General features: G+C 39.0%; 6 protein-coding genes across 7 annotated transcripts; 3 read left to right on the top strand and 3 right to left on the bottom strand.

The window, feature by feature from the left end:
• The first annotated feature begins 4,945 nt into the window (after positions 1 to 4,945).
• Positions 4,946 to 6,273, top strand: LOC115806548 (myosin light chain 5-like). Its single transcript, XM_030767329.1, has 6 exons — positions 4,946 to 5,059; positions 5,239 to 5,314; positions 5,531 to 5,635; positions 5,830 to 5,908; positions 6,046 to 6,094; positions 6,172 to 6,273. Exons 1-6 carry the CDS (start codon positions 5,024 to 5,026, stop codon positions 6,271 to 6,273), a joined length of 447 nt encoding a protein of 148 aa, XP_030623189.1. The 5' UTR covers positions 4,946 to 5,023.
• Positions 6,274 to 6,911: 638 nt separating this feature from the next.
• hpse (heparanase) lies at positions 6,912 to 13,945 on the bottom strand. Its single transcript, XM_030769159.1, has 12 exons — positions 13,557 to 13,945; positions 13,179 to 13,321; positions 12,620 to 12,748; positions 12,292 to 12,465; positions 11,858 to 12,029; positions 11,354 to 11,401; positions 10,919 to 11,012; positions 10,636 to 10,742; positions 9,954 to 10,068; positions 7,765 to 7,889; positions 7,445 to 7,597; positions 6,912 to 7,157 (listed from the first exon to the last, which is right to left on the bottom strand). The coding sequence occupies exons 1-12, from the start codon at positions 13,781 to 13,783 to the stop codon at positions 7,001 to 7,003; spliced, it is 1,644 nt and encodes a 547-aa protein (XP_030625019.1). The 5' UTR covers positions 13,784 to 13,945; the 3' UTR covers positions 6,912 to 7,000.
• Positions 13,946 to 14,413: 468 nt separating this feature from the next.
• On the bottom strand, positions 14,414 to 22,019 carry helq (helicase, POLQ like). The gene is made up of 19 exons (XM_030769778.1): positions 21,834 to 22,019; positions 21,624 to 21,734; positions 21,104 to 21,545; positions 20,657 to 20,835; positions 20,210 to 20,410; positions 19,971 to 20,043; positions 19,787 to 19,884; positions 19,492 to 19,590; positions 19,213 to 19,358; positions 18,820 to 19,059; positions 18,512 to 18,653; positions 18,111 to 18,219; positions 17,701 to 17,907; positions 17,328 to 17,485; positions 16,987 to 17,085; positions 16,020 to 16,193; positions 15,744 to 15,857; positions 14,691 to 14,825; positions 14,414 to 14,497 (listed from the first exon to the last, which is right to left on the bottom strand). Exons 1-19 carry the CDS (start codon positions 22,017 to 22,019, stop codon positions 14,414 to 14,416), a joined length of 2,997 nt encoding a protein of 998 aa, XP_030625638.1.
• A 641-nt stretch (positions 22,020 to 22,660) lies between these two features.
• mrps18c (mitochondrial ribosomal protein S18C) lies at positions 22,661 to 24,367 on the top strand. The gene is made up of 6 exons (XM_030769754.1): positions 22,661 to 22,764; positions 23,169 to 23,227; positions 23,332 to 23,415; positions 23,538 to 23,595; positions 23,704 to 23,763; positions 24,129 to 24,367. Exons 1-6 carry the CDS (start codon positions 22,695 to 22,697, stop codon positions 24,203 to 24,205), a joined length of 408 nt encoding a protein of 135 aa, XP_030625614.1. The 5' UTR covers positions 22,661 to 22,694; the 3' UTR covers positions 24,206 to 24,367.
• Positions 24,368 to 24,434: 67 nt separating this feature from the next.
• abraxas1 (abraxas 1, BRCA1 A complex subunit) lies at positions 24,435 to 29,241 on the bottom strand. The gene is made up of 9 exons (XM_030768722.1): positions 28,985 to 29,241; positions 28,650 to 28,740; positions 28,479 to 28,515; positions 28,319 to 28,385; positions 27,918 to 28,114; positions 27,696 to 27,815; positions 26,195 to 26,279; positions 25,880 to 25,994; positions 24,435 to 25,635 (listed from the first exon to the last, which is right to left on the bottom strand). The coding sequence occupies exons 1-9, from the start codon at positions 29,069 to 29,071 to the stop codon at positions 25,247 to 25,249; spliced, it is 1,188 nt and encodes a 395-aa protein (XP_030624582.1). The 5' UTR covers positions 29,072 to 29,241; the 3' UTR covers positions 24,435 to 25,246.
• Positions 29,242 to 30,844: 1,603 nt separating this feature from the next.
• gpat3 (glycerol-3-phosphate acyltransferase 3) lies at positions 30,845 to 36,981 on the top strand. Of its 2 annotated transcripts, none has more exons than XM_030769283.1 (13): positions 30,845 to 30,973; positions 31,753 to 31,950; positions 32,218 to 32,284; positions 33,299 to 33,593; positions 33,871 to 33,945; positions 34,193 to 34,282; positions 34,397 to 34,490; positions 34,605 to 34,720; positions 34,977 to 35,032; positions 35,351 to 35,436; positions 35,528 to 35,656; positions 35,930 to 36,009; positions 36,206 to 36,981. In XM_030769283.1, the coding sequence occupies exons 2-13, from the start codon at positions 31,807 to 31,809 to the stop codon at positions 36,300 to 36,302; spliced, it is 1,329 nt and encodes a 442-aa protein (XP_030625143.1). In that variant the 5' UTR covers positions 30,845 to 30,973; positions 31,753 to 31,806; the 3' UTR covers positions 36,303 to 36,981. The 2 variants fall into 2 exon arrangements, with proteins under 2 accessions (XP_030625143.1, XP_030625144.1); XM_030769284.1 differs by having other exon boundaries at positions 35,889 to 36,009; positions 36,206 to 36,296.
• Positions 36,982 to 53,935: the final 16,954 nt, after the last annotated feature.

Raw genomic sequence — 53,935 nt, 5'->3', positions numbered from 1 at the left:
TATATATATATATATAAGCAGAATCAGTCTAATAAATCTGATCAAGAAAAATTCCTTAGATATCATTATGATGTAATATGTTGAGATATACTGCAACATACAAGTTCTTTGAACTTGTTTGTTTGGAGATAGCAATCCTTATGGAAAGAGGAAGAGAAGTGGACAGCCAGATTGTTTACCTGTGGAGTTGTTCGGGTTGCCATGGAGACTGCTGGACACAGTCTGATTTGCCGGCTCTTTTGTTGTACTCCATTGAGCCTGTGAGTGTTTACACAGCACTACAGCTAGTGGCAAAAAAAAAAAAAAAAAATCCAAAATAATTTCAGGTAATGCAATGCACTAATTCACAAAAGTCAACAAAGTTTTCAAATCTGTAACAGCCCAAACCTAAGTTGAATAATAGTGCTGAATCTTATTTTTGGCACATGTTTAATAACAGATCAGAATGAAAAGGGACATGTTCAGAATCAGACATTTTATTCGTCTTGATGAATAAGTCTAGTGTCCTAACAGCCAAATGGAAAAATTCCTTACATTTATTCACTAAAGTAAGAGTCTAGCCAGTCTGTCAGACTGCCCTTAGCCTTGCCGTCAGACAGTTCTTACAAGAAATCAGTAGGATTGCACATAATCCACATTCCTTAATTTGAATGGCTAGACCTTTCATTTAAAAAAAAAAAAAGTTTTGATAAATATGAGAAGGCTCACGTTTATCCATTCACATACATTAGTTCATTGAAAACCGATTTCCCATCAAAAAGAGAGGAGCAGTGTTAAAGCGGCGCATAACCATATCTTCAAAACCACTTGAACTCACGTGGGTCAACAAAAGGGCTATGTGAATGATATGAGGTTGTCTGAATTTGCAAGTAAGGAAACAGTACTATAAGGTTAGTGTTCAAAGAACTTACTGGTTAGATGTCAGCGACACAATTTTTTGTTACAAATATTTCGTCGCGTTATGATGTCAAGAAAGACTCTCTAGCTATGGCAAAAGTGAAAGAAGGCGTAACATGTCAGTAACAGGTATCCCTTTAGCTAGTCTCATCAACGCGACAGGCCCACATCCCACTTCAAAACGCCACAATGTCGTGACACACAACCACTGAACATTTTGTGGTATTTCGCCACTCTATATTTCTTTCTATTTTTATTATTTAGTTATTCCTTACCTGTAAATAGTCCCAGAACCAGTTTGTGTATGTTATCCATTTGTCATCTGCGTTGCAGTCCCAATTCAAAATTCATTCCTGTAGAACCACCCCTTTAGTTACGTCGATACCGTGTCCTACTGAGGTAGCATATCATTGCATATCAAAGTTCACACGTTAGTGTTCTTCGTCAACCGAGTAGACGAGCTCTCGACTAATCTTCTTCCATTATCTTGGCCGATATGCATGTCTGACAACTTTTCAGTGTTGTCTTGTTACTTGACTAAAGACGTAACTACAGTCCTGTCCACGGCCAGAATGCTGAATGGAAATGGGCGTAGTCAAATATCCACGTTACTCTCCTCCCTTTTCAAAGTATATTGCATAGCTTAGTGGATGTGAATGGTGCGGAAGACACGCTACTTATTACCAACAATGACATGGCTTCTGAACATCATTATCATTAGAGTTGTAGGGACTCTACCCCATGGCATATTGGCTATAGCCCACATGAGAGGGTTTGGAGCCTATTTCAATTAATTTGTTGCACGGAACTCCCACGATGAAAGTATAGGTGGCCCGACTCTTAAATTACAGCAACAGCAAAATGGAAAAACAACAGTCATCACCATCATCATCATCATCAGTGGGTACTCATTGCTGTTGGCACTGCAAGCATTGCTTTTGCTATAAGGATAATCATAATGCTGATGTTACTGACTGATCACAAATTCACTCTCTCTCTCTCTCTCTCCTCTTGTTTGCGTGTAATCTATTATGTGTAGGCAAATTTGTTATAAATCTTTAAATCTATTTATGTTAAATGAATGATTTGAAATGTATTATCCATATAACTGATTAATTATTTTAGGTGCACTGTGAATAGGTTGCTTATGCAGTGCTGGATTAAATTAAATTAGGCGATGTAGTGGAACAGATTCCTCTACTGATTTAGCCACTCTCAAAAACCCATTCCACTGTAGCCAGACGGCGCCTCCTAATGAAATGGAGAGCCAGTGGAGTGCTGCAGCATAGTTTTGATACATCAGTTTAGAGAGTGAGTTTGTGTTCATTGGCTAACAGGCTATGGACTCTTCCCCTGGAGACAGAGAAGATGTTTGACTGGCACAACCTTCAGGAGACTGACCCCCCTCTCCCCCAACCCTCCCAACTCTCACATAAACCATGCATTATCAAAGGCCAACAGCTTACAACGAGGCTTTCAGCTTGAGCTATGCCAAAGTTAGCAGTAACAACAGTGGGGTACTGCTACATTTGGCTCTTAAAAAGCTTGAAAATATTAAGAGGTTAAGCTATCATGTTGATGGAGGGGGGCTGGGGGGGTGGTTGGAGTGGGGTATGGACAGAACAGCCCAGTACTATGTGATGGAGAGGATTTGCTGTTTTATTATAATATGATGTGGCACTGTTACCAAAGTTGTTTTTTCAATGTTTAAAATAAATTCACACAGATGAGTTGTACCTAATCTAAAAAGAAAAGTACGTATTAATGTTAGATAATGTACTTAATGTTCTTAGAAAGTTTATTTAGTGCATACTCTGTCAGGATGTATACAATGTCTTTAGAGAATATTCAGTCCCCTGCACTTTGTCCAAGGAGATCTAAGTATGTGTGTGTGTGTGTGTGTGTGTGTGTGAGTTGTGTTGGTGTGTGTGTGTGTGCCAAATTATGCAATCAACAAACATTCTGTTCCTCAAATGCTGGATTCTAATTTAAATCATGTAGGACACTTTATAGTGTCTAACTTTGCTTCCTTGAGATGAGTCTATGTCTCCACCTGGTGGCCCCATTTCACAATGCATCTCATGACCATGCAGCCACGATCATGTTTGCAGGTTATTTCCTTGTATGATAGATGTATTCCCGGTCACAAAACACCAAGGCATTTATTCTGCTTTGACACTGATCTGAGCAATGACTAAAACACCCCAGCCTCAACCCAACTCCCATTCTCAACAGAAAAAGGGTTAGATGCCCAAACAAGAGCATATATCTGGTACAGAAGTGTGTGACGTAAGTGTGAGTCATTCTGTGTCAAATCAAGTCTCAGTAGATGTTTATGAAGAAAAGTAAGTATCTTATGAAAGTTTTATTTCACTTGAACAAGTTTCATGCAGAATTGTAATTAGTATCATTTAAAAAGAAAGAAAGAAAAAAAAAAACTTAATTCTCAAAGTATAATAGGCGTATAACCAAATCAACACGTTACCTAGAGCCTTTCTGTGTCTTCTAACACAAAGTTTTTGAAGGTTCTCATTTATTCTTGCACATTTCATTTTAGACTTTTAATAAACTTAAAACTGAATGGCTCAGTTCTTCACCATTTTAGGCATTCATATCATGGAGAAGTTTTTTTTTCAGTTTTTCCCCCCTTTTTCTCTTCTTCTTCTTCTTCTTCTTTTTCTTCTTCTTCTTCTTCTTCTTCTTTTAATATATCTGTACTCTAATCCTGGAAAAGTGTAATATAGTCAGACTCCATGTGGCTAGAGATGTGCTAAGAGATTTAAAAGCCCTGGAGCCCATTTAACAACCTGACAGTTGTCTGGAAGTGCTGCAGTCAGATCATTAGTGTGCCAAAATAGGTGCTCTCTGGGGTCTATTTCATATTTTAGAAGTTATTTTAGACCGTTCTGGAGCTGCCTGTCTGGTAGAGATTTTGGATGAATAGAATACATTGTGTGTGTAGTTTCAGTATCTTAAGTAAATCAGTATCACTCTGTGATTAATTTTATGAAATCATCTCTTTTGTGATGTGCCTGTTTATTTGTACTGTGTCAGCAGAATAACTTAGACCACATGTTAATGCTGTAATCAAAATATGACAATAACACACATACTTACTGGAAAAACAGCAATAAAGCAAGCAAGTAAATAAAATGCCACTGTTCTGTGCTGGTTAGAAATGTAATTGTTCAGAATCATGCGTTGAATGGTTAGATTAGATTGTCTAAATATTAAATTGTTCCCAGTCATTTTTAAAATGGACTCTTTGAAATCCGTGACCAAGAGATAAGAAAACGATTCACCATCTGGCTTTCGTACATTATGAACACATTCTGGGTAGAAACTGAAGAAATCCTGTAGAATGCCAGTACTTTTGAAACCTGTTTTTCTGGCATAGGACAAAACAAATGCTTTTAAAAGGGTTTAGTAATTGCCAACACTTGTTAGACCTCTGGAGGATCAAGGCCTTGTTTGACAACCTGCCCATGTATGGAGAACTTTGACTGGAGTGGGTTCCCCATCGGATCAGAGCTTTCCCCAATGGGACAAACTTGATGCTAATGGTTGTCTGTAGCCCTCTCCCTGTTACAGGATGCAGCTGTATTTAAGTGGCCTGCTACTGCTTTGACCTGTTGCGTACATTTCTCCGGCAGCATCAGTTTAGGTGGAACATGGTAAGATTCATATGATCATTTGAATTCCTATTAAGTGTTCTTAATTTCCTTTTAAGTACTCTTTTTAGAAATGTGTCTGCATCATCACAGTGTTGTTACAAACCTCTTTTGTTTTGCAATGCAAAATACTAATGGGTTTGTGTGAACTCTGAGTGGTACTAGATCTCTGTGTGGAGATAAAATATTGACACTCTCTCTGTCTTTCACACACACACACACACACACAGTGTGTGGCAGGCAAAAAAACAGAAGATGAATTGAATTTGTAACATCCTTCAGGCAGACCGAAGATGACATGGTTCTTTACATCACTGTCAAACTTCTTCATGTGATATTCTTTTTACGTCATCAATTTTTCACATCATAACTCCACCTCACAGGCCAGCAGGAAAACGAAGAAGAAGGAGGGTGGAGCGAAACGTGCTCAGAGGGCTTCCTCCAACGTCTTCTCTATGTTTGAGCAGACACAGATTCAAGAATTCAAAGAGGTGACTTTTACTAAACCCTTCATTTTCCCCCATTCAGTCCGCCTGAGGCCAGTGCTATTTCTGCTGTGTCTGGAGTGACATCCTATATAATCATATCGATGAGAAGTAACTGCACATCTCACGGTCTGGTACAGATGAAATTGCTTTTGCAAGTTTCGCTAAGTATATCTTTCTCGCAGGCATTTACTCTCATTGATCAAAACAGAGATGGCTTTATTGACAAAGAGGACCTAAAGGACACATACGCTTCTCTTGGTTAGTCTCTCACAATGACTATTGATTTAGTTTATGGTGACAATTCAAGAGGGTCTGACGTGTATTTACCCTTAAGTGTTAAATATTTTAGGCCTTATTTTCCTCGGTTAATAGGCTGCTGAACTCAGTCAATAACATCTAGAGAGCGAAATTACATGTGATTTAATATCTTTTCCTGAATGCATTGAGTTTCTAATTCCACACCTCTGTTCACAGGTAAGCTTAATGTTCAAGACAAAGAGCTGGAGGACATGCTAAAGGAGGCAAGTGGTCCAATCAATTTCACCATGTTCCTCAACCTGTTTGGAGAGAAACTTCATGGTGAGTTTAACAATATAATACCATCCTTTGTCTTTAATTCCGTGCGCAAATAATTGGCATTGTAAAGGAAGACTGCCTGTTTCAACAAAAAGTTAGAACAAGGACAGTACTATAACTTCACACACTCCATCAACACTAGAAAAAGTCTCCACATAAACACATGGCATCTAAAATGACGAAATTTTTCATTTTAGGCACAGATCCAGAAGATACCATCCTAAATGCCTTTAAGTTGTTTGATCCTGAGGCCAAAGGCCATATACATAAAGATGAGTAAGTTTTCTTTTTAAACAATAAGTGCATCAACATAATGAGAGGGTAATTGTGCACAAATTCATCAAAAAAAAATCATTCACAGGCTACACATAACCCAAGTTTTTTTTTAAATTGTTTTTTCTCCCCAACTACAGACTAAAACACCTGCTAATGACACAGGCAGACAAGTTTACAGCAGAAGAGGTAAGAAGCTAGAGTGTATGTCAACCCTCTTTTGCTAGTAGGTCAAGCCAAACCTGATTACTATGATTTATCACAAGGTACAGCAGATGTTCCAGTCCTCCAACATTGATGCAGCAGGAAACCTGGATTACAAATCCCTCTGCTACATCATCACACATGGAGAAGAACAAGAAGAGTGAGATAACTTTAATGTTGTAAACAGCTGTGTCAATGGTCAATAAATGTCCGCCTTGTTACTTTTGAGTCCAAATTTAAATGTTATAAAATTCACAAAAATGAAAAACAAAAAACAAAAAAAGAATAAAAATAAAATCAGTGAGCATACAGCAGCAGGGAGTCCTCAGACAGCAAAACTTCATAAAACTTTCATTAAAACAATGATTACAATTTGAGAGAGTGACAATCTGTGAACATATCAAACAGCTTTTTGGAAGAGGAAATGTTCTCCAGTGTACAGTCCCCAAATTGAAAGGAAATTATTAGTCTTATAAACAATCAATATGAATGTACACAATGTATTTACATTCGTGATAGTACAGCATTGGAAGACAGCCATCCGTGAAAACATCAATTTGACGCATTTGAATCATTCAAATGATATTAGTTTACCTTGTATTAAGGCATAATGAATTAAATTGATGCCCTCTAATAATCTCAGTATCAAAAACAGGATCGAAGGACAGAGAAACACATCTCAGTCCACAGTAAACAACACAGTATCTCAGTAAACAACACAGTACAAATAACGCAGTAAACAACACAGTACAAAATCTAAATAGCCCCTGTAGATAAATACTTTGGCGTACGTATACAGCAGTTCACAGTGCAACATCCTGCTTCAAATGTTTAAACTGAATTCATTTTCCCTGAAAAAACAAGGTATGTCAGGCCTGTTCTCTAAGGCCATCAGCACGCCGCTGCCTGAGCGTCCTTCAGCACGTAGAAGGCAAACGATAAACCAGGAACCTTGAGCTGTTCCCCGGGCGACAGCTCAGAGCCCTTCAGTGGAGGCAGAGTTCTGTCATCCACCATCTTCAGCACCTCTCCGTTCAGCTTGACAGACCTGAGGATTACAAAGGTCATAATGTCACTCAGAACATTCTGATGAAGCTTTTCTGCGCAAGTCAATGATGAGTGAATACATACAACTAAGCAATTTACACATTACTTAATACTACATCTACTGATACCATTAATACTACTCTTCATCAAAACTTCGCTATTATGCTGCAGGATCCTCTTTCTTTTGGTTGTTTGAGCCCAGATGGAATTAACTGACAGAGTGGTCACATACTGACAGTTAACTTTAAGGACACCATTAGGAGTGTGTGTGTGTATAAGACACTGTACTTGGAGTAGAGTCCTTCCTCTCCAGACTCAGCTGATTCAAGAACAAAAGCCTCAACAGTGCTGTTGGAGATGTGGGAAGGCAGGATGATCAGTGCCGGGTTCTTGCTCAGGTTTAATGCAAACAGGGTGATGGCTCCTTTTCTAAAGCGTGTACTGAGAAGCACAGAAACGGTCAAAAGTTTATTCAAACATTTTTTTTTTTTTGCTGGACAGATCAAACATGCAGTGACCACTTTTGAAAAAATGAATGGTCACTACATGAAACAGTTTTCTCTGGGGGGAAAAAAAAATATACTTTCGGGAACTTTGATGTGAAGTACCTTTTTTTGTTAGTGCAGTGGAGATATACCCGTAGTCGTTTTGGCTGTTTTGAATTTGAAAGAGCTTCCACTTTAAGCACCTCAGGTCCAACAAGCCTCTTATAGAGTAATGACAGCCAGTAGTCCTGCCATTTAGACACAAGAATGATTTAATAGCACCAAGAACAAAGAGAAATTTACACAAGGACCCTACAATGAGTCAGGAAACATGAAGCATGCCTGAAATGCAGTACCTTCAGAAAGTGTTCGTGTATCTGTTCCCAATAAAAAATTCCAATAAAGATACATTTCCATCAGACATTTGTTACTTATAACCACACTGAATACATAGTATCAGATCATAGTAACTGGTAATATTTAATTTAAAATACAACCATCACAGGTCTTGTGCATATAAGTATTCACGTCCATTGCTATGACACCCCAGCTGAGTTCAAATGCATCCAGTTTCCTTGTGAGATGTCTACAAACTTAATAAACAGACCAACATGATTTCAGAGGACGTGAAAGACAAGAGACTCTATGAAGCTGGTCTGATTTGGTTATGGTTTTCCATACAACGTGTTTAACATGTTCAAAGTTCCAAGGAACACAGTGAAGTCCTTCACAAAGAACTGGAGAGATTATGCAACCGTATTGTTAGGGGGAAAAATTCCAGGCAGTCAACCAGCACCAATCTAAATGAATAAACGCTCATGGTCTAGGGAAATATAACAGCTAATCTAGTTAAGGCCGCTCCCCTTACCTGATACCACCTTACATGTTGTGTGTAAGTATGTCTGCCTATGTGTGTGTGAGTATTAAACTAGAGAGATGCTTGGAGGACTGCACAGCCAAACCTGGGGAACGCAGATGGCATCTCCAAAAGCTGTTCCAAGGCACCGTGATGTCTGTGCTTCTCACTGGGTGAGCCTAATCTGTACTGTTTCAGCTTAGTGATGATGGTGACAATTCAACAGGTGAAAAAAATGACAAAAACCAAAAAAAACCCTGACCCCCCCCCCCCCCCTCAAAAAAGCAAACAAACAAACAAAACCACCAAAAGCAAAACCCATCCATCATCAAATTGTGTTTTTTTGTTTGTTTGTTTTTTCCTAGGTTTTTTGGGGGGCGGGGGTTCCCCCAAAGTTTCTAGTTCACTAAATGATACCCTTATTTAAATTCCCATCAAAAAAAGCGGCTAGAGGGCTAATTCCTTACCTTCCAGACATATAATTAGACTGGACTTAAAAAGCGACTGGCTGCCTCATCTCACAAACAGAAGGGGGAGAGCTACACCTCAGTCTCCAGGGAACTGAACACAGTATGCATGGACCATCTTTAAAGTTCAATAGTATCTTTTTATTTCTCCTTGTGATTGTGGATGATCAGCTGATGATGTTACATGTTTAATTCCAAGCTTATGCATAACCTCTTGGGATACCTCTAACACAAAGTTAGATACACGGTCTGACCACACCTCCTCCCATACATTAAATCCCTCAGCACCCTCTCTACCCTTCTCAAATGAGACAGCTGTTTTTCAAAGAGAAGCTAAAATGGGATATCTCTTCTGCTCCTAAATCTGAGCTTCCCAAATGAACTCAGGACCTTCCATGCCTCCAAACTATTTTGCGAGGAAAGTACTGGCTAAACCAACATTAGGTTCTAGCTGCTTAGCTGAGGAAATATTGTACTGATTGAACTGGCCTCATTTAACCACACACACCAGAAAAGCTTCAGGATGTTACTGCTCCAGATCCTGTATTGCCCCCCCAGGCTGCAAGCTCACTGCTGTCATGGGACAAACCTGGCCACCTGCTAGGTCATTCCTTAAAGACAGTCAGCACCCTAAATGGACAAAGAGGGCATGACGCCAACCGTCATGTAATTTGAAATTAGGCTGGACTTCAAAAATACTCGGGAGGAGGAATGTAGATATACTCTCAACCCTCCCCTTTCATCCGCACTGAATCTTCTGTAAAAGTTGACTCTGTCAATGGCAGCAAATCTCAGCAAATGTCTCCTTAAAGAGACACAACACCCAAATAGGTTGCACCGTAGCATACCATTGGCATGTCCTAACATGTATGGACTCTCAGAATTGGCTGTACACCCAAAATGAGCTGCATTTCACACTGTACATTCAATAAATCACAGCAATGATGGTAGTTTAAAACAATCATTACACAGGTACACGAAACACTCACCGGAAGAGGATCCAAATTATCATCCACCAGGTGATATGTACCGGCGCCAATTAAAACCTGTCGCATAATCACATCCAGACCAAGCTTTGCAGCAAGTCCCAATTTATCCAGCCACCTGATTCAAATAAAAACAACACAGCTCCAATACTGGGTATCTGCGGTGTTCAAAATGACCTGGCTAAACTACTCAGCGCAAGAAAAACAAAACACTCGTTTTGTGGCACATGGGTCGACTGGCGTGTCAAGCAGAAATTGCTACAGGAATAAAAACAAGAAAACTGGCTAAATGGTTACGCTTTTAAAATACAATCACAAACATGTTTTACCCTTCATAAGGAAGACGTCTAGTACAAAAAGGCATTTACAACATCCATTTTCATCAGATTGAATGTGGCAATACTTAAATGTCACATGGAATCTGAGAGGTAAATTTGCATGCTAAAGCACGGATATAAATAGCAAATGTTTAACTGTCATGAAAACGAACCTACTCAAATAAATCTAGCTTCTTTAGCTATTCATGATCTTAAATGTTCAAGCTATCACAGATTATAGTTTTGCAACTCTCTACATGAGATAATCAGTCATAGGTTCTGCTAAGCGAACATTCTGATGTTGAGTAAACTGAATGTGTCTAAATTTGTGTTTGTTCTGCTTTCTTTGTTTTTATCAGTGAACTCACATGAAACCAGCAACAAAAGAGTCAGAGAGCCCCAACGCTCCACCACCATATGCTGAACTTGTTTCTCCAAGCCAAACTTTCTTCCCGGGGGAAACCGTGTTAATGGTCTGAGGGGCACAAACGCACAAAAAACAACCTTTAAGAGATGAAATCAAACATAAACTTACTAAACATTAACCTGTGTTAAAATCGTTATCGGTACTCGGTCCAGCTGTATTATGATGGAAGGTTTCTCGTTTACTGTTCAGTGCACAAACAAAGGTCAATTTTCTTTCAGTTTTACCTCGAAGACCTCTTTTGTTTTTGAGGCCAGTGTGTCAAGTACTGCTGGATCCAGAAAATCTTCCAAAGATGTTTCTCTACCATTGACATAATAACTGCAAATGATAATAATAAAAAAAAAATTAGACTTTTTTTTTTTTACATTTGAAACACATGAGAGAAAGCTTGTACATCTAAGTAGCGCATATGTATCTTCTGTAAGCAGATTTTAGTTTCTTACAAAATGAAACTTAAGGCTGATTTCTGTTTAGTTGTGCAGTTTTCCTAATTCAACCCCCCCCCCCCCCCCCCCCGACCACGTGGTAAAGCCACGTGCGTAATTTCACGGGAGAGTCTTAAAGCTGACGGTGTGTTTGTTTAGCATGTAAGTGCTCATGCCCCAGGCATGTGACTTCTGGAGTGCTCTGTCCTCTAACAGAGGAGTACTGTAACTTACTGATGCCAGGTACATGCGTCAATTGCTTCAGCTCCAGTCTCAAGAAACCTGTAGAGGTGTAGGTTATATTGAATTATCTGTGGTTGGACAATCATTTTTTTATGCACATGGTTAAAAAAAACAAAAAACTACACTTTCATGAACCTGAAAGTTCAAATATTACGCAACCAATGTCTTTAAAAGGTTTATTTGGATAGTACCGGGCCAGTCCTGCCTGGAAAGTCAAAGAGTGTGCATGCTTTTACACAAGCCCTACACAAAGATATCCTTCATTCATTTAATCAAAGTCCGGACGAAGCTACTATAATTGTATTCAGGTGTGATAGATTAGTGTTGAATCAAAGTCTTGCAGAAAGGCAGCTGTCTAGAAGATGGACAGACTATCCTAGCTTTGTAAAATGCTTTCAGTGTACAGTATAAATGTAATGAAATTCAGTTCGGGTGTGCTTGTGGTGGAAATGCCTGTTTAAAAAAACAGTAATAGTAATACCTGCAGTCTCTTACCCCGTTAACAAATCTCTGCGGTGATCTCTTGGCTGACCAATGTCCGGTCCATAAAGTCCTGATGAGTTGTAGAGTTTTGACTGCTGAAGAATTTTTCGAAGATGAAGAAAATCCTGACCCAGCTGAGTCCCGTCCACTCTAATCCCAGCCTTCTTCTCATAGCTGTTAGGCTCTAAAATAAGGGATATTAGAGGGATGTGTCTTATTTCATCTAAATAAATGTAAAAGAATGTTTGGCGTAGCAGTTGAAGGCTGAAAACTACACCTACAAAGTAGAACTATGCAAATTAGATGTTTGCAAATCACATGTTTACAGTCTTACATGATAAAAGCTGCAGTAAGTATCTGTTTAACACTCTTAACTAAACGAACCTCTGGCAAACACATACAGAAAGAACAAAGGTCAAGAGAACAGATATGTCAGGTTTCGATACCATTCCCCAGCTCCCAGGACATGAAGTACTCTTTGGATTCACAATAGTCCATTAGCTTCTCAGCATTATGACTGTCCCAAGAATTTCCACTGGTCCTGAGCAGTGCGTTCAAGCCAAATATGAGGTCCAGACCGGAACAGTTCGCGAAAGAATAGAGCAAGTCGACAGCATGGTCTACACATAAGAAACGGAGAGGTCATTTAATTGTTCTGGATTCTTTTAAGACTTTTTGCATAAAACGATTCTTTGTGCTGAACTAGTTCCTGAGAGAGAAGGGTCACATTAACATTAAAATGTTTATACCACTGTAATAATTCAACAAGCTTACCAGAAAATTTTACTCGTCGATATTTTCTTTGCAACTCTTCCTTTTGTAGTAGAAATGTCTGGACTGCCCATTCTTTCTTTAACTGATTCTCCAATAATGGGGGCAGCTCAAGTCTCTCACAGATATCACCTGTCAGGACAACATTGGCCACTTAACCCTAATAGCTGATGTTCAGTTGGAACTTTTATGATCATGATATGTTTAAAGAAAAGGGAAAAAGCGTAATAATCATAATACGAAAAAGACAACATTCAGGAAATTCAGATAACCATAGTGATTGCTAATGTTGAAAGAATTTGTGTGAGCATGGTATAGGATTGGGGGGAAAATTACAGACACACTTAAATGTGGAACTGCCACTCTTAGGATCAGTCCCTGCATGCAGTAAGACACTTCTGCTCTCATGGGGATTTTCTGTTAATCAGATTCCCGTCCTGAGAAACAGGAATTAATTTGTAGAAGTCAAGTCACCGCAGACCATTTCTGTCAGAAATGATGGTGTTATCAAATTATAAAGTTTGAAAGTTAACCCAGCAGTGAAACGTATGATGAGTATTACCAAGATAGAACAGAGAGTTCGTCATGTACTCCTTCGATTGGAACGCATTTTGTCGGTGGAATATCATAAAATCTTGTCTGGTGCCTCCAAATCGCAAAAAAGCGGGTGTCAAAGCTTTTGTTAAAGTCCTTAGTTTTGGTGACCTGCAAGAGAAAGCATATCCTTCCTGAGCTGAACTCAAAACTGGACAATAGGCCTATACTTGGACTATAAGTCTTAAACGATGTATCGCACGAGTGACTCAACAGTGTCCAATGTATTGCATGAAGCAGCCGGAGAAAGGAGTCATTGCTTGTATTGGCGGGTCACAACGGTAGCACACCCAGTCATTTCCCAAATCACCTAAAATGTACAGACGACAGAAAATGTATCGCTCACCCCAACAGATACATGAACTTCTCCTCCGCGACTAAACTCGCATCTATTGTCACAGAAAGAAAACGCTCATCCACTCTTCTGGTTGGATGAGAAATGTCCATATCCAATTTAATCACAAAAACACTTTCATTTGTGTTTCTCATGTTAATTGCTTCGACGTGGTTTCCTCGACTGGAGACGCCAAGAAGTAAGGCGGTCAGTGAAACGAGAGCTTTCAGAGAATTCATTTAGTCAGATGAATATCAGGAGTTTATCGATCCTCTTGAATCTTAGTTTTCCTTTTTCGCAGATAGAACATTTAATCCAACAAAATAAAATGTCTCTATTTTCAAGCCGGGTTCTTTTCACAAAACCAACGAAGCCATCTGACTCACCGCTGCCCATTCATGTTTCCTGGTATACATTAACAACAGAAACGCTTCTATGTCACTATTTGGATAAACAAGGCGAGCGGGCTACAATGGGAGGAGCAAGAGCGCGTTACATGCTATTGAAAGCAAGTCAGCTGCTGAGGACAGGACACTACAAAGTGCGATGCGTTCTCAAATTTTCATGATGCTGAATGTGCGAAAACCCACAGCCACGTCCTGTGTTAAACTTTGGTTATGAACTTCATGCAGAACACTTAAAGACAAGGAGGCTAAGTAATATGATCGCATGAACAAACAGCTTTAATCATATATTCAAGAGGCTTTCATTTTTATTTGACTTTTAACACTCATACACTTAAAAAAAACAAGCACGTTTCATTTGAGTTGACCGTGCAGGCACATCAATTAAGTACACAAAGACAGCAAAGTAAAATATACAAAATACATTTTAGAAATCTAAAATAAATATCAAATAAAAATCCATTTTTATAAAGAGGGTAAGTCATCAGGAAGTGAGAGGAGGTCTTGTGCCTCCTCCTGTAAAGCCTCTGCCTTTTCATGTAGCAGCATCTACACACACAGAAAAAAAAAAAAAGTTAGAAATCAGTCAAAACCAATCAGTCTCCAGTAACTTAGGTGTCATGTAGCTGTCTGATAACCTAACAGGGGGCCATCATAGGGAAACTGTATTTAACCATTTGCTTCTACGAGAATTTCACAAAATCTTAAAAAAAAAAAAAAAAAAAAAGGTATTTTGACCAACCTTTGCAGAGGCCACAATTTGATTGGCTTGCCTCTTATACAGGTTTTCGACCGTGTTGACGAGCACATTCGGGTCTGCGTTGGCCAAATGAGACAGTGTCTTGTACCCAGCGTTGTAAAGTTGCTTGGCTCTGGCCTGGGGAAAAAAAAGGAGTAGACATCCTCATTAGGACTAAAATGATCATAATTTGAACATCAATGACAATATTGTGCTCCTCACTGCCTGGTGACTTGGAAGGAGGTTAACTCAATATAACTGCTTCAGGAATGTCTTCTCTCGCCCTGTTCAAGAGCGAAATCTAGGCTTCAGTCAAATTGCAGTATGAAAAAAAAAATATGAAAAGTATCGTCATGACAAAGCAGAATGTGATACCACAAGAAAAAGAGATTATTTTAGAGATTATCAGACATTATCTGAGATTATCATAGGGTTTGTTTTTATTTACATCTTGTTTACATTCTGTGTCTTTTGTCTCCTTTCTCTACGGCTGTGCTTGATCAGAAACTTTGTTGAAGCTTTGTCATTTTTTTGTTTGCCGAGACTCTTACCCAATAAAACTTTGTTCAGTGTCTGAACTTGTACAACCTTCGAGAAATCCTTTATGTGCTTTGCTGAACAATACAGTGGCAACAAGCTGTGAGTGAGGAACCATTGGGATCTGAAGGGGGTCTTTCATTACTGGGCCAACTCTTTTACCTCTTATGTTGGTTCACTTCATAAAAGTAAAAATTACAAGGGCTTGCTTTATAAACTTTTTTTTTAACTACTAAATTTATGATCATGACTCAGCTTAAGCTTAAACCACAACAGTGAATCCTTACTAGTCACATGATCCCTAAATGCTCTAGCTGTAAACAGAGTGTATAAGAAACCCTTGACCTTAGTCTGCTTCAACACACAGCCCTTTGTAATACAGCTTTGTTACATTTTAATAAAACTGACAAACATCACATTAATCAATTAGAATAAACCTCAACTTCAAGAAGGAGAGACGCTCGTTTTATGGAAGAAATTACCGTAAGTGTAAAACAGTGTTAATTAGGTAAGACCAACCTCCATGACTCCAGCAACCTCCATCAGTGGAATAAGCTCAGCCTGAACGCAGTAGGTGAGTTTGCGGATCAGTTCTGCGAGAAGCGTTTTGTACGCCCAAAATTCCTCCAGTTCCTGCAGGGAAGACGCATTGAGAGTGTACATAAGTTTTCCCTGTTGATCACAGTCCCACGAGTAATTCCTCAGTGATCAAAGTGGTCAGAATCAGTAAAGGAATGTGAACAGTGAATGTAACAAAGAGGTAAAAACAGGTCAGTGCATGCGCTGTTGGCGTACTTCGGTGAAGTGCAGGACACAGGAGCAGAAGGCTGAGGAAGAGCTGAGGAGAGTCTGAACAAAACCCCTGGTCAGCTGGAACTTGTTCGCCACACTCCATAGGTTGGTCTCTTTCAACAGTGAGTAGAGGACCAGGGCGAGGTACAATCTATTCACCACCACTGTGTCCACGGACTGAGAGAGTGAGAGACGAATCACAACAATGTAAGACACAGAGACCTTAACATCTCAGTTCAGTGAAGCTTCACCATCATTTCACAAACGAATCAACAACAACAACAGAATTGACAAATTTACACACGCACACACACACACGCACACGCACGCACGTACACACACGCACACCAAGCTCAATATAGACAGACTTGTTTTTGTGGCTCTGTCTTCAAGCTCTGTGGTTTTGAAACAATAGGTCATTGAGGTGATTAAAATGTAGACACATGGCTATAATTAGAGGGTGTTTTCATCCATTTCAGATAAACTGTTTAGAAATTACAGAACATTTTGTTCCTGGTCTAACTAATATTAAGATACCGCAAGAACCATCATAAGGTGAGTAGATATTAGAGAATCAAACAGGCATTACAAAAACATTCAGCTTGTCAATATTTATACATCATTCATAAGAAATAACAGAGGCAAAAGACTTATGGATCTCACTGTATATATAACATTAATGTAAATAGTAATCTTTTTTTTTTTAGTCCCCTTATTTTCAATAACACATGCCAGCTTAACACCTCAATCTCAAGGATTCTGATGTAAATAAAGCTTTTTAAAGAGGCTTGAGGCTTTAAAGCGCTTGGGCTTTATGTCATTTTAAGTCCGCTTCGCTATGCAATTAAACTCGACTTAAACGGACATAGTTGTTTTAGTAATAAAATCTTTTTTGAAACAAAATCTAACGAGAGCCAGAAGACGCTGCAGAGAACAGGCACGAAAAGAAGAATGTTAAATCTGCATCCACCTTCTTCACGCTCTGCCCTGCTGCTTTTCTGGCCACAAAACTCTCAGGCACACCAACAGCAGCGGCCATCCTCTGCTCGGCCGCAGACAACATCGTGAACTGAAAGAAATGAAATGGATATTTAACACCAGCGCATTTGAATACATGCAGGAACGAGCAAAAAAAAAAAAAAAGAAAGAAAAGAAACACGCACATGCTGTATTTATAAAGTTGTCCCTGGGGATATTTTAGGTATATTACATTAAATGCAGAAGTTACATTGACCGTCTTATCAAAACAACAACACAAGAAAACTCATTGCAGAATATAGCAGAATTTAAGGATTGAGCTTATATCCACACCTGTCTGAAAAATATCATCCAGTCCGGCTTGCAGTCAGACACCATCTCATATGGAGTAACTAGGTACACTAAGTGCAGGAAACTATTCAGCAGTAGACCCTCCAGACCTTTCGACAAGTCTCTGAACAGGACGTCAGAGTAAGTCAAGTCCACTGAACCTGAGGAGGAAAGAGGAGTCACATTCCAGTCCAGGAGGAGCACCTAAAGAAACACGACTATTCCTCACCTGAACTAGTCCTAACCTGACCCACTTTCTCATCGTAAGACAATATGATAGTAATGGGTATACTCTGTTATATCATTGTGAGCAATACATATCAGGGATTTTCAATGAGAAAATGGCTTCCGTTTGTCTTGCCAAGTCATGTCTTACCTTTGTAAGTTGCTCTTCCCAGTTTAGTCACCTGCAAACGGGACTTTTCAAGTGTATCTGTTAAGGTTTCAATGAGGCCCTTTTGTTGCAGAGTGTCTATTGATTCCTCTATGATTTTCTCAAGGCTCTTCTCTGGGCAGATCTGGGTCTCTTGAACGCCGAGCAGAGTGCAAGACATAAATTCCTTGATTTCTCCAGGTGTCTGTGCTATCTGAAAACAAAACAAAAAGCCTAGTCAATTTAAGACTCATTGTTGATACTGTAATGTCACAAACAAACCTCATCTGTCTACAGAAAACCATGGGGCAAAAATGACTTTGTCAGCTAGTAGATAAAAATCATCTTTGGTTGACTTAGCAGTGTAAATGAAACAAAACCACAAACGTGATATGGAAATAAAACGCCTGAACTCACATTAAGGCCGATGAGAGACAAGATTAGACCCATGAGACCTTTTCCGCCGTCATGCAGGAGGTTGCTGTAACACCTCTCCATTGGAGAGGACATAAGTGCTTTGGCCTAAAAACAAAATACCAATTACCACTAAAGTTGGTCATTCACACTAACCAGAGTCATACCTTGTGTTTCATGACATGCAGTACTCTTGACATGACACAAGTTTGTTACAGTAAAGCTATTGAAAATGGACAAGCAGGGAAAGGTTTCATAGATAAAAGATTTGGATAATTACTCAACAAAATGCCATTGAGAGTTAAGTGTCAATGCTGGGACCTTAGCCTTAATCCTAAATTCTCTAGATTAAAGTAACAAGACAGGTTTACACACTGAGTTAAACCGGTGGATGTCATACCATGATCTTGTCTTTGTCCTGTAAGATGAGAATGCTCTCACCCATTGTATCAATTCCAGCTCTTCCAGCTCGACCAACCATTTGCTTGTACTGACTCCTCTTAATAAAGTCCACACCCACGTAAGGGGAGCGGAGAATCACCCTGAGGGTTAGCCAAAAAGCCAACAAAAAGTAAATAAAAAAAAAAAAGATCACATTATTTCTATGCTTTTAATCATCATGTGTTAAGCACATAAAAAAAGTTCATCTGAAACAGAAATCTGAAGCTTTTCTTTCACGATGTTTAATGATGGCTGAACTGGACTAACCTGCGAGCTGGCAGGTTGATCCCAGCAGCCAGAGTGGAGGTGCAGGTGAGGAGGCACAGCACTCCTGAGGAGTAGGCCTCCTCCACCAGCTTCCTCTCGTCACTGGTCAGGCCACTGTGGTGGTAGGCCAGGCCATAAGGCACGGTTTTCTGAAGGATCGGACACAGGGATCCATTCCCACTGCTCTTCAGCTCTGCCAGCAGGGTGGCTTTCTCTGTCTCTTTGTGCTTTAAAAACTCCCTATAGAGGAAAACAAACACACTTCAGAGAGCTGAAACATCTTATTTATTCACGTGTGAAGTAAAAAACAACATCAAACCTGTATCAAACAGCTTCCGTACTAATAACTGACAGAGAGCCGTCACATCAAAAAAATTTGACAAGACTACACACTTCTTCAGGTACTTGCAGATCATTCCAGCAACGTTTTCACAGTTCTTCTTGGTTGGACAGAAGACCAAACAGGAATGCATTGGAATCACCTCTGTCACCAAAGCCACAATGTGATCCGGATCAGTTTTCTGCATCCCACTGGAGTACTGAAAAAAAAAAGAAAAAAAAAAAAGAAAGAAAAAAAAGCAGTTCATCACACTGTAATTTCAGTTTCAAACTAATTATAAAAAAGGATTCTCATTTTGAGTCCGATGCATTAAAAAAAAAGTGTCTCCATACCTTAAAGTTTAAAAGACGAGAGAATCTAAAGCACTCCTCCTCCTGTGGGTCAACTTCATAGATACTATCCCGTAACTTCACATACTCTTTAAGCTGAACCTAAAAAAAACAACCAAAAAAAAAAAAAAACAACAACCAACAGGCACAATTATAAAGCGTGAATGAAAGTAATGATTATGTAACAAAGTTAAAATGAATAAATAAATGAGAAAAATTACGTTGATACGTCTTTATTATTGCATACTTGATAAACAAACAAACAGATAAGTAACTGAGTGGGTAACACAATACACACAGGTCTGAAGTCATTTGTGTAATTCTCAGCCCTCAGGAACTTTTGAAGATCCTCAGTGTTACTCAAGGTTGCACTCATTCCAATGATTTGGGTTGTTTCTGTAAAATAAATGGCTTCGTGAATGTTATGGATACAAATACCGTGAACAGAGCTTTTAAGAGATTTATAAAAAAAAGCCACATACTGCTGGCGTACAGCACTTTGGCCAGAGCCATTTCCAGAATCGCTCCTCTGCTGCCTTCCCCAAGCATATGTAACTAAGGACAAAAAAAAAGGATTAACGCAGTGTGTTCGGTTATAATTTATTATTCATAAATTTCAAATGACCGTTACATAACCTTTTATAAAACCTCATTTTGATTGACAGTAATATTTGAAAAAAAGCTTAGATAAGAGTGAATTCTGAACACAGACTTTACTCACCTCATCCAGCACCACCAAACCCACGTTGTCCAGTCGCTTTGCCTCAATTAAGGAGTTGACAAGACTGTGTCCCTTCTCTATAGTAGTGATGTAAAGGGAATTCTTGCTTCTTCTTTTCACGGGGGGGAACTTTCCTTTGCTGCCAGCGTACTCCTCAATCATGAAGTTCAGCTCGATTCCAAAGTTAGCCAGCCCACGAACCTACAAAGGGACAGAGTCACAGAAAGTAGTAATAAACAATGAATTCAAAAGCACACACATAAAAAAAACTCTACCTAGCTAACTCTAGCTAACTCTACGCAGCTGTGACAGTTTAAAGTAAACACACAAACCTGCTGTATGTTTTTGACTGCCATGTTTTGTGATAATAACCCTCTAAGCTTATAGCAAAATGCTAAAAGTTAGTCCACCACCAAAAACACACCTGTAAATATTTCATGTACACACCTTTTCCTGTACCAGAGATATATATGGTAAAATGAGAAGTGCATCCTTCTTCCTGCACAAAAGCTCTTTGAGAATGAGGATCTCTGCAACCAATGTCTTTCCACCACTTGTTGGCAAAGAGTAGATGAGGTTCCTCCTCTGTAGCACTGAGTCTAGGGTGAGACATGTTTTCTGCCACTCTAAAATACAAATGAATTTTTGTTTAAAGTAACAATCAATGCATGGGATGTACAGACAAAAAAATATTCAGAAAGGCAATGTAATCACTCAATTTATAACTAAGCAACACTAACATATAAATTACCTCAGAAAATACCGTGTTGTTCGCAGTAAACTAAAAAAATACTGACTCTTCTCTTTGTTGTTAAAGCCTGGTAAGTAAACATAAGAAAAAATATATCTTTTTCACACATATATTTAAAGGGTCTAATGTGAAATGTTCATTACCGTACAAATCCTCAATTCCTTTAATTCTGTGGATTAGATCTTTCACCTTGCTGGGCAGGCCAAAGAAAGGACCAAGGTCTGCATCTGTGGAAATGGACTCCATAGCCTTCATGGCCATGCCAATCTCCTCGGAAACCACAGCCTCCTTCTGCAGGGCTGTCTTTGAGACACTTGATGATGTAACTGCATTTCCCAGCATTGCTCTCTTCAAGCTGTCAGACATACTCCTTCTGGCCGTGGGAACCGATTGTTTCTCCTGGATAACTCTCCTGGAGCCTTTCGCTACTGGTGTGGAAGTGTTATCCCTGCTTGAAGTGGAGTACTTTTTGACGTTTTGGGCAACCTCTCGTTGGAATGCAAGCTGTGAGCTTGGGAGGTCTTTAACTAAGTCGTCATGAAGGTCCTCTGTAAACAGCGAGTCTGTGAGATTGTCCTCACACGTCTGTCCCATGCCAGCTTTGATAATTTCCACTGAAGGGGAATCATTGTGTGAGTTAGAAGGATGTTGCTCCAAGCAGACGTTGTCAAACTTTTTCGCGTTGAGCTCCACATCCTCAAGCTTTGCAAGGAAAGAGCTGTCACATGCAATGCTATCGTACCCGTCAAATAAATCCTCATTGTCGCTGCAGCACTGCAACACGAGACAAGCATAATATGGCAGTTAATTGATTGTAACTACTAACGGTTCATTGTCTTGCCGAAAACTAAAATATTAGATTAAGTGGTTTACCGGTGTACACACGTCCTGCTCTGTCAGTACCATTTGATTCATATCAGTATCTTCAAGGAACTGATCATCTTTTGGACTTGCTCGTTTCTTTGCTGGGGTGAGATGAGTTCTCTGACTGCCGCGGGATCTCTTTTTTGAAGATGTACGTTTTATGATAACTCCACTGATGTCTTCGTCGGCACTCATAGTAACTTAGCTCGGATAATAGCTATAGCGCTACCGAGCCACCCCTTGTACCGTGTCAGTAAACATTTTGTACTTTATAGAGGCTACTGTCTGGTTCAACTCTACGAATACCACAGCAGTGCATGATAGCAAGGACATTCAGGGTGTCATTGCTGATTCCAGAAAATATTTACCAAGCAAACCTTAAAAGGTTATCTAAGTTTGAAAAGTGTGGAATGTAACCGGTTGCCCAAACTTTCTTTGGTTACCTTAGTTCCATGGTACCATGTATTTAAAATACATGGTATCCAATGTTCCAGCCTTGTTTAACAACAAAATGATGCTGATCTTTCAAAAATCCTGGTGAGGACGCCCACCAATCAGAGATTACATTGTCCTCACGTGACTGGAATCCTACTTGCGTCCAAGTTACTAAATTGATTAAATCAACAATATGCTGCATATATTTAACAACAGCACAACAAAAGTGTAATTTATAATTCGGGTATACAAGCATATCTGAGCACAGATATCTTTGAATGAAGTTTCTGGACGACCTTTGAATTTATATACTTCCTGTTTTAATATTGCCTGATGTTTCTGAATTCACGCAGTCAACGAAGTGTACTTCCGTTCCTAAACGTTGCATGTGTTCTTGCAGCTCTACTATGGTAGTTTCGTGACCTGATAGGAAGGATGTTTGCCCTCAGAAGCTGTCGACTCATACAGCTAACCTTCTCACAAGGAATTAAACCCAATGCAACAGGTAGTTATTGGAATTTGTTGCCGTCCGGTGTAGAATTATTATAGCTTTGTGGCGCAATTGGCAGTAGCTAAGTTGCTTACTTACTAACGTTAGCACGCTAGCTTGCTGTGTAGTCGGGCACGTCTTCCAGCCCTTTACAACAGCTAAGCGTCTAGGTTGTGTAACCTCAGCTAGCCAGGTGCATTTGTGTGATTATACCTCACTTTTGAATCAGTAGCGCATTATATGCTGCTTTTAACAGTCAAAATCCAGCCTGAATGTTGGTACTGAACGTGATTTCAAACATTAAATTGGCACCATGTTTACCGCTGTAGCTCTTTGAGCGTAACCTACTGGTCCAATCTGTACTCCAGTCCAGATGTCATTTACAACAGCCTAAAATGTTCTCATGTCATTCTTTACAGGGCAGTGCTTGAAAACTCTAACAACGACATCGCATGAAGTCCAGAAAGACAATGACATGGTAGTATCCTAAGGACTGTTAATGTACCTTTTGAGAGTTGTATTAATGTGAGTTGTTCTGTATATTATAACATTACAAGTTTGTTTTTTTCCCTTCTTCATCAGCCCATTAAAATGGAAGATCCATATAAGCAACCCCAGAAGGGTTGCATTCTCTGCAATATACCCGTCGACTACAAAAATGTCCAGGTTTGTATACGTTTGTATATGTTACATAAACCAGTGTGCTCATGTTGCTTTGGTGGTTGTATTAAAAAAAATGAAGTTGTTTCCATTAAAAAAAACAAAACAAATTTTTCTCTCCATTGCAGTTGTTGTCCCAATTTGTATCGCCACACACTGGCAGAATATATGGCAGACACATAACAGGTAGGAATCATACAGCAGGGGAAAAAAAATTAAGTTAATAAACATTTGAAGTTATTGAGCATTCATTCTTATATTGTTGTGTCTCAAAAAATGAATTCTGGTCTCTAGGTTTGTGCAGCAGGAAGCAGAAGTTGGTAACAAAAGCAATAAAGAGAGCTCGTTCAATGGGTGAGCCTTTGTTCCTGTTCCTAAGACAGGTTTAATAATGTCTAAATTTGGAGAGAGAAATTAGAATTCGTACTGAATGTTTATCACCATGTCATGAGGAAATGCTTTTAAAGTCATACCGTTAATTGATGAGATAAAGAGTGTTTTTGCTTTATGTAAACCAACAGGCTAAACTATCAAACACTTGCATCGCTCTGTTTACTTTCAGTATGCTCAAAAGATTTTTTCTTTTAAATATATTCTTATTCTATGGGTTTTACCTTTTTCTTTGTTTCTTGTGTGAATTACACATTTTAATCGGCCAGTCTAGAGTGGGACATCAGTATATCACTAGACACATAATGATAGTCTAATCTGTTCCACAGGCTTCATGTCAGTAACGCTGAAGGACCCCCAGTTTATGAAAGACCCCAATATTTGTGACATCAAGCACCTGGAGTAATATAACCCAGCCTTCAAGAGTCTTCAGTGAAACTATACATGTTCAGTTCCAAGTCATTGTGTGTCTGATGTTGTAGTGCAAAATCATATTTCCAATGCATATTGATATGTATATATAATTTAAAATGCCATGTTGAACAATAAAGTTTTCCATACATTTATATGTTTCTGTTAAGCTCTGTGATGTTACCGCGAAGGAGAAATTCACAAAATTATGAGACTGCTTGAAATCATTTTTGGATAGAAAAAAAAAATATTTATTTAACTGAAAATTCATCACTTACATTTAACATGGTCTCAGATTTATCCTTCCTTGCTTGCCTTTGCCTTTCATGTCTTTTTATTCTTTTAGGCCAGATTAACATCACGTAAGACATGTGTACAAGTAGGGTTGCCAGCCGTCCTTTAAAATATGGAATCGTTCTGTTATGAGGACAGTGTTGCTTTCTGTATTACATCCACACTTTCTTGTAATAGCCCCAAAATTTTAAAGCAAGGATCAGAATGGAAAATGAATCATACAGAGGAAGATGCACCACGGGCAGAAAGCACTCTCGTCCTATCCTAGTTCTGTGCAAAGAGTGGGTTTCTTTGTTTGAGTGATTCCCCTCCCCCCCCCCCATTGCATTGGCTGTTGCTACATTATGTGCACGTCAAATCTGAAAGCGGCAAGAGATCTGAGAGTTAAGCATAGCAGCTACAATTCTCTGATGTCAGAATTTGTCCTATTAAAAACTAAGCTGATGTATGTAGAAGAAAAAAACATTTTTTAAAATTCATCACTGTTTGCTTGAATGACAAACAGTATACTCAGAAAATGAATGGCCCTCTAAACAGGCTAAAAATGCTTTGATATTTCATGAAGAGATTAGTTCATCAGTGTAAGCCGTTAAAAAACCAGGAGAGCTACTTTTATCCTCTCCTGTTAATTCCACTTCTGTATCCGATCCACACTCAAACAGCAGTCCTCCAAACATGCTAAAAATGCTTTGATATTTCATTGAGAGATTAATTCAGTTGTTACGTTCAGCAGTGTCAGCCGTTAAAAAACAGGAGAGCTACTTTTATTCTCTCCTGTTAACTCCACTTCTGTATCCGATCCACTCTCAAACAGCAATCCGGTAGTGTCTCCGAGGTTTTTCTTTCTCTTGCTGCTGGGAGAAAGGCCTGGAAGAAGGCACTGTTCACTGGATCTCTCCCATGTGTCCAATTTCCTCTTCCTGGCTTTGGTATGTTGGCAGTCCAGGATCAAAGGCAGCTTGGCAGAGATGTCTATGTCATGGTCTGTGTCACAGCACAGCTCCAAAACCGGAAAACCCTCCAGGGTCAGAGCTTGCGTCCGCAAGAGGGGAGCATTAGGGAACAGCGCTTTCAGAGACGTACACAGAAGCACGTTTTCTTGGCATTCATCAGGTTTGGGTTCCTCTTTAGCTGAAACAAATATAACGACAGAAGAAACAGTCAGTGTATTGAGATTTTAGCACCACAAGCACGCTTTAACACCCCTGTGAACAGCTGGTACATATCTCTAGATCACACAGACTTGTTACTCTCTTGTCACAGGTTTTTGAGGTTTTTGCTAATAATGGGAATATACACACTGTGGCTGCCAATGTATACTCATCAAAGAATAGTGAAACTAAACCACGGACTCTGAAGACCGGGAATGTCTTACTTTCACGCCGCTTCTGTTGTGTGCTTCTTTTACTGATAGCCTCTCTCAGTGCGGTCACCTCGGCTCGCAGTTTTTCCACCGATCTCTCACTTTCCTCCACGTCCTTGCACGCATTCTGTGACAGACAGGAACACAAGCTAACTGAAGAGACATAAAAAAAAAAATCTGGCACCGCAAAAATAAACTTGTTGACATGGGATACGAGAAAAAATCTGAGATTGACAATAGTCTTTTTTTTTTTTTTTTAAACATGTCTAACAACTTGTATGCATTTACCCATGCAAATGGTAGTTCCTCAGATGTAAATATACTTACTTTCAGTTCAGTCAACAATATATCATTCATATTACTGATATGTTCAACCTTGCTGAGATTGTCATCAGAGGAAAGGAACTTTGACCTGCAAAGATGAGAAGTGAAAAGTCATGCAGTGGTCAAGCATGAATGCTAGAGCCTGACCGATATATCGGCGTGCCGATATTATCGGCCGATATGAGCTACTTGCCGATATATCAGTATCGGCGTTTATAACGGCCGATAAATGACAATTAGAGAAGAAATGGAGAGACAATGTTAAGAATGTTGTCGTTGAGTAGTTTGTCCTCGAGAGGGCACACTACAACTTCATTGTTGGCAACACACGTGCGAACACAACAAATGACAACAATCAACTGACCCAAGCAGAGTCGAACAGAGTAGCCCACAGCGGAGATCATCTGTGTTCATGGTAAGCTGATAATTGTCACGTGAAATACATTACTCAGATAATAATAAACATCCCCCATCAGTTCTCCTCTTTGCCCAAATAAGCTTGACAACATTTGTGTAAGCCATGCCTGGTTTTGCTGCAGTAATGTGAAAGCCCGTACGGTCAAACATCAAAATTACGTTATATGTTAGGGTATTTGAGTGGTGTAGGCTAAGCTGTCGACAAACTTGATTCTAGGTTTATTTATTAAACAGTGCGGTAGTTCTAGCAAGTAAACAAACAATTGTCCTATCATTTCTCCCGCGTCCGTTCCAAACATTTTCTGGCAACATCGCTTACAGCAGGTTATAACGCTATTCATTGCTAAATAAGGTTAGCCACAAAGCTAGCTAATGCCATGCTTATCATTGGAAGACCGCCAACGTTAATGTGCAGTTAAACTATAGCGTTTATCTTATTCTGCCTAAATGAAGCAATGGTAAATATTTCTGTGACTCGTATGCCTGTCGGTGTAAACATGTATCTAACATGGCTTGGTAGCTAAACAAAGTTATCTAGCTTCTCTTTCAAATGTGTAGCGGGAAATCTCAAAGTCGCAAGTCCTCAGTGCAGACCGTCTTGTAGTAGCAGATGCATTCAGCAGCAGCGTTTACACTAGGTCACTATCAGTTTACTGCATAGTGTAAGATGGCATGTTTTAGACAGCGCCAAATGGTGGTTGAAAAATGGTTTCTTGTAGCTTACATTGTATATACATTTTTTTTTTTACTTTTGTATTTTCACACATTTGACTTCTATTTCTCAAAACTTTAATATATTTTCTTGTACCTTTGTTCAAAGTACTATTTATGGCAACAAAACAAGTTTATTTTTAAACTGGATTATGTCTCATTAGTTTGATCAGGACTCTTAAACAACTAGACATAACCAAGGTTAAGGTAAATCTTATGGGGTTTCTGGAAAAAAAAAAAAAAAGAATCTCGGCCGATATATTGATATCGTTTTTTTTAAATCCTCAAATATCGAAATTGGTATCGGTCTTGAAAATCCCATATCGGTTGGGCTCTAATGAATGCTACAGGATGCACCAAATCAAGCATTTAATACCTGCATTTCCTCACTGCTTGACTGTGACTCAAAGACGAACATGCTGTAGAAACCCTCCAGTAGTCCTGCTGTTCCAGCATTCCCAAGTTGTTCACCAGAATAGGGATTTTATGATATTGGCTGTATGAGAAGTGAAAACAACATAAATTAATTACACCACAACTGACCTTTTATGCTCCACCTGTGTGAACCGTGTTGCAGGGAAAAGTTTGTCATTCATACCTCCCGTGTGAAACAAAAGTTGAGTACTCTAGGCGGTGAGTGGAGCCAGATGATGTAACCTCTGTGGCTGTAAGCAGTACGAAAACTAGCTCTTGATTTGAAAGAGCCTTCTTTAAATTCTGATGGATTAGCTGTTCTTTGAAGGTCATCTGTTGATGGGTGTTTCTCCGTTGTCTGTACCACCCAATCACACTGTCCTTTGCACACACACACAAAAAAAATTGTAATACCCGTTAACAGCTATGCTGTTTATTTCATACAGTTTCATATTCACACTCAAGTAAGAAACGCATTAATAAGAGAACTCAAAAGTCTCAATGTTGTTAGGCTATAGGTTACCAGATAACATTTAGCTTCTTCTAACCTAATCACGCTGTAGTAATGAGCTGAACCCACAGTACCTCTTTATGGTTTGACAAAATTCGACTAATTTCATCTCGGTTGACCATTCCAACATTGTTGTAGAACCTGTAAGGCAAACACACATTTACAGTGTTGTGATGACATGTAATGATGTAAATCTTCAGGGAAATAAGTGTTTCAGTAGAAATATCCACTTACGTATGCAATGCGCGGCAAGGAACGTGTTTCTGTATACCTGCAATGAAGGCAATTGAAGTCAAAGCTACCTTATCTTTTTTTATAATAAAACCTACTGATTTATTTCAGTAGAACAGTCCATGAATTGCGAGAATTAGCTTACGTCCTGATACAATGAAATCCGCAACTTACTTATTGTGTGCTCGAGTTGAACTTGATCTATCTGGGAATCGGTGATATTGCTCCTCTCTTCTGCAACCCTTTCCCCAAGGATGAATCCCTCCTGTATCAAAAAGTTTCTCTAAGTTATCGTCCCAAGTAGGTTTGCATATTTGTATTATTTACTGAGTCACCTGGTGCTGTTGGTTTTCACATAAAAGTGGCCTGAAGTGATAACGTATCTTCAGTGCTACTGTATTGTTCTCAGTCTCCATAAAACTGCGCTCATGTTAAAGAAACTGCCTCAAGTTAGCCAAACTTGGCTAACTTCTGTGATGCTAGTGTACAACTACCAATTAACTACTCACCACATCTGTGTCACTGTTTAAATGTTGAAACATTAATGAGCTCAAAACAAATCCCGACATACGAACAGTGGTTTTAAATTCGGCCATTCTCTGTTATTCTGTTTCTCATTATCCCAGAACTGTTTGTATGGGGGATGGACTCATTCTAACGTAAATTAATTATAACGTAATTTCCGTAATAGTGTCTTCTTCATGTTCCTTTCACGTTTTGGCGAAACGTGCGCTCGTGATACGCAGCCTATAGCGCCGCTGACTGGAGTGGCGCAATAACAATAAATTAAGATACAATAAGTCTTTAGCAGAAAAAAATACATGGCATGTTAAACATAAAAATAATAGTAAAGTTATGACATAAAGTTATTTAATTAAGTTAAACAAGTGTATTATTGTGAACTGTGCTGAAACCCTTGTACTTGGCACAAACCAGGACAATGCAGCAAATCCCGATTTAATTCTCTTAAAAAGAACACTGTAAACCTACACTTGTCGAATGGACTACTATTAAGTAAATGACCAGAAATGAAATCATTTTGTCATTTATTTCTCATATGCGGTTGTCGAATTTAACTGCACGATATTTACAGCAGGCTTACGAACGTTATTCCTTCTACATTCATGCCACTGCGCTAAGGCTGATGATACTAACTAACTAACTAACTAAATAAATAAATAGCGTATATCAGACGTGGCTATATTTCCTCAATGAAAACTCGATTATGGAAGAAGCATTGTGAAAAAGATGGCAACAGATCTGAGCCATTGTAAGGGAAAAGGTTTTTGGGGGGGGGGGGGGTATATATATATATATATATATATATATATATATAGTCGGCGCATTAAAAGAAAATTGCATGCTACTTTAACAGAAGCATAGGCTATTAGAAAACTACAGCGTCTCAGTTAATATCTTTTGAGTATGCATGTTGAAAATGAACATGATCTAGTGTAAAGCTGAGTGCGTAAATGCCACATCTGTTTAAATTTGAGTTTTTGATCTCTTGCTTCTGGTCATGAGCAGAAATCCACTGAGGTCCAGCATAAATGTTTCATCGATATGGTAGGAATACGAGAGGGTTGGGATCCACTCTGTTCTGTTGTACTGGGATAATTTCAGAAGAAGTCTATGTCTCGACGGCACCTTTGAGAACAAACACAAATCTCTTATGTGTTGGCTACATGTAAATAGAAACAACTGCGTTAGATAAAAAAAAAAACTCTATTTTTTCAACACTACAGACACGATTGTGGTAGTTCAACACTACTGACTTGTTCCGGAGTTGAGCACCCTTCCATAAATTCCAGTGTTAAGCGAGTCCATGCGTGGCTGCGTCCTAAGCATTCGCCACCAGCAGGTGAGTCAACAGCTCTACCTGTTGATGAAAAAAATCCTAGCACTTCTCTAGCTATTCTGCTTGTTGAGTCTCAACTGATTTATGACGCTGAAATGGCAGCCCAAGCATAGGTTTGTGAGAGGCGTCTACAAATTTTGCGGCACTCCTGATGATATTTGTAGTATCGTGAGGTGACACAAGCCTCTGAGTTTCAGTTATCAGGTGTTGAATAGTCAAATGTAATAACAAAATATTGTTGGCATAACGGCCGAATTTTATACCCCTACTTGTTTCTTCACTAAAGAACCTTATGGTTTAAAAAAGGTATAAAGCTGTGTCCGTGATAACAGTTTTCTTTTGTTTTCTTTCTTTTTTTTTTATTTCCCTTCCTTGAACCAATCAAAAGATTACAAGCAATACGCCTACAAGTCGTTTGTGGAAAAGATCTGGGCCACAAGGGGGCACTGTCTCTCTATTTTTGATTAATATTTTTTTTTTTGTCAAACTTTGTAGCCTAACTACTAGCACCAAAGTTATGTGAGAAAAGCGTTTGTTGTATTAGCTGCGACAGCGACAATAATCGTCAGGAAGAATGGGGAATATTTCGATACACTAAACAACTGTCAAGAATTACCTTTGATGTATCTTTTGTATTCAGGTATTGTCCAGCTGCTGTTGCCACATTTTATGTTGCATTACTGCATAGCGGTTTCACATATCAGAACAACTGTTAAGTAACAGTCAGATCTCAACAGAAGTTTTCAGCCGCGTGATTAACATCCATTTATGTTTTTGTTTTTATTTTTCTCCGCTGACTTAAAAGAATTCTGGTTTTTGTTGACGTGGCTAATGTAACTGGTTGTTTGTAGAATTGGAAACAGTGAAAATTGACGTCAGTAGAAACATTTACTTGTGACAGTATCCCATATCGAGGGGGATTACTTTGTACTGGATTATGAGTCAAACTGAATTCACATACAATGGCTTTTACCCACCGTTTGAGAATGTTTCAGTGTATGTCAAAAAGCGATGCTAGTGCTGTCATGTAACTTAAACTTATAATTACGATGGTCTTTTCCCAAGGTGTTCGAATGAGGTGCATGTTTTAGTTTCGTCACGAACGGTTCTTTAAGTGAACATGGATATAAATGAAGCTTGTTATGTTTGGTGACACGTATCATGTTCGAGAAATGAGAAAGGAGTAATGAGCATGTGTAGAATGGCAGAACGCATGGACATCATACTGTAAAGTACGATGTAAATGAGGTATGTATATATATACATACCTCATTTACATCGTACTTTACAGTATGATGTCCATATTAATTTTTGTTGACGTGTAAACCTTTAAAGCTATTGTTGACGTGGCGAAATTTCTCCAAACAAATTCATCACTTAAAAAATGCAATCAACTAAAATACTTTGAATCTTTTCTAGCCTGTTACCTGATCCCAATGTGCTCGAGCGGTAAGTGATAGAAGTTTTCGAGAGATGGACGATGCCTGGGACATGGCGTACTCGCTGTTCAAGGTGTGGCTGTCTATAGTGGTTGGACTTATAGTAGTGCCGGCAATGTTTGGACTGTCCCTTGGAGTCACGGACGTCTACATGAAAATACTAGTGAAAATCCTTGAGGTAAGCACATTGTTATAATACCCAATCCCGTGAACCACATGCAGATGCACTGAAAATCTTAACCAAACCCTATAATAGTATTTTTCTGGATTGCTCTGTTGTCACTGAACGTGTCGTTTAACTACAGATCAAGGACTCGTCTTGGCTTCAATTTCAAATTCACCGTGAAGTCTAACCTGTTTTTAAAATAGGTTGTTAAAGAAATGTGTTGTATGTGTGCGGCACTGTGTGAAGGGTCAACTGAAAATAAACTTGTTTTATGGGTAGTGGGCCACTCTGAGGATCCAACGAGGACAGAGGGACCAACCCTCCCCCACAGCCCAACTTCCCAATGGTACGTACATTCTCACAGGCTTCTCCTGTACTATATACGATCTGTACAAATACATTCTCACTGAGGGCTTCTGACTCTCCCCTTCCCGATTGGATTTGGTGATGGCAACAGATTTATAATGGAAGGAAAGTGGGTTTACTTGCCATTTTCAAGCGTGATTGGTGTTTGAGAATGTCCTGTTTCGAAAAGCTCCTTGACCTGTGTTATTAGTATAAATAATTTGAGTGCAATGTTTGTGATAAGAACACTGAGATTATGATGAAATGTTCAGCTGGTAGAACTTTAGTGATGTTTTAGTAAGTCAACTGGGGTTACTGATTTCATCATATTAAACGTGAGTCCTCTCTTACTGTTCGGGACTTTGGCCTACATGTGATTTTTGGATTAATCTGAGATCAAAGTTAGGGATACTCTCTGCATTCTGTATGCTATTTCAACATCTAAAACTAATCTTCATGTCAAAAATGTACAAAAATTCAGCAGTTATCTCTCTGAAACATTATAGTTAACAATGAACCGTGTGACTCATTAGTTTAGCTGCTGAGGTGCTATGTTTTTTAATGTTACATACCAACCTGTCAGATATTTCTCTGATCTAAAACCTGTTAAAAAAAATGTATGTCATAAATATATCAGATAGGGAAATGTGCAAAACGTATGTAGGCATTTTACAAGTACATCTATTAAGAATCAAAACCTGTCTCTCAGTCATACACCAGTGATTGGTCCATGGATGATTATGAAAGAAAATTCACAAACGCCTTACATAATAATATTAGGCAAATACTTTACGTCGATTGCACAGTCAGCTCGTGTTTGTTCCTTTTCTCAGACGCTTTGGTCGTTGAGTAACCTGCACTTTTGACCTGTCGACCCAGTATGGGGGGGGGAAGTGAAAATCCTAGCTAAGATCAATTGAATTCATAACTCATTCTGCTGATTTTGTGCCTTTTTTTTTTTTTTTAAAGTGACAGACTTGACTAAAGCACAGCTGTTGTTATTTTCCCCCTGCAGGAATCATCCAGAGAGATGACGGTTCAATGGCAGAAGAGATCGGTGAACTGCGGAGGAACTGGCCTCAGTCCCTGACCGGCGGAGACTTCACCCTGTGTGACGCCTTCTACTTCTGCAGGAAAGGGATAGAGACAATCGTGGAGGATCAGGTGACTCAGCGCTTCACGTCTGAAGAGCTGGTCTCCTGGAACCTTCTGACCCGAACCAACAACAACTTCTGTTACATCAGCGTGCGGGTCACCATTATATGGGGTCTGGGTGTGTTTATACGTTACTGCGTCCTTGCCCCTCTCAGGTGAGATGGATGCATTTGCTAGTCTGCCTGCCTTGTCTCTCTCCATTTCATCTGTCTCAGCAATTCATTTTCAGTGACACTTGATAAAAAACTGAAACATGAGTAATACATATGAAAGAGAAGAAGGCATGTTCCTGCTGTAGTTTATTATTATTATTATTTTGTATTATTATTATTATTATTATTATTATTATTATTATTATTATTATTATTATTATTATGATCATTTTCATGCTTTGCAGAATTGCTTAATTAGGTTTTCTGTTTCTCGTTACAGAATCACTCTGGCCGTAATTGGACTGAGCTGGTTAGTGATCGGCACCACTCTAGTGGGACTGCTGCCCAACAGCAAGTACTGTTCTTTGCTTTTTACCCAAGCTCTTCCTTTCAAAGTGAAATATTTATGGAGAAGTATTTCGGTTGATGGTTGATATTGCTGATGATGGGCCTAAACGTTGACTGGTGATAGCTTTAAACGGCAAATCTTGGCATCGTCGTACGTGCATGGCTGTTAAAACGAAAGTAAGGTCATTTTGCATCGCGGCGCGGGGATCGCGGAGCAGAACACGCCGTGACATTTGCGTCTCTGTGTTTGTCAGAGTGAAGGATTGGCTAAGTGACCTGGTTCACCTGACATGCTACAGGATTTGCGCCAAAGGCCTCTCTGCTGTCATTCACTACCATAACAAGTGAGATCTTATCATCACACCCGCTTTTCCCTCTCCACATTCTTCTTTCAATGACAAAATAGCCTGACACAGGCCAATAGAGGGTAGTTAACGCTTTAGTTTGATCTTTTGCAGGCAGAATAAACCCAAGAAAGGAGGAATATGTGTGGCTAACCACACGTCACCAATTGATATTGTCATTTTGGCAAATGATGGCTGTTATGCCATGGTAAGTAAGGGTGCACCGGTGAGACATTTTTTTTTATGAGCTCTTTTGCGTCTAGACTGAAGTAAATAGTAGATGTGGTTTTTCACACCTGTCAATCATCTTCGCCCCTCATAGGTGGGACAGGTTCATGGGGGTCTGATGGGGGTCATCCAGAGGTCAATGCTTCGCTCCTGCCCCCATGTTTGGTTTGAGAGGTCAGAGATGAAAGATCGACACGCAGTGGCCAAAAGGTGAGACAGGTGATGACTGTCGACGTGAAAAAGAGTCACATCAGTAACAGGTCTTCTACAATATGTCTTTAAGTGAATACATTCATATATAATGTAAGAAAATACCTACTTATCACACTTAAGCATTCATGTTACATCTTATTGATGATTCATTTTTCATTTTTTATTGATGGTCTTTTGCCTTTACCATCACTGTACTTAATAATAATAAATCCTCAAAGAATGACAACGTATTCATGCGTTTACAATGTCGCAGGCTGAGGGATCATGTCGCAGACAAAACCAAGCTGCCAATTCTCATCTTCCCTGAGGGTAAGGCTATTTGAGGATGCCTTTTGTCTTAATGATCCCATCCACAGAGTCTAGACTGATTATATTACCTGAGATGTAAATCAGTACCCATTACTGGTATAGTATAGTGAAATGGAAAAAAAAAGAAGAATTAAGGAAACATGTTGGTAACAGGATAACAACATGTAATGTATTTTCTGATGTTAAAACTTTAAACTGTACCAATCTAAATGCAATACCGTAGTGCCATTAGTCACGTAACTTTACAAGTCATCTTAAAAAATAACGTAATTAAAAGAGTTTTATGAGTGAAAAAGTAACTTTGTCCCCGTGTAACAGGAACCTGCATCAATAACACATCTGTCATGATGTTTAAGAAGGGAAGCTTTGAAATAGGAGGCACTATATATCCAGTGGCCATCAAGGTATTCTTTTTACTGTCATCCTTCTTCTTTCCAGGAGTGTTTGCTCTAGGTGCAAGTTTCACCGATTGTCTCTGTGTTCTGTCTGTGACAGTATGACCCTCAGTTTGGAGATGCCTTTTGGAATAGTGCTAAATACAACATGGTGAGCTATCTCCTCAGAATGATGACCAGCTGGGCTATTGTGTGCAATGTTTGGTACCTTCCTCCCATGACCCGAGAGGTAAGGCTATTCCCAGAAAAAAACAAACGGACAAACAAAAAACAGTGGATCGTGGTTTATAAGGTTTCTGTCCAGGGTTTTTAATATCAGCTCAATGCAATATTATCCTCAGAAGGTTACATTGGTCTTATCAAATTATAGTTAATGGGGAAGTCTGTTTTGGCACATACTTCCAGTTTGTATCTTTGTCAAAGACATCTTTTTTTTTTTTTTTTTTTAAATAATTTTTAAGCCTCTGAATATTAGAACAAGAAGTGTTGTCCGTTTGAACAGGAAGGGGAGGATGCCGTCCATTTTGCCAACAGAGTGAAGTCAGCCATAGCCCGTCAGGGCGGGTTAGTGGACTTGTCTTGGTAAGAATCCAGTCGCCCTTCTCATGCACAGCGCATGTTCCATTTGGACGGCAATGCAACAAATCCTCGCAGTCTCTTAGAAAAATAATATTAAAAAAAACCTCCCAGAGTTACATAACGGCGTGGACTTATCGTAAGCGTTTTGGGTTTTTTTTTTTATATAAATCTCTGATGAATGTGGTCTGTTCTGTTGAAGGGACGGAGGGCTGAAGAGAGAGAAAGTGAAGCAGACATATAAGGAAGAACAACAGAAGATGTACAGCAGCACAATTGTAGGGCCCGTCAGCAGCTGACGCTCACTGCTCTGCACCAGCTCCTACACTTGTTTACATTGTTTGTGAACTTAATGTGAAATTGGGGAGGTTTCATCAAATATGAAATGGGATGACACAAATATAAATATATATTTTTTAAAAGTATGGTCTATAATATGGAGAGAAAAAAAATAATAGTGCTGTGTTTGGCTGAAGATTATTATGCTGCACGTAAAATTTTCGAACTGACCTATTTTTTCAACTGATCGATTTTCTCAGTGCAAATGATATGATAACTGAGCTCATTTTATATTTAATGTGACCATGTATGTTCCATGGAACAAAAAAAAAAACTATACTGGCATCAGTTTGCTGTTGTCATTTTTAAATCAGACTCTTTATTTTTACAGGGTTGTGTCATTGTGCTACGTTGAAACATCTCTTTTATTATTTAAACAAAGCGTTATCAAAAGTGTGTTAGTTTTTACCAAAGGATTGCTGTTATATTTGCAGGTTTGATCATCACCAAGCAGATAATTCAAATTGAAATGCAGTTGTTGTTGATGTAGATTATTCCGTTGAAATATACTAAGGGCCTGAATGTGTTTCACAAGGCTTGTCTTTAACCCTTTAACCTTTTGGTCACACCAGATTGTCATATGTGACAGGATTTCTTCCTGAGTGCCTTAAAATAAACCTCTTAAGGATTATCAATGTTATACAAGAGCTGTAGTCTTGTAGTCCTTTTATAAATCACAGTTGTGTGTTCCTTTACTACCCACTAGAGGTCAGTATTGACTATAGAAAAAAACATTAACCTCTGCTATACTGATGAACTGTCCCCAGCATCTCAGAAGACAAACAACAACCTTTGGAATCTCACTAGTTCATTTCCACCACATTTTCTTTTCTGTTTATTCTGAAATGGTCTGCTCTGATTGGGAAATATGTCATAGTAACATTAATGTTAGTAACATTAATGTTAGTATCAGTGGTAGCTTTACCCTTGGGTAAGGTTATGTATGTATGTGTGTATTTAAGCAGGTGGAACTCACATACTGGTATCTCCTGCATCTGAATCTGCACAGTGAATATAAGTGTAGTGAAATTTCTGTTAAAAAAAAAACACACAGCAGTGGGCCTCTGCTGATGTCTTGGTGCAGTTTTGAATATTGTGGCTTCAACAAAACAACAAAAAAGATTTTTAAAGAAAGGTCCTGTTTTTTTCTTTTTCTTTTTTTCTTTTTTTTTTTGGTTGTAGTTTGCTTTTAAATAAGAAAGCTTTGATTTTCAACCTTTTTGTAGATGGAAGTCTTTCTTCCATATCACTTCATGATAGTGCCGTTGAAAAAGTCGTTAAGTGCTTGATTATCATATTACCAGCTCATTTTGCTTCGAACTCAATTGCAACTCTTAATTATAAACTCATTATGGAAAGGAAGAAATCTTTTGAAGCAGAAACATTGCTAAGAATGAAAGTTTCTTTGCTCTAAGAGAAGGCAGGTTATCATGATGCCAAATACAATCCCCGGGAAAGGGACGAGTGTGAGACACACATGTTTAGTGTGACTGTGCTTTCATAAAGAGAGCAGAGAGTGTAAAATAGCATTGAGTTATTCTGAGGCACAGAAAAGCTGGATCCAGCTTAAATTTCACACTCTTGCCGCGGCCAAGATCAAGCCTCTACTCCAGGCCCCGTGGAAGCGCCCCCCACCCGGCTTTAATAACAATCCTGCGACTTAAATTGCTTGAACAGAAATGTTTGTTCTCCCTTAACAGGATTGTGAATTATTAATCGGATCTGAAGCCGATTTTATAACCCGATTGTTGAGGTGGGATTCTCTACGACCGATGCTCCGGCACACCATTTACTGTGATGTATGTGTCTGCACATCTTTATATCCAATTTAATGTGATTCAGATAGATTTCCAAGAGACATCATAAAGACCATGAGAGTAACCCCTGCAGCGCCCCTGGAATGTAGGCTCCTCCTGATTGGCCGCAGTGTCTCAGTGTTTTGATTAGATTTTCTCAATTTCTCCTTTTTAAAAAAAAAAAAAAAAAAGGAAAAAAAAAAAAAAAACTCGGAATGTGATCTATACAAATGTAATGCCGGTACACTCAGTAAATATGAATAAATCGCTAAATTAAATCATTTTTCCGGGAGAATGTAGTTCAAGTTGGACATCATTTTAAATCACAGTTTGCCTGGAACTGAGTGGTTTTACCCAGTCAGAGGGGTAAATGACAGCGGGGCTATGTCGTAGACCCGCCATTAGTTAGAGAGGACGGTTTTTTAAATACATTGTTCCCCAATCCTCTCAGTTGCTCAAGTGGGGCCTCCTACACTAATGCATGTGATCTAGAGAAACAATACGTCTCCAGGGCAGAAATCAATAGAGAAACACACTGGGAGATATCTCAGCAGACTATGAGCACTCAAGATGTGCTGTACTTTGACAGAAAGTTTAGTGCTAATACTAAGATCACTATATGTATGGTTTTCAGTTATTTTGTGTATGACAGTCAATCATTAAGGAAAAAAACACGGTTATGATGAGCGACAGGAGATGGGTGAGATTAACGGACTGACGTTTTTAACTGCCTCTCTGTCTGGGAACTGTAATCTTAGATCTTATTGTAAAGTCATGAACATTTCAGTCTACATTTAAGTCAGAAACCGTTTTGGTTTTTTCTTTATTATTTCAAAAAATTTGATAGAAAAAGCTCCACAGTTTTATCTGCTAACAATATGTCGTGCTTTCAGTGGTAGACTTTTTAAAAGTGTTGTTCTCACAATGTTTGCATGCATGTTTCAAATGGTATGTCTCTTTTTATTATTACCAGATATGTATCTTACTGAAAAAATGGTATAATTAAAAAGTATATAGATCAATAAAAACATGGCTGCTGATATGCATGAAACAAGGGTCCTTCAATCTGCAAAGTTTCGGATAAAAATTCCAACCTGCAAGATTTTCGTATTAATAGAGACTAACCACTGCTAACCTTTAAGACCTAAGTGAATATACTATTACTTATCTAGAACATGCTTCAGGGTACTATGTTGTGTGAATAGCAATTGTCACTTATTGGTGTTAGTATCACAGGAACTGAATGTATGATTAAACATCAATGTGTAAAGGAATAGAATGTCACAGTAATGTTGTTCACAATGCTGTTTTTTGTTGTTGTTGTTGTTGTACTCGGCTCTAGTCAGACCTGGCTGAAAAATGGATTACAAAAGAACGTACACGGTCCAAATGAAAGGGAGGATCGGATGTCTGTTGAGCAGATAAATAATGCAATGAGAGAAGGGTGTAGGGCCTTCGTGGTTGCTGGTCAGACACATCTCATCCAGGACCATGGCTGGAACCAAAGGCTGTGCATGACAGAACAGCCATGACACAGTGTGGGCCTGAGCATGGACAAATCAGCTTCAACGTGCTTTTAACCACGGATGTCCAAAACTCTCCACCTCTCAGAATGCATTTCCAGCAACGTAAGGTTAACCGCACGCCCCAGAGTATCAGAGCCGCATCCTGAAACGTTGGGGAGAGGGAATGTGTCTATCAGGTGTGCTGTTATTACAGTTAGTTGAAAAAAAAAAAATTCTGACTGGGGAATTGCGTGTATCATGCAAAAGGGGGAAAATAAAAACACATTTCTACATGATCTGTTAAGCGAATAAGGAGAGATGTCGCGTGATTAACGAGGATAAAAAAAAAGACCATGTCATGCCATACTGTTCTCCCACAGGTGGTTTCCAATAGAGAACAGAGAGCGAATCAGCCAACCACATTCCGCAGTGAGCTCCAGTCTTTTTTCTTCCTCCGCCACCTAATGTGCCGAGAGGGTCCAGGAGGGGGAAATGTAAGACTAGCTCATTTACAAGTCTCTCTGATTTACATACCTTAATGAAACAGGCTATAATTGGGTCTCATTGATTTTTTTTTCCCTCTTTTTGATTGAGCCACAATGGAGTGCGGACTTCTTTGAGTGGAGCTCTGATTGATTTGCGGTGAGATTCAAGACTATTCAGTTTAAGAAATAATTATGTTCTTATTTAGTTATCATCAGATGCCTCTTCAGATTGCACTGAGACGAAACATACAATTCACTTCATCTTTTGGCCTGTTTTTTTTTTTTTTTTGTTCTTCCACAGGCTAGGGAAATGATTTAAAAGAAATTTGAGGGTTATTATAAATAAATTAGATATCATAAATGTAAAAAACTCTATAGCTAAATTATACATGTTGCATAGACTACTTTTCCCCATAGACTACTTGAAGCCACAGAGAAGATAAAAAAAAAAAAGATTTTGTATGAGTAATATGATTAGCAATAGTTGACCAATAGTTGAAAAACGCTTTTTTTTTTGTCTTTTCTTTTTTTTTTTGCTTTTTTCTTACTGAAGCTTAGTGATCCGAGAGGTATTACTTCTTTTATTGACAGAGTGACAGAATTTCACCTTGAATTTGAAGTCTGTCGTGGTCCACCGTTCCAAGCATTTCACCCTTTCTTGTGATTGCTTTTATTTTCGGGTCACCTCCTATCTATTGGTCTAACTTTTCCAATTTGTCAAGTCTCGTTATATGAACACGAGAGGCGCGGCCAGGCGACGCGGGCCGCAAAAAGCCGCTCTGCTGAGATGTACATAAAGCCATAAAGAAAAGGCAACAACGCTACAGATCTGAAATCTTTATGCTTTCACGCTGTGTGAGCAAAGGATATTATCATATGCAGGCCGGGGTTGCGTAAAAAATTCACAGGGCAAGTTCATCATCGAACAAAATAATGAAATAAAGGTTGTGGTTCATTAATATAAAATTATCTACCCTCATGATTAATTGCATTAAACTTATGAAAGTGTGTGTGTGTGGGTTTTTTTTTTTTTTGTCCAAATCAAAGAAAGGAAATGATGGATGAGGAAAACGCGTGATGAATGGAGAAAGCATCTGAACTAAATTGAAAGTGTACTCATCCGTTCTCCTCTCACAACTAATGATAAATTGAGCATGTCACATTGAACAATACATGTTGGGGTTTAAACTCAATCTCCAGACTTGAAGGCTAGAATGAGCAGAGGCAGGTATTTTGGTTCAACGAGAACTCAACGTCCAATTGAAATTAAATGTGATTTTCATTGCGAGCAATGCAGAAAGGGTGCGACTTTTGCGTTTTTATTTGCGTTGAGCAATTGACTGCCTTCGCCCAAATGAAGGTTAAATCATAAACACGGATAAAGCTTCTCTTCTCGCAGAGGGAGAAAGGGGCATCTTCAAAAAGCTTCCCTCATATCGTTCTGGACTATTTTAGAAATTGATAAAGATAAAAACCAGGGGGAAAAAAGCTCTACCAGACACTGCTGTATCTCTGCTCCTCTTGGCTCCGGTAACACAGGTAATGTGTCCTGTCTCTCCCCCTTCAGTCCAGCAGAGATTCTCTCAAAATTCATCAGTGTTTTTTGTTTGATCTAGATGCCACTGTGTGATCATCCATTACGTAAGGCGCAGGGGTCGTGTGTGAGTGGCCTGATTAAGGCTGACCCTGGAGGAGTGGCCACTCCATCCAGATCATGGAGATGCTCCTTTTCCACCACATCTGCTCACAAATACACACATACGCAGAAACACACACATACGCACGCACACACACGTGTACATGCACACACACACAGATACACACATACACAAACATGCATGAGCACACACATTCACAAGCACATGCGCACGCACACACGCACACACGCACACATGCATGCGTGCGCGCACACACACACACCAAAGTCTCCAAAGTAACACAAAATTGAGAATTCTGTGAACAGTGTTAACTCTTTGTTTGCTGGACTCAAAGAAGAGAGAGGAAATTTTGAGGATATGAACAAATTGACAGTGACTGTTCCTATGAGAACTGCCTTGGCATAAACAGTTTGCTGACAATATAATACATACATACAGACATACAGACATACATAACATCATATATCCAGATGTATGACATGCTACTGACCCTTTCAAGCATTTATTGTGATAAATATGTGGCACATAAACTATAATTTCTCCATCAGAATACTGAGGCAGTAGGGAAAATCTCTTCATGATGTATTTTTGTTAACCATAATTTTGATTTCAGTTCCAGTAAACACTGCTTTGGGATACATTAGATGTACAAAAAAAAAAAAAAAAGGACAAAAATCAGTAAGTAAATGTTTCCATGATGTTTATTAATTTTGATGAAAAATGGACTAATTGACAAGCCACCAATGATACAGCTGATCAAATTCACATTAAGAGTGAATGTGGCCGGGTTCCAGTCTGCGGCCTACATTGTAAATAACGTCGCCATCTGCGAGATGCCGACAGTTGGGAAATCAGAGATCACGTGAACGTAATTAATGTGCTGAAGATAAAGAGCATAATATCTCTCTAAACATCTCCGCTCATTGTAAGTTGATTTCCTTTTCTTTTAATGTACCTCACCCAAGGCAATGCTCGCAACGAACATGCAAACCAAACATTCGCTCTATTAAAAAGAATAAAGAACCTAAGTGATTTGATGAGGCTGTGAGCATACAGTTATATGTGAATAAAGAAATCTATGCAGAGTAAATATGTCATTTGTTTTTTAAATTATCACAAAAAAAGGGTGATTTCCATTAAAAACCCATACATTATCTAATTATAGAGGCTGATTGTAGAATAATACCCGAAGCATTTTAACCAATGTAAGACTTTCAACCTGTAAACAAATATCATCATTGGACGTGTTCGTGTTTCACACTTCTGCAGATTCCTAATTTGATCTATCACTGCATGTGTGCTTTGCCAATGAGTGTGCAATGCCCTTTTGGGGAGTTGTGAAAGAAAACTAATGGGGGTTACTTTGGCAACAGCGCACACTCACAAGCTCAACAGCAAAGAAACACTCTGATATTGAAATGCACTGCTTCAATTTTCATTTTCTCCAAAAAGGAGGAGGGGGGGGGGGGGGGGGGGGCAGTGGCAGAAAATATCAACTCAATGGAGCAGCACACTACAAGTTCACACAGAAATGAGTATTTTCCTTTTCATTTCTTTAGCTGAGATAGGATTTTGAGCCCCCCCGGCAATGTTGATGGATGGTGTTTTAATGCTCCTGAATGTTATTTTTACTGAACAGGGAAAACTATAAATTTTTACTTCATTGCCAATGATCGTGTCCTATGCATAAAAGTGCGGCAGGCGTGCCTTGCTCATGAATAATCACCTCTCGCAGCAGATGTTACTTTGCAGAAACCAATTTTTCAGATAAGATTTGCAGAAGATTAATTGTCTACAGCTGTTTCATGGCCCGGTGCAATCTTAATACATTTATGATAAGTTTAAAAGCTCGCTAGACGCAACAGACGCTCCCGAGTGAGACTGCCGGGAGAAAGGAAGGCTTTATTCCCGCATCTGGATTCATATCCTCCGTCTTACTCATTATAGCCTTTATACGGGGCGACCAGGGCCGCATGGATTATTATTGTGCAAAGTGCAACAACGTTCGAGCCTTCTACCCAATTCTTTTATCCTTTCTTTCTTTTTCATCACCCCATATATTCTCTCTCTCTCTCTCTCTCTCTCTCCCTCCATCTCTTTCTCTCTCTCTCTCTCTCTCTTTCTCTCTCTCTCCCCCTCTCTTTTTTTTCCATTTTTTTTTTTTTTTTTTTTTTTTTGAGGGTGTGAATTATTCAAATCTGTGCAAATGAGTTGTTTCCATTTTTCTTTCCTCTCAGTGGAAATTGAAAGTGACCTGGTGTGACCCACCTCTATTAATCGTGCTAAATTGCAGCAAATGCACAATCCGGATCACTCTGGTGGTACAGGGCCTCCCCAATGAGTCATTAATGAGGGGGATATGACCCATCTGCCTTTTCCCACTTGGACTAGTTAAGAACAATCATAGTGTTATGACCCAAACCAGAGGGGTTTTATCAAGTAGCATTAGAATTTTCCAAGGACGACTAATCGCTCTGCCCAGCCTGGTCAGATGCCAAATGTCGCCCGCCTCGAGTCGGTTATTTAAAAAAGACTTTTGATTCCCCTCTCTCGGTCAAAGAGATGTGTGCTGTGGCGGGCATGTAATTCTGCATGTGTTTTAAGCCCAGGTTGCATTGTAGGTCCTGTCAAATCCCATCTGCTTCACACTGCATGACTGAATTATTAAATAAAAATATATTGGTAAATTAGGTTTCATTACTCAATAATTAGGTCGATATTTAGAAAATTTCCTTCCCCCCTGCAAATCTTCATTCTTCTTTTGTAATGATAAAGTATAGTCATTTGGATTAGATTAGCAAATGTATTTTAGTTGTTCTCTAGTTCTTCTGCCAGAAGCTAAATGAATCTTTAAGTCTTGGCAAAAGCTATCAAACATCTACGAAATGGAACTATTTCCCTGATTACCCTAAAGAAAAAGAGATCACATTAAGGGGGGGGGGGTAACCCAAATATGTCTGCCTACATCCCTACACTTTTGATTGCAAAACATCACTCAAATGATCGATATTTATTTGCCAGTCACTTTCATAACAATCCATTTCACTCATTTCACAATCTAAACGCAACAGAGAGATTTCATCTACAGTCACAATATAAAGAATCCAATGCATTTGACCTCATCTGTTATATTGGTGTCGCGTACATTGTAGGGCCAAAGGTACGTTTTAATACTGGAGTGTTTTATGGCGTTTTTTGGGGGTTTTTTTGTTCAGGTCCACGGTTTATTTGTGGGTTTTCCACAGGCAGCATCAATTTTATTTATTTTGGAAAGAGTTAACTACGGAGACCGGTGGTGTGTTAATGTCTAACACTCCCGTGTGATTATCACCATCATAACCGTGCACCGTATTATCGGTTCCCAACACATTAAAAGGTAATAAACTCCAGCTGAGTACTAACTGACAGACAGGACATAAATAATCAAGGCTAACCTTGGCTATTGCTGCACTTCAAAGCCACCTTGTTCACGAAACATAACTTAATGTGGTACAATAAAACAAAACCTTCAGTTCATAAATGGGCATGATTTATATGGAGAATATTAAATTAATTTAACATTATGAATATGTAACAGCGCAAAACCGATGTAGCCACATAATATTCATTTACTGTCATGTCAGGGGGCTTAATTAATGACTGCTTACCAGCTACCGTCTCTTTCTGTGCTCAATTAGTGAAAAAAATTAAGATAACGAACTTAATAATATGCCGCCTTCTCCTCCTCCTCCTCCTCCTCCTCCTCCTCCTCCCCCTCTTCACAACGCACATCTAATTTTTTTTTTTTTAACATTTGTCAATAGATAGAAAAAAATATGGAGAAAGAGTGTTCTTTTATAAATCTTGCAATTTATAATGTCCATGTAGAAAAAAGCTTCTATTGTGCCAGTAAAACCTCTGAAGAAAAACATGTTTGAGTTATACATTGTTATATGTTCTTAAAAATGTTTTTTTTTCCCCTTTTTTTCCTGTTTGTATTGTAACCCAGGATCATACATGTGTACATACTCATATAGATACACACACACACACACACACACACACACACACACACACACACACACACACATCTATATATATATATATACATATATATATACATATATATATATATATACATAGATGTGTGTGTGTGTGTGTGTGTGTGTGTGTGCGTGTATGCATAGTGCATACTGAAAAACCTCCTAAATGTATTAGAGATTTTCTGAATAAGACATTTGGGGGTGAAACGTGTTCTAGAATGACTTGTAGGACATAACGCTCTTAACATTCTTCACTGGTGTAAGTAAGAGAATGGCAGGAGGACCCTACATAGATGGAGGCACGCGAATGTGTATTCTCCTCCGCTCTCTGACATCATCGCTCTGCTCAACTATCCATTATGTCTGAACACCTTCTGGCCTTGTGTATAAACAGATACCTGTCACATATGAAAAATAGGATGCCTCTGTAACAAATGCCTCATTCTCCGCAGATTATTTACTTTAAATGGGCGGGGGGCGAGAAAAGCACTTAATATGTGATCCCAAAGGCCATGACGTATGGGGTCACCCGAGTGACTGTGGCACCCCCCAGTCTGCTCTTTTCTAATAAATCTATCAGAGGTCTAGGGATTTTGTGTAGGTTATAACAAATCACATTATAAAAATCTCGCTTCTTTTAGGGGAAAGAACGCTACCGAAAGAGCTGGCACGCCAGACAATTAGAACCTTCTGGTTATATAATAATGAAGTTAGTTCGATGATGTCTTATGGTTGATATTTTGAAATTAGAATATGAATATCGTACATGTTCATATGCATCCCTGTGCAATATCTGCAGCATCACAACAGAATTCGATTACTTTCAAAGATATTTGAGACGCTGAAGAAAAATGGTGTGATGTTTTGACCCGTAATGTCTTAACTCATATTTGGATGATATATAAATAGTTGTATCACAGAATCCAAATAATAAAAAGTGAGAATGAGCTGAACTGTTCTCTTTGCTTGGTTTCCCGCATTATCCGTTCGAGCACATAAAAATTTTAAATTCTTTTGTTAATATCCTGGATGACGATAAAAGTAATATGAGCTCATGTCTAACATGAAGACAAAGAGATGACCACCATCATTTGTCTTATTACAGATAACACTTTATTTCAATTCCCAAAGACATTCATTTTCTTCACATTCTGTATTGCTTGGTAATCAAGGTAATTGTTTCGAGTTTTCATCAAAACTTTCAAAAACTCTATCATCAATCTTACAAAAAGGACTTATGTGAATTATTTGAAATTTAAATTGTCCAACCCCTTTAGTTTGCTTTAATACCTGAAAATGGCTAAAGTTTAAGGGAAATAGTTCATTCCAGATATGCCACTGTTAATTATCAAATGTCTGCAGCAATGCAATTTGTAAAAAGCTGTCTCAAAGTTACATCAAAGTTTTAACAAATGTACAAGTTATGTCTTGTGTTTTATATCACAGCTTATTGTGAAATTCTCTTTTTCTAGAAGAGTTTTCTGAGGAAGAATACCCAGTAAAATGCCATCTCATCAAGACAGTGTCATTTTAAAGAGAGAGAAGAAAAAAAAAACTGCCCATAAACTGACACTCAAATCAAAACTGTGATCAAGACTACATCTACAACACCCAGCCTTGACACAAGGGAAAAACATCGTATTACCTGGACCGCTTTCAAAAGTTTTCGGTTACCACGAGCTGTGTATTTTTTTTTTTTTATTTCTTTTCCGTGACATTTGAAGCTGCACAGATCAAACAATAGCAGTCTATCTAAATGACAGACCGTTTACAGAACTTAGCGTGTATATCAGAACAGTTATCAGTTAGCATTGCTGAGGAGTATCTGAGGCATTCGATCCAATTCATCTCTGTTGGGGCTTCGAAGCAGAAAGACAGAGGAGAACAGGCATGGAAGAAGAAAATGGTGAGCTGGCTAATGTTTGTGTTTAGAAGGTGAAATGAACAGAGTAGCTCATCATTGAGGACTTGAGCCTGCTGCCACTTGTTGATAGGTAAGGTGAAGATGAATCACTAGATTATGTGTTAGGCCGTGCTCTTACAAAATGAGAAAAAGGGCCCTTTGCCAATACATGCAGGCCCATTTCTCATCATCCTTTTAATAACCTGTAATATTGTAGCAGGAGATTTTTGTCACCGTGAATCTGATTGATAGTGTGGCTGGCGGAGCATCACAAGAGCAAAGTAAATTGACCAAACAGCTAAACATACAAATTATTAAAAAAGGCGGGGTTTGCCTCTAGACCTCGTGAGAGGGGGGTGGGGGAGTGGGGGGGGGGAGAGAGCAAATAGCCTTTATTTGAGATCATCCCATTTCCAAGAGCAATTTATAGTCTATTGACCTGAGACAGTGTCTTTTCAGGTGCGGAAATTGTCTTACATTGCAGATGAGATGTTGACACCGGATTCTGAGGCCATCGCAAGAGCAAACATCACATTAAATGTGCGGGAACACGAGAGATGATATCTGGGCGTAGCATTGTTCAGGTCGTGTTGGAGATTGTCTGTGCCCGTTGACAAAGACAAACCCATCCGTCTACCACTTGATCTCTCTCTCTCTCTCTCTCTCTCTCTCTCTCCCCCTCTCTCTCTCTCTCTCTCTCTCTCTCTCTCCCTCTCTCTTTCTCTGACCACTCCAGCTAAAACAATTCCAATGATTAAGAGGAGAGGCAATGCTTCTCTCAAACCTATTGTATCGACATGGGCTGAGGAGAATTTTCGAGTGCTGGTTCTCATTATCTAGCAGTCACTGATGTTTTGACAGGAAAGATCCTTCAATGCCACTCAAGTCTATCAATGTCAGAAGAGGGCTTAGCCACAGACTCATGTATTTGGATTAAACAGTCAAAGTCATTATATAGAATGTTATTGACCTTTTAAGATACAACTTTAATAGCTTTTTATTTTTCTTCTCCATTTTCTGTCTGTATCTTTAACACGAATGACAGTTGTCCTTATGAAGTTCCCACAGGATTGGCGTGAATTTGAATCTGATTTTTTTTTTTTTTTGTGCTGATAGAAGACATAGGAATATTATGAGTTTAAAAACAAAACAAAACAAAAAATTAGAATGCAGTGAGAGAAAAAGATGGTATTAGGATTTCATGAAGCAACAAATTTTCTGGTTGCTTGGTAATCAAGGCAAAACCTGGCTGTTCAGATCAGTGGACTCCCTCAACAGTGGGGTATGGTTGACAAATTACATAAAAACGGATAAAAAAAAATCTTTTATATACAGTTTTTTTTTTCACTTAACTTCACAAAGAAAAGTTGATTTTGATATAATGAGTTGATATAATGATATTTTGTGCAAAATACTTTTGCGGCGTCAATCCCAAGAACACACATGTGTATTTCTAAATGCGTGCCTGTGTGTGTGCGTGCGTGTGTGTGTGCGCGCACGTGTGCGTGTGTGTGTGTGTACGCACCTAAGTGTTTAATTGTATTTAAGGTTTTCAAGACCTTGAAAGTCATGAAAAGCCAAATATTTGAATTAGTTTCTCTCTTTAAAATTTCTGGGATCTTTGCCAGTCTAGTCCCGTGAGATAAACAGGCTCTTACAGGAGTTTGTGTGTGACTGCCTCGGACCCTCTCTCTCTCTCTCTCTCTCACCTGTCTCCTGTCAAAGCTTACCCAGTTATTCACCATCTCATCAGCACTTTGATTTTTTTCAATTTCAGGCCTAGAGAAGTTACAGCTCTTTGTACAAGCGGCTGCAGTAATTGAATTTGCCGCAAGAAATGGCGGGGCTGGAAAATTTCATTTTCTTCTTCATCGTGGGTGTATGTGTGTAGGGCGGCACAAGTCGACAGGCGCCTCCCCTCTCCAAACTTATCTTACTTCTCTCCCATCTTCCCATTACACTCACTCGCTTTCACCAAAACCTACCCGTGCACTCTTTCCCTCCCTCTCTCCTTCTCTCTCTCTCTCTCTCTCTCTCTTTTGTCTCTCTCTGTCTTCCTCCTCAATCCCTTTCTCTGTCTGCTGAGCACGTTACCCCGCACAGAGAGAGACAGACAGACTGGATCCCCCCCGCCACAGCCCCACTCTTACCCCCCCCCCCTCCCCCCCCCCTCCACTCTTGCCTCTACTTCGTCCAAATCCTTCTCTTCTGATAATCTTCTGTGAGCAGGGTTGGGGAGGTGTGTGTGTGTGTGGGGGGGGGGTGGGGGTGTTGGGGCGTATGGGGGGGGGGGCATCTTGTCACCGTGGCAATTTTCCCTTAAATGCCTTCCACAAATAATGGTTTTCAGAATGAGCATTAACAGGCTTGATTACACGAAACGGCCCTTTTAATTTACAGCGGGATTCTATTGATCACAGGAGTGCAGATTAAAGCGTTCAATGAAGCCGGTGATGAGGTATTAAGCAGCTGAAGCCCCCACAGGGGAACTCCTGGGGCGGGTAAGACAGGCCCGCCAGCCCGGCTTGTGTACAGTTATTCCCCCTGTAATGAAGTGCCTCTATGCGGCAGCATGAAGCACAGGCAGGAAAAATAGATTGAAGATGATGAGCTCTTCAAAGTCATTTCTCGCTCTCTCTCATTCTGCCTCATGCCCTGCTCTTCCTGCCATTTTCCTTTACCAGTCCTTTGCCAAAATGCCGCAGGATTTACTTAGCTGGACCAATGCAATTTTTATGACCTTATTGCTTTTTTACCATGGTAATAGTTTTGAATCAATTTATCAATCTGCAGGAACCATCAGCCATGTTGCCCTCAAAGATCAAGTCCAGGTCATTCCATCAATTCACTGAGGTGCACCGAGATGGAAAGTGAAGAGAAAAATCCTCCCTATCCACACACACACACACACACACACACACACACATACACACACACACACATACACCACCTCCATGACTGCGGTCTTCTATAAAAGAGGGTGTGCAAAAACTGGCTTAGCAAACACGTTTCTGCCGTGTTTATGTCATATTCGTTTTACCCCTGCCTTTTTAAATCATCCCTTGGTGAGAGAAAGGATTCTATAATTGTATTTGCCCTTTAAATCATGAAAAGAGTAAACTGAGCCAGAACATACCTCTGAATACAATAACACCCCTTTTGTCTTCATTGAAAATACAGCCACTTTGGTCCGCGATTTTAGTGTTTGATTTATTGAACATTTCTATTCATTAACATCCATAAACCAGACAATTTAAAAACATTCTTTATAATTTATTTGGTTCTTTTAAATTAGCTAAGTGATGGAGAATGTATTCTGTGCGCTTGAAAGTCTTTTAATTTGGCAATATTCCCCCTGGTGTCCTTTATTTGGCTTGAACAAATGCCAATTAATGTTCCATTGCCTGAGTAAAACGAGATCTGAGCCCCTTTAATTCAATCGCCGTGAATTATTTGCACTGACCACGGTAGACCAAAAAAGATCAAGATGTGAATAGAGAAAGAAAGTACAAATCCACTTAAGAGAGAGATAATATGCGTTTTGCCCGTGCATATTCATCTGTGCAACTGTACATACGAAATAGGAGGGGGGGTGTTCTTTTCTTTCTTTTTTTTTTTTTCTCCAGGATGGGCCGAGCGTGGCGTCCTGTAGGAGGATCTGCCCTTCACTGTCTCCATCGGGGCCTTTTTTTTTTTCCCCTCTTCGCAATGGGGCAATAAGTCTCTGGGAGCCCCAGCAAATCGGATCCTAATGAGTCTCTTTAAGGCTGTTTGAATTTCTAATGAATAAGTCAAAGCACAAAAATAAACACATTGCTATTGATCATGCCATGAAGATTTAGGCTAATTTAATAAATCTGCCCTGTGTTTGGCTTGAGTCTGCAAGCTCCTGGGTTTCATCCACAGGCAGCTGTTTCAGCTGCTCTGTTATTACTGTATGGATTGTCTGACCTGATATGACTAAAGCTGTGTATTTGTATAGACGGTCATCTACTCACGAATAGCTTTTTGAAGGAATTTTTTTGTGTGTGCTGAAGTTTTAGAGATGAGACCATTAAAACAGCACAGAATCTATTTGTGCACAGCACTATGGTCTGTTTAAACAACTGTCGCTAATTACACTTTCTCTTATTGAAGTGCACATCTGAATGTTTTTTTTTTTTTTTTTGCTGAAATATCAACAGAATTGGAAAAAAAAAAATTGTTCACTTGCACAAATAAATGTAGTAGTAATACATCAAAACTCACATGCAACATCTCTTCTCAAGATCATTTCATCCTTTCATTTCTAAGTCTTTCTTTTTTTTCCTTTTTTTGAAGCACTGTACTGAGCAGATCTCGGTACAGATTAAAATATATATGTTTACAACTTGCTCAGCTTCCAACATAAAAAAGAGGGCATTTCGTCCAGTTTACTCAGATTTGATAAAGTGGTTACACAGATAGAATGTTAGTTGTCAGCTGGTGACAGTCACAAAAAGTCACAAAATTATACACCCACAAATGAATGAATGAATGCTACTCTTTTTGTTGTTGCTGTTGAATAAGAAAAATAATAGCATCAAAGGAACATGCAACTATAAACGTGTGGTATTTTCAGCCACAAGGACTTCCTGCAAAAAAAGCACCGTGGCACGGAGCCATCTCCCCTATTAATTCCCTCTTAATGTATTGAAATGTTATGCAACATATTTAAGTAATAAATGAGCACAATAATAGGCCAGCTCCATGATTGATTATTCGATGACACTATCTGGTAGTTTTTAACTCTTCTCTTTTAAAGCGGTGCTTTCTTGCCCCCCCTCTCCTCCCCTCCCCAGGGGTATTGGGCAAAGCATGGTAATGGGCCTACAGGGCCCTGTGTAATGAATATTTAAAATGTATCTTACATGGAAGTATGTCAAGGGCACTTGGCTAAATGTTGTATTAGCATCATTCATACACACTGTAGAGGTGAATATCATCCATGCATCTTTAGATATAGCCCACTTTTCTAATTGTATTTTAGCTATTTTCAGAACTAAAATAACATTGATTCAAATATTGATTTTCTGTAAAATTAAATCATGAAGTAATTAAGTAATTGAAAAATCATATACAATATACAACCTATTTTATATACCAGTGCAATTTGTTTGGTGCCAAAGTATTTCCCCACATATAATTTCAAGTACATGTTTGCATGAATTCTCTAGTCTTGTCTTGGGTTTGTTTGTTTGTTTGTTTGTTGTTTGTTTATTGTGTTTTGCTTTGTTTTTTTAAATCTTGCCCCAGATTTCACGGTATTCACACTGAAAATCTCTCACTGTAAAATCACTGTCGTGTGAAGTCTGGGAGACTTTTGCACAGTGCAGACTTTGAATAGAGAAGTCTGTACCAGTGAGGTCAGAGTCGTGTGTATGTGTGTGTGTGTGTGTGTGTGTGTGTGTGTGTGTGTGAGTTAGTGAGAGACCTCTCTCTGCCCTGACCTACAACATTCCCAGAAAGAGGTCCTGTGTGCTGTGATTCTTATTAAACTAATACCCCTATCTCTTTCCCCTTAGAGGTCAGCCTTAAAGTGAGCATTAAGCAAATAGCTAATGGAATTTAGAGTATAATAATACAGGGATATAGTCAGACAATTCTATTAACAAGATACAAATCATGTTGAGTGTGAGGTAAGTGTTTTTTAATTGATTGATGGAGAAGACGATCCATAGGTTTTCTGAAGACTAACAGCCATTTACTGTCTCCTCTGTAGTAAAAAGAGGCAAAAACAGAAAGATAAGGATATTACACTGTGCAGGGGATAAATTATTCAGAGAAGATAATCATTTTGTGCTGACATTACTAATGTGAGGAAGCATTTAATCTCCCTGTGTAAGCCTTGTTCCTTTGGGATAGAGCACTTGGGTGAAGTTTTTTTTTTTGTTTTTTTTTTTTAAAGATTGAAGTTGCATTGTCCAGTGCTGTTCCAGGATCATACAGACTCTCTTCTAACTGCACTAGCCACACACTGTGTTGGGGAGAAAAACACGCAAAGCACTGCTTCACAAAATCGTCCGTCTTCATCAAGACGGTGATGTGTTATTTATTCAGGCTCAGTTATTTTCATTTTTAGTTATTTTAGTTAGTTAGTTATTTTAGTTATTTTAATTTCTTGCAAACAGCAACAACACACAACAACAACAACAACAACGGTAATAATAATAATAATAATAATAATAATAATAACAATAATAATA

This window comes from Chanos chanos, chromosome 3 (assembly GCF_902362185.1).
Source record: "Chanos chanos chromosome 3, fChaCha1.1, whole genome shotgun sequence".
NCBI classification, from domain to species: domain Eukaryota; kingdom Metazoa; phylum Chordata; class Actinopteri; order Gonorynchiformes; family Chanidae; genus Chanos; species Chanos chanos.
The sequence above is the reverse complement of the archived record's forward strand: the minus strand, read 5'-3'. Positions and strand labels throughout refer to the sequence as shown.

Excerpts from the sequence above, each read along its gene's own strand:
- gpat3 (XM_030769283.1), top strand. The coding sequence starts at position 31,807 with ATGGACGATGCCTGGGACATGGCGTACTCGCTGTTCAAGGTGTGGCTG. Across the intron at positions 35,033-35,350 it reads AATTCTCATCTTCCCTGAGG|GAACCTGCATCAATAACACA; the intron begins GTAAGGCTATTT and ends CCCGTGTAACAG. Across the intron at positions 35,657-35,929 it reads TTCCTCCCATGACCCGAGAG|GAAGGGGAGGATGCCGTCCA; the intron begins GTAAGGCTATTC and ends CCGTTTGAACAG.
- abraxas1 (XM_030768722.1), bottom strand. The coding sequence starts at position 29,071 with ATGGCCGAATTTAAAACCACTGTTCGTATGTCGGGATTTGTTTTGAGC. Across the intron at positions 28,516-28,649 it reads TCAACTCGAGCACACAATAA|GTATACAGAAACACGTTCCT; the intron begins GTAAGTTGCGGA and ends CCTTCATTGCAG. Across the intron at positions 25,636-25,879 it reads ACAACAGAAGCGGCGTGAAA|CTAAAGAGGAACCCAAACCT; the intron begins GTAAGACATTCC and ends TATTTGTTTCAG.
- LOC115806548 (XM_030767329.1), top strand. The coding sequence starts at position 5,024 with ATGTTTGAGCAGACACAGATTCAAGAATTCAAAGAG. Across the intron at positions 5,060-5,238 it reads AGATTCAAGAATTCAAAGAG|GCATTTACTCTCATTGATCA; the intron begins GTGACTTTTACT and ends TCTTTCTCGCAG. Across the intron at positions 5,636-5,829 it reads GTTTGGAGAGAAACTTCATG|GCACAGATCCAGAAGATACC; the intron begins GTGAGTTTAACA and ends TTTTCATTTTAG.
- hpse (XM_030769159.1), bottom strand. The coding sequence starts at position 13,783 with ATGAATTCTCTGAAAGCTCTCGTTTCACTGACCGCCTTACTTCTTGGC. Across the intron at positions 13,322-13,556 it reads AAGTTCATGTATCTGTTGGG|GTCACCAAAACTAAGGACTT; the intron begins GTGAGCGATACA and ends TTTCTCTTGCAG. Across the intron at positions 10,069-10,635 it reads TCTTTTGTTGCTGGTTTCAT|GTGGCTGGATAAATTGGGAC; the intron begins GTGAGTTCACTG and ends TATTTGAATCAG.
- mrps18c (XM_030769754.1), top strand. The coding sequence starts at position 22,695 with ATGTTTGCCCTCAGAAGCTGTCGACTCATACAGCTAACCTTCTCACAA. Across the intron at positions 23,416-23,537 it reads TCGACTACAAAAATGTCCAG|TTGTTGTCCCAATTTGTATC; the intron begins GTTTGTATACGT and ends TCTCCATTGCAG. Across the intron at positions 23,764-24,128 it reads AAAGAGAGCTCGTTCAATGG|GCTTCATGTCAGTAACGCTG; the intron begins GTGAGCCTTTGT and ends TCTGTTCCACAG.
- helq (XM_030769778.1), bottom strand. The coding sequence starts at position 22,019 with ATGAGTGCCGACGAAGACATCAGTGGAGTTATCATAAAACGTACATCT. Across the intron at positions 19,885-19,970 it reads CAAAGTGCTGTACGCCAGCA|AAACAACCCAAATCATTGGA; the intron begins GTATGTGGCTTT and ends TTTATTTTACAG. Across the intron at positions 15,858-16,019 it reads GTGTCCTGCACTTCACCGAA|GAACTGGAGGAATTTTGGGC; the intron begins GTACGCCAACAG and ends TCTTCCCTGCAG.